Below are 63,802 nucleotides of genomic sequence, written 5' to 3' on the forward strand. Positions count from 1 at the left end.
AAGCAAATATCACACTGATACCAAAAGCAGACAGAGATACCACAAAGAAAGAGAATTACAGGCCGATATCCCTGATGAACACAGATGCAAAGATCCTCAACAAACTACTAGCAAATAGAATCCAACTACTCATCAAAAAGATCATACACCATGACCAAGTAGGATTCATCCCAGGGATGCAAGGATGGTTTAACATTCGAAAATCAATCAATATAATCCATCATATCAACAAAAGAAAAGATAAAAAGCATATGATTATATCAGTAGATGCAGAGAAAGCATTTGACAAGATCCAGCACCCCTTTATGATGAAAACCCTAGCCAAAATGGGTATAGAGGGGACCTTCCTCAACATAATTAAAGCCATCTACCACAAGCCTACAGCAAGCATCATCCTCAATGGGGAAAAACTGAGAGCCTTCCCTCTAAGATCAGGGACGAGACAGGGATGCCCACTCTCTCCACTTCTGTTCAATATAGTACTGGAAGTACTTGCAATAGCGATTGGGCAAGAAAAAAATATTAAGGGCATTCAGGTAGGAAAGGAAGAAATCAAGCTCTCACTATTCGCAGATGATATGATACTCTACTTAGAGAACCCAATAACTTCCACCAAAAAACTCCTAGAAACAATAGACTCGTATAGTAAAGTTGCAGGTTATAAAATCAATACCCAAAAGTCCATGGCTTTCCTATACACAAACAGTGAGAGAGAAGAAAGCAACATGAAAAAAACAATCCCGTTCACAATTGTGCCCCAGAAAATCAAGTACCTACGAATCAGCTTAACTAAGGAAGTAAACGACCTGTACAAAGAAAACTACAAAACGCTACTTCAGGAAATAAAAGAGGACATGAGGAAATGGAAAGATATCCCCTGCTCATGGGTCGGGAGACTTAACATTGTCAAAATGGCAATACTACCGAAAGCATTGTATAAATTCAATGCAATCCCTATAAGGATACCCATGACATTCTTCAAAGAAATGGAGCAAACACTCCTGAAATTTATATGGAACAATAATCCCCCACGAATATCTAAAGCAATTCTTGGGAAAAAGAAAATGGGAGGAATCAACCTCCCGAACTTCAAACTGTACTACAAAGCAGTAATAATTAAAACAGCATTGTACTGGAACAAAGGCAGAACTGCAGACCAATGGAACAGGGTTGAATACACTGACATCTCCCCTCAATCATATGCTCATCTAATCTTTGATAAAGGTGCAAGTAATGTGAAGTGGAGTAAGGAAAGCCTCTTTAATAAATTATGTTTTCATCATTGGACGGCTACATGCAAAAAAATAGGCTCAGAACTCTGCCTAACACCATGTACGAATCAGCTTAACTAAGGAAGTAAACGACCTGTACAAAGAAAACTACAAAACGCTACTTCAGGAAATAAAAGAGGACATGAGGAAATGGAAAGATCAAAATGGATTAAAGACCTCAACATCAGACCAGAAACCATAAGGTACATTGAAGATAAAGTTGGCAAAACCCTCCATGACATTGAAGCTAATGGTATCTTCAAAGATGCCATGCCACTGGCTGAGCAAGTGAAAACAGAGATAGATAAATGGGACTATCTTAAACTAAGAAGCTTCTGCACCTCCAAAGAAACAGTGACCAAAATACAAAGACAGTCTACAGAATGGGAAAGGATATTCACCGAATACACATCTGACAAGGGGTTGATATCCAGGATATACAGAATACTGGTTAAACTCCACAAGAAGAAAACATCCAACCCCATCCAAAAATGGGGCAATGAAATGAACAGAAACTTTCTCAAAGAAGAAATCCGAATGGCAAAAAAGCACATGAGAAAATGCTCTACATCATTAATCATCAGAGAGATGCAGATCAAAACCACAATGAGATACCATCTCACACCTCAGAGACTGGCCCACATTCAAAAGAACAAAAGCAACCAATAATGGCGCGGATGTGGCGAGAAAGGGACACTCCTTCACTGTTGGTGGGAATGTCCACTGGTTCAGCCCTTCTGGACAACAGTATGGACGATTCTCAAAAAATTAGAAATTGAGCTCCCATTTGACCCAACAATACCACTCCTGGGAATATATCCCAGAGAGGCAAAAATGTATAGTCGAAGTGACATCTGCACTTGTTTGTTCATTGCAGCACTCTTTACAATAGCCAGAAACTGGAAGAAACCTGAATGCCCAAGAACAGATGACTGGTTAAAGAAACTTTGGTACATCTACACAATGGAGTACTATGTAGCTCTTAGAAAAGATGAAGTCATGAACTTTACATACAAGTGGTACAATATGGAAAGTATCATGCTAAGCGAAGTGAGTCAGAAAGAGAGGGATAGACATAGAAAGATTGCATTCATCTGGGGGATATAAAGTAACAAAGTATGAGATTAATATCCAAGAATAGCTGAGATCAGCACCAGGAGGATTACTCCATAACTTAGAGGCCAGCCGGGTATCCTAGAGGAAAGGGCAGTTCAGATAGAGAAGGGAGCACCAAATAAAGGATGTTTGGAGGATCCTCCCAGGAGGGGAGATGCATGTGGAAAGTAGACTATGGACTGAACATGTTTGCCACTCAATGCCTCTTTTGCAGACCACAACACCCAAACGGAGAGAGAGAACACAGGGGATTGCCCTGCGAAAGAGGCAGGGGGGGATGGGGGGATGGGGGTGGGAGGGATATTATCCATGGTGGTGAAAAACGGGCACTGGTGGAGGGATGGGTATCTGATCATTGTATAATTGAAACCCAAGCACAAAAAAAATTGTAAATCTACAACTTTAAAAATAAATAAATAAATAAATAAAAATGTAAAAAAAAAATGAGTGCTAAGAGAGAATTAACACAAAATGATGCATGTGCTTCATTTCTAATTTATACTTAATGTGAAAATTTAAGAGACAAAGGATTTCATTATGAAATTAATTTTCTTCAGCCACTTAACTCAAATATTTGTTTACAATAAGAAATATTTATTGAACGTGAATTATTTCACAGGTGCTGTCCTATAGAGATTGATATATTACTCATTTTCTGCTTGTCAATCCTTCAAACTAGTAAGTATAATCCACATTTTAAAAATTGACTGATCAGAGCCGGTTTTCAACCCCTGATCTGCGTGGGACGGGCACAGAGGCCCAGCTCTGGGCAACAAAGCTGAACGGCTCCAATTCCAACAGGTACAGCCCGCCCCCAAGGGCCTGGGTCCCTTTCTGGGCACGCGCAGCTAGAAACAGCCCCTAGACAGCCGGGTTTCAACCCCTGATCTGCGTGGGATGGGCACAGAGGCCCAGCTCTGGGCAACAAAGCTGAACGGCTCCAATTCCAAACAGGAGACCTTCCCAACTCCTCGCCCAGTGCCAGGGACTGTTTCCGGAGCCGCGGCCGCATTAGCGGCCGCGAAATATTTTCCCAATACATATGCCATAGGAACCATAAGCTACCTTCTTAGATGGAAACTTCTCTATTTTAGCTCAGCCACTAGAAACACAGTACCCAATAACTCATAAGCCTATCTTAACTCACACTGCATATCAAGCAGAATAGTAACAGTGAACGTGAAGGACTAAACCACACCTCTCACAATGGTAAAGCAATGCAAAAGCCCACCAAACTTTCATATTGAAGAGTCGAGCCCAGATGACACCAACAGTACTGTAGTGTTAGACAACCTCTCTGACAAGGAATTCAGGAGGGAGCTACTTAGGATGCTTAGGGAATTAAAAGAAACAATGGAAAACAATGCCAATAGAAGACAAGAGTATCTAAAGGCAGAAATGAGGAAAATGCAATCAGAAATGTCAGACCTGAAAAATCTCGTAGGCGAATTGAAAAGCTCAGTAGAAGGCCTCAGCAGCAGAGTAAGAGCGGCTGAGAACAGAATCAGTGAGCTCAAAGATGAAGTTCAGAGACTATCCAGAAAAGAGCAGAAAATGGAAAAGAGACTCACAATTCGCGAACAGATGGCAAGAGAAGATCGGGATGAAGCCAAGAGGGGTAACATAAGAATTATTGGAGTCCCAGAGGGACAGTAAGAAAACCTCGATGAAGAAGAAACTGTCAAAGAAATCATTGCTACAACATTTCCAGAGCTGAAGAAAACTTGTGACCACATTCAGGAGGCCCGAAGGGTACCAGCTAGAAGAAATCCGAATAAAAATGCCCCAAGACACATTCTGATCAAAATGACCAAAACCTTAGACAGAGACAAAATTCTGAAAGCAGCAAGATCGAAGAAAGAAATCTCTTACAAAGGAGCATCCTTAAAATTCACAGCTGATTTTTCTGATGAAACCCTCATGGCCCGAAAACAGTGGTGGGACATAGTAAAAAAACTCAATGAAATAAATGTCTCCCCAAAAATACTTTTCCCAGCAAGACTCTCATTCATAATAGAAGGAACAACACACAGTTTCACAGACAAACAACAGCTCAGGAACTTCATAGACTCAAAACCATGGTTACAAGAACAACTAAATGGGCTACTTTAAGGCAAGAAAGGCCCCTCAAAAACAACAATTTTTAACAGAACAATGGGACAAAAATCCCATAACAATAATCTCTCTCAATGTCAATGGGCTAAACGCACCAATTAAAAGACATAGAGTGGCAGGATGGATTAGAAAATTGAACCCAACATTCTGCTGCCTGCAAGAAACGCATCTCAATAGTCAAAGCAAACACAGACTCAGAGTCAAAGGATGGAAAACAATCCTACAGGCAAACAGCTCCCATAAACAAGCTGGGGTAGCCATCCTTATATCAGACCACATCGATTTCAGAGTGAGGAAGGTCATAAGAGACAGTGAAGGCCATTTCTTATTGATCAGAGGATCTGTACAACAGGAAGAACTTACAATAATAAATGTATATGCACCTAATGAGAGACCAGCAAAATACTTAAAACAACTACTCATAGATTTGGAAAAAGACATCAATAGCAACACAATACTAGTGGGAGACTTCAACACGGCTTTGTCACCTCTTGATAGATCAACCAGACTCAAGCTTAGCAAGGACATACTTCATTTGAGGGAAACAATGGAAGAAAGGGACTTTGTAGATATATACAGGACACTTCATCCACGAAAAGCTGAATACACAATCTTCTCAAGCGTACATGGAACATTCTCCAAGATAGACCACATGCTGAGCCACAAAACATGCCTCCATAAAATTAAGAAGGTAGAGATTGTATCAACAATCTTCTCAGACCATAATGCGCTGAAATTAGAAGTAAATCACACACAAAAACAGAAAACTAAATCAAACACCTGGAAATTAAACAGCGCACTATTGAACAACGAGTGGATTAGACAGGAAATCAAAGAGGAAATCAAAAGATTCCTAGAAACGAATGAAAATGAGAACACGAGTTACCAAAACTTATGGGACACAGCAAAGGCTGTGTTAAGAGGAAAGTTTATAGCTCTACAAGCATTCCTCAGGAAGGAGGAGCGAGCACACATAAGTAACCTAACCTCACAGCTTAAGAGCTTGGAGAAGGACCAAAAAAAGGAGCACAACCCGAACAGGAGAAAGGAAATAATAAAACTCAGAGCAGAGATTAACGAGATGGAAACCCAAAAAACAATCCGAAAGATCAATGAAACCAAAAGCTGGTTCTTCGAGAAAATTAACAAGATCGATAAGCCTCTAGCAAAACTCACAAAGAAAGGGAGAGAGAAAACCCTAATAAACCGAATCAGAAATGAAAAGGGGGTCATTACGACAGAAACCACAGAAATTCAGAGGATCCTCAGGGAGTACTTTGAGAAGCTTTATGCCACGGAACATCAAAACCTCGAGGAAATGGATAAATTCCTAGACTCCTACAGACTCCCAAGGCTGAATCGAGAAGTCCTGGAATACCTGAACAGACCTATCACCATCAAGGAAATCGAACTGGTAATAAAAAGTCTCCCCAAGAACAAAAGTCCTGGCCCGGATGGATTCACTAGTGAATTCTTCCAAATCTTTAAAGAGGACTTACTCCCAATGCTCTTTAAGCTTTTCCACGAAATTGAAATATCAAAAACACTTCCGAACAGTTTCTACGAAGCAAATATCACACTGATACCAAAAGCAGACAGAGATACCACAAAGAAAGAGAATTACAGGCCAATATCCCTGATGAACACAGATGCAAAGATCCTCAACAAACTACTAGCAAATAGAATCCAACTACTCATCAAAAAGATCATATACCATGACCAAGTAGGATACATCCCAGGGATGCAAGGATGGTTTAACATTCGGAAATCAATCAACATAATCCACCATATCAACAAAAGAAAAGATAAAAAGCATATGATCATATCAATAGATGCAGAGAAAGCATTTGATAAGATCCAGCACCCCTTTATGATGAAAACCCTAGCCAAAATGGGTATAGAGGGGACCTTCCTCAACATAATTAAAGCCATCTACCACAAGCCTACAGCAAGCATCATCCTCAATGGGGAAAAACTGAGAGCCTTCCCTCTAAGATCAGGGATGAGACAGGGATGCCCACTCTCTCCACTTCTGTTCAATATAGTACTGGAAGTACTTGCAATAGTGATTAGGCAAGAAAAAGATATTAAGGGCATTCAGGTAGGAAAGGAAGAAATCAAGCTCTCACTATTCGCAGATGATATGATACTCTACTTAGAGAACCCAATAACTTCCACCAAAAAACTCCTAGAAACAATAGACTCGTATAGTAAAGTTGCAGGTTATAAAATCAATACCCAAAAGTCCATGGCTTTCCTATACGCAAACAGTGAGAGAGAAGAAAGCAACATGAAAAAAACAATCCCGTTCACAATTGTGCCCCAGAAAATCAAGTACCTACGAATCAGCTTAACTAAGGAAGTAAACGACCTGTACAAAGAAAACTACAAAACGCTACTTCAGGAAATAAAAGAGGACATGAGGAAATGGAAAGATATCCCCTGCTCATGGGTCGGGAGACTTAACATTGTCAAAATGGCAATACTACTGAAAGCATTGTATAAATTCAATGCAATCCCTATAAGGATACCCATGACATTCTTCAAAGAAATGGAGCAAACACTCTTGAAATTTATATGGAACAATAAGCCCCCACGAATAGCTAAAGCAATTCTTGGGAAAAAGAAAATGGGAGGAATCAACCTCCCGAACTTCAAACTGTACTACAAAGCAGTAATAATTAAAACAGCATGGTACTGGAACAAAGGCAGAACTGCAGACCAATGGAACAGGGTTGAATACACTGACATCTCTCCTCAATCATATGCTCATCTAATCTTTGATAAAGGTGCAAGTAATGTGAAGTGGAGTAAGGAAAGCCTCTTTAATAAATTGTGTTGGCATCACTGGACGGCTACATGCAAAAAAATAGGCTCAGAACTCTGCCTAACACCATGTACAAAAGTAAGATCAAAATGGATTAAAGACCTCAACGTCAGACCAGAAACCATAAGGTACATTGAAGATAAAGTTGGCAAAACCCTCCATGACATTGAAGCTAATGGTATCTTCAAAGATGCCATGCCACTGGCTGAGCAAGTGAAAACAGAGATAGATAAATGGGACTATCTTAAACTAAGAAGCTTCTGCACCTCCAAAGAAACAGTGACCAAAATACAAAGACAGTCTACAGAATGGGAAAGGATATTCACCGAATACACATCTGACAAGGGGTTGATATCCAGGATATACAGAATACTGGTTAAACTCCACAAGAAGAAAACATCCAACCCCATCCAAAAATGGGGCAATGAAATGAACAGAAACTTTCTCAAAGAAGAAATCCTAATGGCAAAAAAGCACATGAGAAAATGCTCTACATCATTAATCATCAGGGAGATGCAGATCAAAACCACAATGAGATACCATCTTACACCTCAGAGACTGGCCCACATTCAAAAGAACAAAAGCAACCGATGCTGGCATGGATGTGGCGAGAAAGGGACACTCCTTCACTGTTGGTGGGAATATCCACTGGTTCAGCCCTTCTGGAAAACAGTATGGACGATTCTCAAAACATTAGAAATTGAGCTTCTATTTGACCCAGCAATACCACTCCTGGGAATATATCCCAGAGAGGCAAAAATGTATAGTCGAAGTGACATCTGCACTTGTTTGTTCATTGCAGCACTCTTTACAATAGCCAGAAACTGGAAGAAACCTGAATGCCCAAGAACAGATGACTGGTTAAAGAAACTTTGGTACATCTAGACAATGGAGTACTATGTAGCTCTTAGAAAAGATGAAGTCATGAAATTTACATACAAGTGGTACAATATGGAAAGTATCATGCTAAGCGAAATGAGTCAGAAAGAGAGGGATAGACATAGAAAGATTGCATTCATCTGGGGGATATAAAGTAACAAAATATGAGATTAATACCCAAGAATAGCTGAGATCAGCACCAGGAGGATTACTCCATAACTTAGAGGCCAGCCAGGTATCCTAGAGGAAAGGGCAGTTCAGATAGAGAAGGGAGCACCAAATAAAGTATGTTTGGAGGATCCTCCCAGGAGGGGAGATGCATGTCGAAAGTAGACTATGGACTGAACATGTTTGCCACTCAATGCCTCTTTTGCAGACCACAACATCCAAAAAGAGAGAGAGAACACAGGGGAGTTCCCTGCCACAGAGACAGGGGGGTTGGGGGGATGGGGGTGGGAGGGATATTATCCATGGTGGTGGAAAATGGGCACTGGTGGAGGGATGGGTATCTGATCATTGTATAATTGAAACCAAAGCACAAAAAATTGTAAATCTACAACTTTAAAAAAATAAAATAAAATAAAGGGGAAAAAATTGGCTGATCAAAAGGCTTATGTGATTACTTTAAGTGTGATCTAGTTAAATGATAAGCCTATGGTTCTATTAAATTCAGAAGGCTCTAATACAACATCCATCATTTTAAGTGCTATATTATAAAGTGTGAAACATTTATAAATGTTTCAGGTAAAACAGGGTGGTGTTTTGCCTGATAACTCTGAGTTGAGATTCACAACTATCCCCCACCGCCTGTTCTTGCAGAAGCATTTGTGGGCAATCCATATTTCACCCCCACCTACAAGTATGCTCATCTATCTGTCTCATATCAGAGACTCGTAATCAAATCTCTAAAGATAGCAATAGGCCAAAAATCTCTTTGATACCTTGTCCTGGCTGAGACTTCTGGGTTCATTTTAAAGGGGGATGAATTAAGTTTCCACCCCCAAAATCCCAACACTGCACTCATGTCCCAACATCTTTCCACCATAAGCCAGATGGACTGCCTGATTAAATATTCTGAATTTTTCTGGAGTGCACAGCCAAATTAATGCCTGTGCTATTTCTTCAAACTCTACAATTCCAGATTCCCAGCAGGAGCACCTCTGAGTGGTTGGGAATTTAGATGCAAATAATCCTGTTAAATAATTTTAGATATCCCTGGTACCATAGAATGTCACTCTATGCTCTAGAGGACAGTCTGGACCCCAGTAGAGTAAAACTGATAGAAAATGTCAGGAGAAGACAAGTAATATACATTATTTTAAAAAAGCAGAGATTATCTCAGTAAAATAGACCTTTATAGATTTTAATCAAAAGTCATAACATGAATTTGTATAAAGGCAAAGTAAAAATATATGAGCCAGGTTATGCAAAGTTTTAATTTAATAATCAAGTGAAAATTTAAGGACATAAAAACAGGAAAGCCGTGCAGGCCTATAAGTATGTCTAATTTCAGATTAACACTTCTTCTGAGTTTTGTTACTGGATTCATTCATTATTCCCTCCCACACTTTGTGAAGGTCTGGGAGTAGAGACTTAAAAGTAGAAAGGGCTAGAGTGCCAATACAGAGGGTAGGACTTTGCCTTGTACCCCAAAGACTCCGGTTGGATCCTCAGCATCCCATATAGTCACCCAAGCACTTCCAGGATTAATTCCTGAGTGCAGAGAGAGGAGCACCACCGGGTCTGACCAAAAAAGAAAAAAAATTGTAGACCATGTTACTTCCCCTGTTAAAACTCTTGATACTTATTTTAGTGTGCTGAAGATTTTGGATTTGAGACCATATATAGCTGTACTCAGGAGGTTTTCCTAAACTCAGCACTCAGGAAATACTTCTCACAGAGCTCAGGGACAATGTGTGGGTGTGAGTATAAAATATGGATTCAATTGCAAGGAAGAAAACTGTCCTTCCTGCTGTACTATCTCTAGCTTCAGTCTGTTCACATTTTAGAAAGTCAAAATGATACTTCATACTAAAAAAAACCTCATGTTCTTTTTTCATTACTATTTCTGCTTTATGGTATGTACATGCTATACATCCCAAATCATACATATTCTAGTACATTGATATTTGTGCCCTAATCAATGCAAAGATTGTGACAAATAAAAAAACTATTTAAAAGTCAGGTGAAATAAAAGATTAGAAAGTACAGATCTTTTTACATTTCTCTAGAGAAATACTATGTGCTACAAGTTTTTCAAAAAAAATTTCTATCAAAAACTTTTAGAAAGCTAACCTCAATGTCCTGGTGCTTAAATTAGCTACATTATTTGAGATGAGATGTTACAAAGAAGATATTGAAATTTATGTTCATTCTAGAAATAGTTTACATATATCAAACCAGCAGAATCTTCATTGTATAATTGCTCTCCATGAACATTTGAAATCTTGTATATTTCAATCAGATTTCTTTGCAGGAGATAGGATAAAGAAAATTTTGAAACAGAAAAGACTCCGTAGTTTTCTAAATTCAAAAAATTCCTCTTTAGAAAAGTTGAACAAAGTTGAAAAGTTGCAAATCCATAAACCGGTTTAGCTTCAATCACAAAGGGTTTATATTTTTAACACATATGGCAAATATTGATGACTTACTTCAGTTATTTTTTTAATGGCTAGATTTAAATATGGATGCAATACATCTATATCTTTTCAGTAAGAATTCTGAGGTGATATTCAAGACAGTGAAACATTTTCCCAAACTCGTATAATTTATGTTGTTTATTGCATCCCCTTCATTCAAATTGTACAGCTACATAATATTACATCAAGAGAATTTGAAGTTTTTACAAGAAATTTTATTTTTCTGTGCATCATGTTTATTTTTTATCAGAAAGAGCCATAAATCTTTTCAACAATTTGGTCATGGCTTTCTTCACCTCCCTATTCCTGAAAGTATAAATTAAGGGATTTAGGAGAGGAGTTAACATGGTGTAGAATATTTCCACCATTTTATCAAAGTAGAAAGAAGATGGAGGCCGTGCATACTCAAATATACATGGGACAAACAACATAACCACAACAGCAATGTGAGATCCACAGGTGGAGAGGGCTTTCCTCTGTCCTTCAGTACTGTGACTTCTCAGAGAAAACAAGATGACCCCATAAGACACAAGCAACATGGAAAATATTAGGATGCAGATGAATCCGCTGTTGGCCACCACCAAAATGCCAAAGACATAAGTATCAGTGCAGGCAAGTTTTAGTAATGGGATCAAGTCACACAAGAAATGATCAATGATGTTAGGGCCACAGAAAGGCAGCTGGGAGGTAAAGGCAATTTGGATAATGGAATGAAGAAATCCCCCACTCCAGGCTACTCCAATCAAAATGCTGCAGAGCCTTGAGGTCATGATGGAAGAATAGTGTAAAGGCTTACAGATGGCCACATACCTGTCATAGGCCATGGCTGTGAGAATGATAATCTCTGCCCCACCAAAGAAGTGTTCCGCAAAGAGCTGCATCATACAGCCTGCAAAGGTGATGGTTTTCTTTTCATAGAGAAGGTCAACAATCATTTTGGGGGCAATGGCAGAGGAGAGGCCCACATCCAGGAAGGATAGAAAAGCCAGGAAGAAGTACATTGGGGAGCCCAGGAGTGTTGGACTGCTCAGGATGGTCACCACAATAGGTTACCAGTGACGGTTGCAATGTAGACTACCAGAAATATAAAAAATATTATTTTCTGAATGTCTGGATTTTGTGAGAGTCCCAGGAGGACAAATTCAGTTACAAAACTTTGGTTTTTCATGAATTCCAACGAGTGGCTCTAAGCTACCAGAGCAGCAATATAGTATCTGCAAAGCAATAAAATGCACAAATCAGAACTTTTCAATAACACTCACACCAACAAAAAATTTCATTTTTAGGATTAATTATCATCAATTCTCTACATTATGAGATGCAATTAGAAATTTGTAAAATGGGGTAGTGGGGGAGAGCTGGTCAAATGTCTGGAGAACATGCTAGTAAATTGTATCAGAAATTGCATCATAATCTTATTTGAAAATGTTGAGAAGTAGTTTTTTGTCAATAGTCAATTCTAATTATTTGGAAGAAAATTTCTTGAATGCTTTTCAAAGACTGATCCTATTAATATTTAGATTCATGAGTCTTTGATACACAATTGTTTTTTTATTTCCTTCTCTACTACATTTTTATTTTCATATAAGCATAAAACATATTCACATCTTGATTTTGTAACTTGATGCTTTATTTCATCAATTGTTTAACTTCTAGTTTTTTGATGACCTTTTTAGTTCTTGATGTAAAATATCACATCATGTGTGAACAGTAATCATTTGAAGTATTTAGCATTTTGAATTCCTTTTCATTCTTTTCCTTGTTTCCTTGTTGTGGCTAAGCATCAAAAAAATCTTAGGTAGTAGTGGTGAAAGTGCACATATTACAGAAAAGGCTTTAAGTTGTCCCTTTGAAATATAATGTTCCTCTGGAAATGTTGAATATGGTCTTCAAGATATTGAGTTAGATTTATTCAACTTGCATGTTATTGATGGTTTTAATATATGAATTTTATCCTCTTAACTTTCTCCTTATGGTTTGAGGAGGATGGGATGGTGTAGGGTTATTGACACTTTGGTGGCAGAGTGGTTGAAGTAGCATTATCAGAAGAAAACGGTAATATAGACACAGTTGTAACCCATATTACCTCAATTAGCTATTTTTAAAAATATATCCAGAATTCACATATGATTTTTCAGTTTTTAGGAAAAATTATTTATTAGTTATGATAAGCGTTGTATTCGAGTAGGAAAAGAACCATTCTTTTGACATCTGTTATAAGCACTATAACTTGTCTTCAAATAAAATGGAGAAAAATGCATCCAGGCTCAAGGTATTTTAAAAGTCATAATTATCTCACTAATTTTTTGAAAGATAAATTATCTAGACCTCCTAAGATTAAGTATTTGTTTTTAAAAGAGCAAAACACCTATGAAAAATGCCAACTTTTATTAATACACATTTACTACAACAAATATACATGTGTTGATCTTTACTAATTACTTAAAATTAAGTACATAATAAACTAAAAATTTTTACTATTGTTTTTTGCCATTAAGAACTATTATTCTAGCAGTATCATAGATAAATAGCCTCTGTTATATCCTATTATCCTCTCTTGAACAGATAGAACAGCTGCAGGGCGTTTGCCTTGCAAGCAACCAGCGGCCAAGCCAGGTTCAACTCCTCTGCCCCTCTAAAGAACCGAAAGAATCTAGTCTTCAGGGCAATGCCTGGCAAGCTACCCATGTGGTAATCGATACGCCAAACACGGTAACAATAAATCTCACAATGGAGGCATTTCTGGGCCCGCTCGTGCAAATCAATGAACAATGTGAGGATAGTGATACAGTGCTACAGTGAATAGAGGAAACTTATTTTTGTAAAAGAAAAAACATTGGGTCCAGAGAGAGTACAGAAGGTAGGACTCTTGCCTTGCACTGCACTAACCTGCGCCTGTCTGGTGCTACATATACTCCTGGAGCACTTTCAGGCATGGTGACTCAGTACAGAACCAGGTGTAAGCCCTGAGCACCATCAATAGTAATCCCAAAACCAAAAATCAAATTTTAGTTAAAAATAAAATAAAAGATAAGAGCTGTTCAACCTTACCTAGCACAATCTCCAAAGATACATCTATTTCAAATTTTTAGAATATCTTGTGAAATATATTTTCATAGATAGCTTATGAGTGAGACTTCTTGTTACTGTGTTTGGCATATTGAATTCAGTAAGAGCATTAAGAGCATTTCTTCAATATGATATCCCTCCGCCCCCCCCCCACTGTGACTCCAAACTGTGAGCCATTGTTCAAGTTCATAGACACATTAAACCCATCCAAATTCAATAAGAGCATTGTGATATTTCACAAAGCCAATCAACAGGCATCCTGTGTTAGCTGGTGAAAAATTATAGATGGTTTTGGAACTAACTGTGCAGGCACTTTTTAGGAATTCTGCCTACCTGAGAAACATAATGGATGTGACTATAGAATTTTAATGCAAAAAAAAATCAATGATCAATATTCTTTAATTTTGCTATTTTATTGGTGCCCGGAGAACTCTACAGATCTTTGTTTTTTGTTTGGGGGATGATTTTCCTCACCTGGTGTTGAATTCTAGTACAGGAATAGAGATACTATTTGAAAACATAAGGGTCTGTGAATAGAACTGGATAGTTTATTAAAAATAAAAGAAAATTATTCTCTCTAAATTTGACAAAAGATTTGATAAAATTAGAAGAAATTCATCAGCAATTAACAAGGATTCTCATGTACTGGTGATTAATCTCTAGTAAGAAGATATTTAAAATTTTTATGCTGCCGAAGAATAACATATTCTTAAATACAACTATTAATGCATCATTGATATTTCTCATCTAAAAGGTCAAGAGAAGGAGATCAGATGGAACTGTAATCTTCTATTTTTGTTTTTGTTTATTTTGCTTTTATTTTGTGGCTACATTGGTGGTACTTAGGAGTTTTTCCTAATTCTTTGCTCAGAGATCATTCCTGGCATGGCTCAGGGAATCCCAAAGTCAGGATCGCAAAGTGCAAAGAAAACACCCTACCTGCTGTCATTAGATAGCAGTAGTCTCACTCAGCCCTTATCAGGTTTTCTATCCAGAAAAATTAGTTCACGTGCTTGGAACTAACATTCTAACATAATATACAGTTTTATAATGGATGGTTTAATAATTGTAAACTTTATAAAAAATGTTACATCTTATGTCTAAGGGTTCTATCCTCAAAATTCTGGTTGATATAAATTTAGCCCTACATACTCCTCTAGGAAGAAACATATTCCAATCCTGATTGACTGTCACTGTCACTGTCCTCCCGTTGTTCATCGATTTGCTCGAGCAGGCCCAGTAACTACTCCATTGTGACAATTGTTACTGTGTTTGGCATATTGAATACATCACGGGTAGCTTGCCAGGCTTTGCCCTGCGGACTAGATACTCTTGGTAGCTTGCCGGGTTCTCTGAGAGGGGCGGTGGAATCAAACTCCAGTCGGCCTTGTTGGACGCTTGCAAGGCCAACGCCTTACCTTCTCTGCTATTGCTCCAGCCCCCAATTCTGACTGCTATAGAAAATTCTACTAATTTCATTCTTAGTTCAACTCCTGAAAGCACTGTGTGTGCCTCAGTGCTCCTCTGGCCATTATCTGTAGACTCAGGAATCTCTTGGGCCTCTGACCTCATAATTGACCTCCATGTTATCCCCACAGCCAAGAACTTCTTTCTGATTATTTTAGCAACAAAAAACTTTTCTAATAACATAATGGCTCTTAAAGCAATACAAATTTCAGTTTTCACCTTTAAGTGGGTGCAATTTTCAAAATTATATGAAAATCTGTAGCAGATTTACTTTTAAATAATTAGTATGGGATGGAGCAGAGTGACACCTCAACAGACTGCAGTCCATGCAGTAGGGTTGGGTTTGAGCACCACCTGGCCTCCAGCATTAGGAGTGATTCTTGAGTAAAGAAACTGAAAAGCTCCTGAACAATACCAGATTTGACACAAAAAGAAACCAAAAAAAGTTTGTTCTTTCAAAAATTTTTCTTTTCTTTTTGGGTCACACACGGTGAGGGGGTACTCCTGGTTTTGCACTCGGGAATTACTCCTGGCAGTGCTCAGGGACCCATATGGGATGCTGGCAATCGAACCTGACTCGGATGCATGCAAGGCAAATGCCCTACCCACAGTGCTATTGCTACAGCCCCATTTTTTAAAAATTTTATATAATTCTGTTTTGAGTATTTTTACCTGCCACCATATTTCTAAGTAATTCTGCATCAGTCATTCAAAAAGAATAGAATAAAACTCATTATTTTCTTCCCTGTCAAATGTGCCTTAAACGCTTTGTAAATATGATCCAATAGCATTGTTTAGCGTAATAATAAAAGGTATATTTTTATTTTTGTCTATCTGCTTAAACACTTTACTTTTCATGATAATTTGGGAATTATAGTCTATTTTCAGATCTTTTTCTCTACTCAAAGTAGAGTTGTGTTGCTTTATCTGAATATTTAGAATTTTGGTGGACTAAAATTGATGTAACTTTTAAATTGTCCTCTAATTTCTGATATTTTAATAAATGCATTTTAACGTTATGATTTCATGCTGATTGACTTCATTTAAAGAGTGAGACAAAACTATTGCAACTAACACAAAAGCATCTCAGACTTCTTCCATTGAAATATATCTGATCCATTGCAGATAAAAACATGAATTTTTTATGTGATTCTAGTCAATTCGAGCATCAAAAATCATACTTATAGTTTTCAGTACTATATCACAATTTTTAATCAGTCCTGAAATCACTAAATACAAATTATACATGTTACCCTATGTCAGAAATATCAAATATCAAATCTGCAATATCGATAACAATTATAAAATATACTGGAGTTTTTCGTTTTTAATGAAGGACTCTTTTCTAACATAAACCACTTTTTCAAGTCAACTAGCCTTTTCGTGAAATACTCAATGGTATGTTTTATAGCAATGGTCTACGAATGTAAAAATATTTGATTCTCAGTGCACTAAATTAGTAGTCTCTAGATAGCCCCTCCTATCACAAACACCTAAGTGAAAACAGTCTTTGTATACCGGATAAATGAAAGCTATAGGAAGAATAAATGAAGTGCTGATTGAGAGCTGAAACAAAATAAGGCATGCTTCTATTCTAACAACAGTGACTCCAACCATACTCTCCAAATATTTGTTTACTTAAACCACATATTAATGACTGTTTATAATATCACAAATGCTTATATTTTGAAATAGACACGTTATTTCATTTGTGTTTTCAAAGCCTCAGACTTGTAACTATAATATAAATTTTTTTAAATATAATCTAGAGTCAGAAAAGTTTATGACTAGTTCTCATGCACACAATTAAACGATAAGCCTGTGATTCTAGTCAATTTAGAAGCATAACAAAGAATACTGATAGTTTTAATTGCTATATCACAGTTTTTAATCCTTCCTGAAATCACAAAAATGTAAATTATACGTCTCACCCTGTGTCATTCTCTGGAAAGTTCTGGTTATGATAAACTCCTACTCTCTATGGATAAATACCCATCCAGAGGCTGATCAACAAGTAAAGGTTGTTCCAAGGTCCTAGTGCTACTTCTATGGGGAAGATTAAGAGCATCTCTGGCTGATAGAGCAGAGAATGTCTTCCATAGCTTGTGCAGTACTGCTCTCAACTTAACTTGGGATGGGTGAGAATAAAGAAACACAAATTGCCTTCTGGATTTCCAAATGTAATTTGAAGAGGTTTATCAGGGAAATTATGAATCTATAGTATTCTCTCTCATTCCCCGTGGGAATGTGTACATTTCCAAACAATAAGGTTTTCAGTGCTTATTACCTTACTCAACATTAATGTACCTCACTAATTAGAATTTTTACTTTTCATTCTGTACACCTTTCTTTAAGTTGTTCCTAGATTTCTCTTTGAAAGTGTTTTCATTCGAATCAGAATAAAATATTTGATATTTATGGGTGAAATGTATTGCAGAATAAGATTCAAATTTCTAATAGATAATAAAAGTTTTAATATCTTGACTCTGACTCTCACAATTTTTTAGCTCTGGAAGAATTTACTGCAGAACTATATGTCTGGTGTTATTTTTATGTTTATCAAAAATTAATGATAAATAACAGGATAAATTTATGAAAAATTTATAATGTGTATAAAGTTTTCCATGGAGTATTTCATTTAATTTTGAAAACAGTGTTATTTTTATATTTATCATTAATAACACTAAGAACTATAGAAGCTATTCAGCTAGGAAATAAGAAAGAATTTAAACTCAGAGCATCTACAGTCTAAAGTTTCATCTTCTTAGTTTGCTTAAATCTTAGATTTCTATTGGTAGGAGATGACCTTAATGTCAAGCACCCAAGTCCTTCTTATGGCTAGACTTGAGACCCCTCAAAAATTTTTATTAGTTAACTAAACCATAGTGTAGCTGTTCTGAGCAACATGAAAGTTAAAATCAGAGCATAAATGTACTCTTTCTGTCATTATATAATATATTCTCTCTAAATAAAGAGTATCAGTGAGAAAAAAAATTATTTTATGAAATTTGTTTGAGATAAGCAGAAATTGACTAACAGTTCCTATTATCTATAAACAATGTGCTCAAATATGAAACACTCTTCTGATAAGAGAAAGCATGATTGTCAGAAAATTATGATATTTTTACTGATCATTAAATATTTCTCTGTCCTAGAACTGTGACTGATTCCTAATAAAAAATAGTTTTCTTGATATACTTTTATATTTCTAATTGCATATCTCCCTTTTCTAAGTTGGAATGGATTAATTTCTCATTGGCTCTATTTCTTCATATACCTGTAATCATTTTAATGACATGTTATTCAGTATCATATATTATTATTCAGTATGGTATTTTATAACTCAGAAATTACTGATCAAATAATTATTGCCAGTATATTTGAATTAATAACTATATGGAATGATAGAAGGAAATTAATTTATACATGTGTGTGTGTGTGCATGTGTGTATGCCACATTTCGTGGTGATCAGGGATGATTCCGTGTTCGGGCTTGGGGATCACATGTGCTGGTAAGGATTAAATGAGGTTGGCAGCATGCAAGGCAACTATTTACGCATAGTGGTATCTCTCCAATCTAGTTACAAAGAATTTTTCATCACAGTAAAACATCAATTTTAGGTCTAGAAGTTAAAAATTTCTAGCTAATGAATAGATTGACCATGAAGATTCAAAATGCCAAGGAAATAGCGTTATAGTCTATTCATATTCCAGAGGTCTTCATCACTCACAACATAACTCATTGGTTTGCCTAAATACTTGAACTTTAATCTTTTTTTTAAAATGGGATTAAAAGAAATTTGTATTTCTACCTCCTTTGATTAATGCTTTATTTTCTGTTTTTCTGCAAATTGAGTTCTTTTTAGGGAAGATGAACAAGTAACATAAAAAACAGAGAGTTCCTGCAATTGAATAAATTTTATCAACTTGAGACACAAATGTACAGTTATTTGTGACATCATATGCATTTAAGACATTAAATTCAATTTTATGACTGTTAAAGTCACTTTTCAACCTTTGTCTCTTTCCATGTAGTATTTGATTGGACTTTATATAAAAATATTTAGTCCTACTTCTGTAGTCTGTAATTTGTAAGCATCACTTGAGTCACAGTGTACTTACTTTAGTATCCTTTACACATCCTCTGATGTCCAAAAGTCTAGAGTGGAGAGAGATTTTTTTAGATGTCTGGACTGGTTAAGGAAAGCTTTATAAAAAATAAGTGCTAACAGAGCATTATCACACAATGATGCATGTGCTTCATTTCTAATTCATATATAATGTGAAAATTAAAGAGACAAAGGATTTCATTATGAAATTAATTTTCTTTAGCCACTTCCGCCAAATATTTGTGTTCAATAATAAATATATGGGCTGGAGCGATAGCACAGCAGGTGGGGTGTTTGCCTCGCACACAGCCAACATGGCCGACCCGAGTTCAATTCTTCCACCCCTCTTCGAGAGCCAGGCAAGTTACCGAGAGTATCTCACCCGCAGGGCAAAGCCTAGCATGGTCCCCGTGATGTATTCAATATGCAAAACACAGTAACAACCAAGTCTCACAATGGAGATGTTACTGGGCCCACTCGAGAAAATCACTGAACAACGGGAGGACAGTGACAGTGACAGTGAACAAATATATATTGTGTGTGAATTATTTCACAGATGCTGTCTAATAGAGATTGATATCTTACTCATATTCTGCTTGGAAATCCTTCAAACTACTAAATATAACCTAAATTTTAAAAATTGACTCTAATTCAAGTCTTATGTGATTAGTTGAAGTGTGATCTAGTTAAATGTTAAGCCTATGATTCTATTAAATTCAGAAGGCACTAATGTAGCATCCATCATTTTACGTGCTATATTATAAAGTGGGAATGTTTTCTAAATGTTTCAGTTAAAGCAGGGTTTTTTTCCCCTGAAAACTCTGAGGTTTATTGGAATTGAGATTCGCAACCACCCCCCACTTCCGGTTCTTGAGGAAGCATTTGCGGCCACATCCATATTTCACCCCTACCTACAAGTAAGCTCATCTACCTGTCTCGTTTCAGAGACTCATAATCAAATCTCTAAAGAGACCAATAGGCCAAAATCTCTTTGGTACTTTGTCCTGGCTGAGTATCCGGGTTCATTTTAAAGGGAGATGAACTAAGTTTCCTCCCCCAAAATCCCAGCACTGCACTCATATCCCAACATCTTGCCACCATGAGCCAGATGGACTGCCTGATTAACTATTCTGGATTTTTCTAGAGCTAATTAATAGCTGTGCTATTTCTTCAAGGTCTACCATTCTAGGATCCCAGTAGGAGCAGCTCTGATTGGTTGGGAACTTAGATGCCAAAAAATCTTGTTAAATAATTTCAGATATCCCTGGTATCATAGAATGTCACTCTATGCTCTAGATGACAGTTGGACCCCAGTAGAGTAAAACTGATTAAAAATGTCAGGAGAAGAGGAGTTTTATACATTATTTTAGAAAAAGCAAAGGTTGCCTCAATAAAATAGACCTTTATAGATTTTAAATGAATAAAGAAGTCATAATGTGAATTTGTATAGAGGTGGTGTAAAACGATGTGAGGCAGATTATGCAATGTTTTAAGTTAATAATAAAGTAAAAATTTATGGACATAAAAACAGGAAAGCAGTGCTGATTATAAGCATGTCTCATTTCAGATGAACACCTCTTCAAGTTTTGTTGCTGGATTTATCCATTATTCCCAACAGACATTGTGAAAGATAGGGAGTAGGGACTTAAAAGTAGAGGACTAAAGTGCTAGTACAGTGGGTAGGACGTTGCCTTGTATTCCAAAGACCGGGATTGGCTCCTCGACATCCCATATGGTCCCCTAAGAACTTCCAGGATTAATTCCACAGTGCACAGCCAGGAGCAACCCCAGGTCGACCAAAAAAAAAAAAAAGTATACAGCTTGATATTTCCCCTATTAAAACTCTCAATACTTATTTTAGTTTAATGAAGATTTTGGATTTGGGACCATACATAGCTTGCTCAGGAGGTTTTTCTGAACTCAGCACTCAGAAATTACTTCTCATAGAGCTCAGGGACCATGTGTGAGTGTGAGTATAAAATCTGAATTCAATTGCATGGAAGACAACTGGTCTTCCTGCTGTACTCTCTATCCTGCTTCAGTTGGTGACATTTTAGAAAGTCAAAATGGTATCTTATACAAAAAAATACCTCATGTTCTTTTTCCATTGCCTTTTCTGCTTTATGGTATGTACATGCTATACATCCCAAAATGTATGTGTGTGTGTGTGTGTATACATATATGTATATATATATATATATTACATTGATATTTGTGTCCAAATCAAAGCAAAGATTGTGAAAAAAAATGTTAAAGTCTGGTGAAACAACGGATTAGAAAGTACAGTTCTTTTTACATTTTTCTAGTAAAATACTATGTAGTACAAGTTTTTCAAAAAAAGGCTTCTATCAAAATTTTTTAGAAAGCTAACCTCAATGTTCTGGTACCTAAATTAGCTACATTATTTGAGATGAGATGTTACAAAGAAGAAATTGAACTTTATGTTGATTCTAGAAAAGGTTTACAAATATCAAACCAGCAAGTCTTTATTGTATAAATGCACTCCATGAACATTTAAAATCTTGTATAGTTCACAGCGGTAGGGCATTTGCCTTGCACGCAGCCAGCCGGGCTGGGCCAGATTCGAATCCTTCGCCCCTCTTGCAGAGCCTGGCAAGCTACCGAGAGTATTTAATATGCCAAACACAGTAACAAAAACAATGGAGACCTTACTGGACCTGCTAGAACAAATTGATGAACAATGGAAGGACAGTGACAGTGACTGTGATAGTTCAATCAGATTTCTTAGGATAGGATAAAGAACATTTTGGAACTGAAAAAACTCTTTGGTTTCTAAATCCAAAAAATTCCTCTTTAGAAAAATTGAGCAAACTTCGTTCCTAATCCATAAACCTACTTAGCTTCAATCACAAAGGGTTTATATTTATAACAAAGATGGCAAATATTGATGACTTATTTCAGTTAATTTTTTACAATGGCTAGATTTAAATATGGACACAAATAATCTATAAATTTTAAATAAGAATTCTGAGATGATATTCAACATAGTGAAACATTTTCCCAAAATCTTATAATTTATGTTGTTTATTGTCTCACCTTCCTTCAAATTGTAAGGCTACGTAATATTACATGAAAATAATTTGAAGTTTTTACAAGAAATTGTATTTTCTGTGAATAATGATTTATTTTTTATCAGACACAACTATTAATCTTTTCCACAATTTTGTCATGGCATTCCTTACCTCCTTATTCCTGAAAGTATAAATTAATGGATTGAGCAGAGGAGTAAGCATGCTGTAGAATATCTCCACCATTTTGTCAAAGTAGAAAGCAGTTGGAGGCCTTGCGTACTCAAATATACATGGGACAAACAACATAACCACAACAGCAATGTGAGAGCCACAGGTGGAGAAGGCTTTCTTTTGTCCTTCGGTACTGTGACTTCTCAGAGAAAACAAGATGACCCCATAAGACACAAGCAACATGCAAAAGATTAGAATGCAGATTAATCCACTGTTGGTCACCACTAAAATGCCAAAAACGTAAGTATCAGTGCAAGCAAGTTTTAATAATGGGTACAAGTCACACAAGAAATGATCCATGATGTTAGGGCCACAGAAAGGCAGCTGGGAAGTAAAGGCAATTTGGATGATGGAATGAAGAAGTCCCCCAGTCCAGGCTACTCCAATCAAAATGCTGCATAGCCTGGAGGTCATGATGGAAGAATAGTGTAAAGGCTTACAGATGGCCACATACCTGTCATAGGCCATGGCTGTGAGGACGATCATCTCTGCCCCACCTAAGAAGTGTTCCGAAAAGAGCTGTGTCATACAGCCTGCAAAGGAGATGGTTTTCTTTTCATAGAGAATGTCAACAAGCATTTTTGGGATAATGACAGAGGAGAGGCACACGTCCAGGAAGGATAGAAAAGCCAGGAAGAAGTACATTGGGGAGCCCAGGAGCACTGGACTTTTCAGGATGGCCACCACAATCAGCAGGTTCCCACTAACCGTTGCAATGTAGACAAACAGAAATATAACAAATATTATTTTCTGAACATCTGGATTCTGTGAGAGTCCCAGGAGGACAAATTCAGTTACAAAACTTTGGTTTTTCATGTATTCCAAGGAGAAGCTCTAAGGTACCAAAGCAGTAATATAGTATCTGCAAAAGAATAAAATGCACACATCAGAACTTTTCATAACACGTATACCAACAAAATATTTCAGTTTTCGATAAATTATCATTAATTATCTACATTATTTGATGCAACATTAGAAATTTGAAAAATGGGGTTGCGGGGTAGAGCTGATAAATATCTGGAGAACATGCTAGTACATTGTATCAGAAATTGCATCATAATCTTATTTGAAAATGTTGAGAAGTAATTTTTTGCCAGTAGTCTATTCTAATTATTTCAAATTAAACATCTTGAATGAATTGCAAAGAGCAATCCTATTAACTTCTATTTTCATGAATCTTTGATACATAATTGCTCTTTTTTATTTCCTTCTCTACTACATTTTTATTTTCATATAAGCATACAACATATTCACATATTAATTTTGTAGCCTGAAACTTTATTTTATCAACTGATTTACTTCTAACTTTTTGATGACTGCTGTAGTTCTTGATGTAAAATATCGTATCATTTGTGAATAGTTATAATTTGAAGTATTAACATTTTGATTTCCTTTTCGTTTATTTCCTCTCCTTCTTGTGGCTAAGAATCAAAAAATCTTAGGTGGTAGTGGTGAAAAGTGCACATATTACAGAAAAGGCTTTAAGTTTTCCCTTTGAACTATAATGTTCCTGTGGAATTGTTGAATATGGTCTTTAAGTTATTGAGTTAGATTTCTTCAACTTGCATATTGTTGAGGGTTTTAAGATATGATTTTTTTCCTCTCAACTTTCTCGTTAAGGGTGTAAGTAGGATGGGACAGTGGAGGGTTATTGACACTTTGGTGGCAGAGTGGTTGACGTAGCATTATCAGAAGAAAACAATAATATAGACAGTATTATAATCCATATTACCTCAATAAATTATTTTTAAAATATATCCAGATTCACATATGGTTTTTCAGTTTTTAGGAAAATTATTTATTAGTTGTGTTAAGCATCATATTTGAGTAGGAAAGGAACCATACTTTTGAAATTTCTGATATGCAGTGTAACTTGTCTACAAATAAAATGAAGAAAAATGCATCCAGATTCAAGGTATTTTAAAAGTCATAGTTATCTCACTAATTTTTTGAAAGATAAATTATCTAGACATCCTAAAATTAAGTATTTATTTTTAAAGAGCAAAACACCTATGAAAAATGCCAACTTTTATTAATATACATTTACTACAACAAATATACATGTGTTGATCTTTACTAATTATTTAAAATTAAGTACATAATTAATTAAAAAATTTCTACCATTACGATGCAAATTTCAAATTACATTTTGTCATTAAGATCTATTATTCTAGCAGTATGATTCTATAAACACCCTCTGTTATATCCTATTATCGTCTCTTGGAGCGACAGCTCAGCAGCAGGGCGTTTTCCTTGCAAGCAGATGGCCGGCTGAGCCAGGTTCAATTCCTCTGTCCCTCTCGAAAGCCTGGTAAACTACCGAGAGCATCTAGTCTGCATGGCAAAGCCTGGCAAGCTACCCTTGAGGTACTCGATATGCCAAACACAGTAACAATAAATCTCACGATGGAGACGTTACTTGGTCAGCTCCAGCAAATCAACGAACAACGTGAGGACAATTATATAGTGCAACAGTGAATAGAGGAAACTTATTTTTGTAAAAGAAAACACATTGGGTCCAGAGAGATAGTGCAGAAGGTAGGACTCTTGCCTTGTACTGGATTAAGCTGCGTCTGTCTGGTGCTACATATAATCCTGGAGCACTTTCAGGTATGGTCACTCTGTACAGAACCAGGTGTAAGCCCTGAGCACCATCAAGTGTAATCCCAAAACAAAAAATCAAATTTTAATTAAAAATAAAATAAAAGATAAGAGATTTTCACCCTTACCTAGCACAAGCTCCAGAGAAACATCTATTTCAAATTTTTTGAATATCTTGTGAAATATATTTACATAGATAGCTTATGAGTACATATCACAGAATTATTGTGAGGATGATTCCCATTCATTATCCGTAATTAGAATATACAAAATGTTACCTACAGTAAAATGCCCTTAACCAGGAGAGTTTGCCATCCACTCCAAATTACAAACCTGAGAAAACTTTCCTTTTGGTTATCCAGAAAATTATTAAACACTTATTTTTCTAGACTGAAACAGCATCAAAGAATGGTTATGTTAATAGACACGGTAATAGATTTTGTTAGTATTGTTTGATTTGTTTGTTTGATTTTTGCTTTTTGGGTCAAACCCAGCGATGCTCAGTGGTTATTCCTGACTCTGCATTCAGGAAGTACTCCTGGCAGTTATTGGTTGACCATTTGGGATGTTGAAAATGGAACCCAGGTCAGATACGTGCAAGACAAATGCCCTACCCGCTGTGGTATCACTCCATCCCTGATTTTATGTTTATGTGTATATTAGTATACAGATCTTTTATATAATATATAAGTAAGGATATGTTTATATGCTCACCACTATACCACCAACGCGCTGGGAATGGGCTGGAGTGATAGCACAGCGGGTAGGGCGTTCGCCTTACACGCGGCCAATATGGCCGACCCGAGTTCAATTCCTCCGCCCCTCTCGGAGAGCCCGGCAAGCTACTGAGAGTATTCAATATGCCAGACACAGTAACAACAAAGACTCCAATGGAGATGTTACTGGGCCCGCTCGAGCAAATCGACGATCAACGGGAGGGCCTTTACCTTTACCTTACCTATGTTTATATAACAATTAAAATTTCATAGTTTCATGAATATCAAGTATATCTGTGAAGTTAAGCAATTTTAATAAAGTTCTGAACTGCTTTTGGTTTAACTGTGAACATCAGACTCAGATACACCTATCTTAAAAATTAGTATCCTCTATCCATTTTTATTATTTTATGGAGCAAATGACTTAAACTTTCAGAGATACATATTCTACTTATGTAAACGGTATAGGAAGAACGACTTTTGTAAAAATTCTTATGAGAAAAAATAAGAAAATACATGGTAAAACAAATGTATTTCCTCGGGACACCGAAAAAATAGTAATGAATTTATGAAACTTATGTTTCATCATAACAACAGCTTTTAAGTACATTTTTCTAATCATTTATTTTTGAAAAAATATAATATTTTGGATATAGGCAGATACAGCACAAAAAACCATGAATGTCTTAATAATGTCTAGATAAATTGTTAGCAACCCTGAATCACCTGGATGAGAAGGTGACACTCAATTTTTGTTTCAGGAGAAGGTATCATTTATCTTTCCTTTAGTTTCATAAAAATGATCATAGGGAGCAAGCTCAGGAGTGAATTTTAACTTTAGGAGTGACCAAGTCTCCTATGTCAAGTCATTAGTTAAAGTAACTGACAAACTCTCCACTTCCAAATCTAGAATTTGCTGGCACGTATTTTATTTTAAAATTTGAACATCCACAGCTTAAAACCAAAGATCCCTCACACAAAGGTTCTTTATCATAGGGTTTATGATTTTAAGTTCATTGTAATTTATAGGGAACAGGTAAAATATAAAAAATGAAGGCGATTCAATGCAGTATTGTATTCCATATGATTTAGAAAGCCAACACTGGACATTCATCCAAAAAAGATACGGAAACACTGCTTTAAAAGAGTATTAGTACTTCGTGGGCCTTGTCAGGAATCTTCACAGTAGCCATCATGGGAATCAAGCCAAAATAGAAATAAGAGGACTGCATAAACATTTGTGACAAAAATATTCTAAAGTAGTCCAGTACTACATTTTTTAAAAAGATGAAATTATGCTTTGGGGTAAAATGGATGGATATGGAGATGATTATACTAAGTGAATGAAGTAAGGAAGGATGAGACAATTTCAGATTGCTTCACTCATATGTGAAATGTGAATTGCTAACACAAACTCTGACAAGACACTTATCTTTTAGACTCAGTGAAAACTACTGTTACTAAAGGGAAAGGGAAGGGGTGGAAAAAGGAGCAGAGGAGTCTTTGGGGGGTTGGACTGCAAGTAAAATATGAGATATGATAAAGGTGAACATTACATACATAGTTGCATGATACTGAAACCCTAAACATGAAAAGCCAAAGAAAAATTAGTAGATAAATTAAAATTAAGTAGGAAGGAACTTGACCCTAATTCAGCTTGTTGCCTTTGAGGTAATTTACCCCCAAAAAGCCAATCCTATTGGTATTTTCACATCCATCTAGCAGAGTCTTGGTAGAGAAGGAGAGGAGCAAACACACAAAGAAACAATTGGACACAAGGACTAGTCAAGTGTTAGGGTCTCCTGGGCAGCCATGAATGAGCTCACTGGCTCATTTATTCAAAACAATCTCCCTCCTCCCCACTTTGACTCCCAACTGTGAGCCATTGTTCAAGTTCATAGACACAGTAAGCCCATTCAAATTCAATAAGAGCACTAAAACCAGAGGCTGTGATATTTCATATAGCCTATCAGCAGTCATCCTGTGTTAGCTGCTGAAAAATTATAGGTGATATTGGAACTAATTGTGCAGGCACTTTTTAGGAATGCTGCCTACCTGAGAAACATAATGGATGTGACTGTAGAATTTTCATGCAAATAAAAATCAATGATCAATACTGTTTAATTTTGCTATTTTATTGGTGCCCAGGGAACTCTCCAGATCTTTGTTTTTTTGTTTGGGGGATGATTTTCTTCACCTGGTGTTGAATTCTAGTACAGGAACAGAGATACTATTTGAAAAGATAAGGGGCTGTGAATAGAACTGGATAGTTCATTGAGAATAAAAGGAAATTATTCTCTCATAGTTTGACAAAAAAATTGATAATGTTAGAAGAAATTCATCAGAAATTAACATGGATTCTCATATACTTGTGATTAATCTCTAGTAAGAAGATACTTAAAATTTGAACGCTCCTGAAGAATAACATATTCTTAAATTTTTAATGCATCATTCATGTTTCTCATCTACTCATCTAAAAGCTCCAGAGAATGAAATCAGATGGAACTTTAATCTTCTATTTTTGTTTTTGTTTGTTACGCTTTTATTTTGGGACTACACTTGGTGATACTTAGGACTTTTTTCCTAGTTCTATGCTCATAAATCATTCCTGGCATGGCTATGGGGATCCCAAACCCAGGATTGCAAATTGCAAAGAAAACACCCTATCTGCTACCACTAGAGAGCAGTACTACCACTTAGCCCTTGTCAGGTTTTCTATCCAGAATAATTAGTTTACATGCTTGAAACTAACATTCTAATAAACAATAAAATTTTATAATGAGTGGTGTAATTATTGGATACTTTATAAAAAGTGTTGCATCTTATGTCTAAGGATTCTTTCCTCAAAATTCTGGTTGATATCAATTTAGCCCTACATACTCCTCTAGGAAGAAATTTATTCCGATCCTGATTCACTGTCACTGTCACTGTCCTCCCATTGTTCATCGATTTGCTCCACCGGGACCAGTAACTACTCCATTGTGACAATTGTTACTGTGTTTGGCATATTGAATACTTCACGGATAGCTTGCCAGGCTTTGTCCTGCGGGCTAGATACTCTTGGTAGCTTATCGGGTTCTATGAGGGGGCGGAGGAATTGAACTAGGGTCTGACTTGTTGGTTGTGTGCAAGGCCAATGCCTTATCTGCTGTGCTGTCGCTCCATCCCCCAATGCTGATTGCTATAGAAAATTCAACAGACTTTCATTCCTAGTTAAACTTCTGAAAGCACTGTGTGTGCCTCAGTGCTCCTCTGGCCATTATCTGTAGACTCACGAATCTCTTGGGGCTCTAACCTTCTAATTGACCTCCAAGGTATCCCCATAGCCAATAAATTCTTTCTGATTATTTTGGCAACAAAATACTTTTCTAATAACATAATGGCTCTTAACACAATACAAATTTCAGTTTTCACATTTAAGTTGGTGCAATTTACAAAATTATATGAAAATCTGTAGCAGATTAACTTTTAAATAATTAGTACAGGATTGAGAAGAGTGATGTCTCAACAGACTGCACTGCATGCAGGAGAGATGACATTGAGGCACAACCTGGCCCTCAGCATTAGGAGTGATTCCTGAATAGAGAAACTGAAAAGCTCCAGAACAATACCAGGTGTGACCCCCTTCCCCCCCAAAAAAAAACAATAAAAAGTTTGCCTTTCAAATTTTTTTCTCCTTTTTGGGTCACATATGCCGATGGGGTACTCCTGGTTTTGCACTCAGGAATCACTCCTGGCAGTGCTCAGGTACCCATATGGGATGCAGGCAATCGAACCCTGATCAGTTCCATACAAGGCAAATGCCCTACTTGCTGTGCTATGACTCCAGCCCCTGTTTTTTAAAATTTTATATAATTCTATTTTGAGTTATTTTACCTGCCAACATATTTCTAAATTATGATGCATCAGTCATTGAAAAAGAATAGAATAAAACTCATTATTTTCTTCCCTGTCAAATATGCCTTAAACCCATTGTAAATATTATCCTATACCATTCTTTAGCATAGTAATAAAAGGTGTATTTTACTTTTTGTCTATCTGCTTAAACACTTTGCTTTTCATGATAATCTGGAGATTATAGTCTCTTTTCAGATCTTTTTCTCTACTCAAAGTAGAGTTGTGTTGGTTTTTCTGAATATTTAGAATTTTGGTGGACTAATATTTATGTAAATTTTAAATTGTCCTCTATTTGCTGATATATTAATAAATGCATTTTTAACTATATGATTTCATGCTGATTGAGTTCATTTAAAGAGTGAGACAAAACTATTGCAACTAACACAAAACCATCTAAGACTTCCTCCATTGAAATATATCTGATCCATTTTAGATAGAAATATCAAATTTTTATGTGATTCTAGTCAGTTCGAGCATCAAAAATCATACTTATAGTTTTCAGTACTATATCACAATTTTTAATCCTTCCTGAAATCACAAAATACAGATTATACATCTTAACCTATGTCAGAAATATCAAATATTAAATTTTCTATATCAATAACAATTATAAAATTTGGTGGAATTTTTTCTTTTTTAATGAAGGACTCTGTTTCTTAACATACATTACTTTTTCAAGTCAACTAGACTTTTCGTGAAATACAAATGGTATGGTATGTTTTATATCAATGGTCTACGAATGTAAAAATATTTGATTCTCAATGCACTAAATTAGTAGTCTTTAAAAAGCCCCTCATATCACAAACCCCTGAGTGAAAACAACCTTTGTGATACCTGATAAATGAAAGCTATAGAAAGAATAAATGAAGTGCTGATGGAGAGCTAAGAAAAAGTAAGACATGCTTCTATTCTAACAATAGTGACTCCAAACACACTCCCCAAATATTTGTTTGCTTAAACTGCATATTAATGACTCCTAATAATATCGCAAATGCTTATCTTTTGAAATAGATATGTTATTTCATTTGTGTTTTCAAAGCCTCAGACTTGTAACTATAATATAAATTTTTGAAATATAATCTAGAGTCAGAAAAGTCTATGACTAGTTCTCATGCACACAATTAAACGATAGCCCAGGGATTCTATTCAATTCAGAAGCATGACAAACAATATTGATAGTTTTAATTGCTATATCACAGTTTTTAATCCTTTCTGAAATCACAAAAATGTAAATTATACATCTCACCCTATGTTAATCTCTGGAAACATCTGGTGATGACAAAATCCTGCTCTCTATGGATGAATACCCATCCAGAAGCTGATCAACAAGTAAAAGTTGTTCCAAGTTCCTAGTGCTACTTCTATGGGGAAGATTAAGAGCATCTCTGGCTGATAGAATAGAGAGTGTTTTCCATAGCTTGTGCAACACTGCTCTCAACATGATTTGGGACGATTGGGAATAAAGAAACACAAATTACCTTCTGCATTTCCAAATGTAATTTAAAGAGGTTTACCAGGGAAATTATGAACCTATAGTATTCTCTCTTATTCCCCTTGGGAATGTGTACATTTCAAAACAATAAGGTTTTCAGTGCTTGGTGACTTACTCAACTTTAATGTACCTCACTAGTTAGAATTTTTATTTTTCATTTTTTACACCTTTCTTTAAGTTGTTCCTAGATTTCTCTTTGAAAGTGTTTTCAATAGAATCAGAAGAAAATATTTGATATTTATGGGTGAAATGTATTACAGAATAAGATTCAAATTTCTAATGGATAATAAAAATTATAATATCTTGACTGACTCTCACAATTTTTTAGCTCTGCAAGAATTTACTGCAGAACTATATGTCTGGTGTTATTTTTAAGTTTATCAAAAATTAATGATAAATAACAGTATAAATTTATTAAGAATTTATAATGTGTATGAAGTTTTCCATGGAGTATTTCATTTAATTTTAAAAACAGTATTATTTTTATAGTACCCATTTATCATTAATAACTTTAAGAACTATAAAAGCTATTCAGCTAGGAAATAAGAAAGTTAGAATTTAAACTCAGAGCATCTAGAGTCTAACGTTTCATCTTCTTAGTTTGCTTAAATCTTAGATTTCTATTGGTAGGAACTGACCTGAATGTCAAGCACCCAAGTCCTTCTTATGGCTAAACTTGAGACCCCTCAAAAATTTTTATTAGTTAACTAAACCATGGTATAATTGTTCTGAGCAACATGAAAATTATAAATCAGAGCATAAATATACTCTTTCTGTCATTATATAATATATTCCTCTCTAAAAAAGGAGTATCAGTGAGAAAAAAATTATTTTATGAAATTTGTTTGAGATAAGCAGAAATTGACTAACAGTTCCTATCATCTATAAACAGGTGCTCAAATATGAAACACTCTTCTTATAAAAGAAAGCATGATTGTCAGAAAATTATGATATTTTTACTGATCACTAAATATTTCTTTGTCCTACAACTGTGACTGATGCCTAATAAAAAATAGTTTTCTTGATATACTTTTATACTTATTTTATAATTCAGAAATTACTGCTCAAATAATTATTGCCAGTAGATTTGAATTAATAACTATATAGAATGATAGAAGGAAATTCATATGTATATATATGTGTGCGTGTGTGTTTGTGTGTGTGTATGCCACATTTAGTGGTGTTCAGGGATGATTTCGAGTTGGGGATCAGGGGTCACATGTGGTGGTGGTAAGGATTAAACACAGGTTGGCAGCATGCAAGGCAACTACTTACCCATAGTGTTATCTCCCACAGTCCAGTTACAAAGAATTTTGCATGACAATAAACATCAATTTGGGGTCTAGAAGCAAAAAAGTTTCTAGCTAATGAATAGATTGACCATGAAGATTCAAAATGCCAATGAAATAGTGTAATAGTCTATTCATATTCCAGAGGTCTTCCTTACTCACAACATAACTCATTAGTTTACCTAAATACTTCAACTTTAATCTTTTGTTTTAATGGGATTAAAAGAAATTTGTATTTCGACCTCCTTTGATTAATACATTGCTTTATTTTCTGTTTTTCTGCAAATTGAGTTCTTTTTAGGGAAGATGAACAAGTAACATAAAAAACAGAGAGTTCCTGCAATTGAATAAATTTTATCAACTTGAGACACAAACGTACAGTTATTTGTGACATCATATGCATTTAAGACATTAAATTCAATTTTGTAATTGAAAAACTGTTAAAGTCACTTTTCATCCTTTCTCCCTTTCCATGTGCTATTTGATAGGACTTTATATAAAAATATTAAGTCCTACTTCTGTAGTCTATAAATTGTAAACATCACTTGAGTCACAATGTTCTTACTTTAGTACCCTTTACACATCCTCTGATGTTTAAAAGACTAGAGTGGAAAGAGATTTTTTTTTAGATCCGAATCAGTTAAGGAAATCTTTATAAAAAATGAGTGCTAAGAGAGAATTAACACAAAATGATGCATGTGCTTCATTTCTAAATCATATGTAATGTGAAAATTAAAAGAGACAAAGGATTTCATTATGAAATTAACTTTCTTCAACCACTTCCACTAAATATTTGTTTCCAATAACAAATATTTATTGTGTGTGAATTATTTCACAGATGCTGTCCAATAGAGATTGACATCTTCCTCATATTCTGCTTGGAAATCCTTCAAACTACTGAATATAACCTAAATTTTAAAGATTGACACTGATCCAAAGGCTTATGTCATTCGTTGAAGTGTGGTCTTGTTAAATGATAAGCCTAAGTTTCTACTAAATTCAGAAGGCACTAATGCAACATCCATCATTTTACGTGCACTCAGGAATTACTTCTCATAGAGCTCAGGAACCATGTGTAGAGATGAGTATAAAATCTGGATTCAATTGCAAGGAAGACAAGTGCTCTTCATGATGTACTCTCTCTCCTGCTTCAGTTGTTGACATTTTAGAAAGTCAAAATGATATCTTATACTACATGTATAAGATTAAAAATAATTTAATTTAAAAATTAAAAACAATTTAATGTTTACAATTAAAAAGAACAACTTCATGTTCTTTTTCCATTGCCTTTTCCAAAGCCTTTTCTGCTTTATGTTATGTACATGCTATACATCCCTAAATGTATATATATATGTATATATAGTACATTGATATATGTGCACAAATTAAAGCAAAGATTGTGAAAAAAATGTTAAAGTCTGGTGAAACAATGGATTAGAAAGTACAGTTCTTTTTACATTTTTCTAGAGAAATACTATGTAGTACAAGTTTTTCAAAAAAAGGGTTCTATCAAAAACTTTTAGAAAGCTGACCTCAATGTCCTGGTGCCTAAATTAGCTACATTATTTGAGATGAGATGTTACAAAGAAGAAATTGAACTTTATGTTGATTCTAGAAAAGGTTTACAAATATCAAACCATCAAATCATTTATGTACATATTCACTCCATGAACATTTAAAATCTTTTCAGTTCACAGCGGTAGGGCATTTGCCTTGAGTGAAGCCAGCCCAGCGGAGCCTGGTTCGATTCCTTCGCCCCTCTTGGAGACCCTAGCAAGCTACCGAGAGTATTCAATATGCCAAACACAGTAACAAAAAGTCTCACAATGGACACTTTACTGGGCCCACTCTAGCAAATCTATGAACAATGGGAGGATAGTGACAGTGACAGAGATACTTCAATCAGATTTCTTAGGATAGGATAAAGAACATTTTGGAACAGAAAAAAACTCCTTAGATTTCTAAATGCAAAAAATTCCTCTTTGAAAAAATTGAGCAAACTTCGTTCCTAATTCATAAACCTACTTAGTTTCAATCACAAAGAGTTTATATTTCTAAAACAGATGGCAAATATTGATGACTTCTTTCAGTTAATTTTTTATAATGGCTAGATTTAAATATGGACACAAATAATCTATAACTTTTAAGTAAGACATTTATGACATCTCATTCCTACTTTGACAAACTGGCAGGCTACCGAATGTAGCCTGCCTACACGTCAGAGTCTGGCAAACACCCCGTGGCGTACCCAATATGCCAAATACCAGTAACATTGATGGGTCTCATTCTCCTAAAGAACCTTGAATATAAACTCAGGGCTAGGATGAAGGAGACGTTACTGGGGCCTACTCGAGGCAATCGACAAATAACAGGATGATTTGTGATTGTGATTGTGATTTAAGTAAGAATTCTGAGGTGATATTCAAGATAGTGAAACATTTTCCCAAACTCTTACACTTTTTGTGGTTTATTGCCTCATCTTCATTCAAATTGTAAGACTATGTAATATTACATGAAAATGATTTGAAGTTTTTCAAGAAATTGTATTTATTTTTTATCAGACATAGCTATTAATATTTTCCACAATTTGGACATGGCATTCCTAACCTCCTTATTCCTGAAAGTATAAATTAAGGGATTGAGCATAGGAGTAAGCATGCAGTAGAATATCTCCACCATTTTATCAAAGTAGAAAGCAGTTGGAGGCCTTGCGTACTCAAATATACATGGGACAAACAACATAACCACAACAGCAATGTGAGATCCACAGGTGGAGAGGGCTTTCTTCTGTCCCTCAGTGCTGTGACTTCTCAGAGAAAACAAGATGACCCCATAAGACACAAGCAACATGCAAAAGATTAGGATGCAGATTAATCCGCTGTTGGCCACCACCAAAAGGCCAAAGACATAAGTTTCAGTGCAGGCAAGTTTTATCAGTGGGATCAAGTCACACAAGAAATGATCAATGATGTTAGGGCCACAGAAAGGTAGCTGGGAAGTAAAGGCAATTTGGATAATGGAATGAAGAAGTCCCCCAGTCCAGGCTACTCCAATCAAAATGCTGCAGAGTCTTGAGGTCATGATGGAAGAATAGTGTAAAGGCTTGCAGATGGCCACATACCGGTCATAGGCCATGGCTGTGAGGACAATCATCTCTGCCCCACCAAAGAAGTGTTCTGCAAAAAGCTGTGTCATACAGCCTGCAAAGGAGATGGTTTTCTTTTCATAGAAAATGTCAACAATCATTTTTGGGGTAACAACGGAGGAGAGGCACACATCCAGGAAGGATAGAAAAGCCAGGAAGAAGTACATTGGGGACCCCAGGAGCGCTGGACTTTTCAGGATGGCCACAACAATCATCAGATTCCCACTAACCGTTGCAATGTAGACAAACAGAAATATAACAAATATTATTTTCTGAATGTCTGGATTCTGTGAGAGTCCCAGGAGGACAAATTCAGTTACAAAACTTTGGTTTTTCATGAATTCCAAAGAGAAGTTCTATGGTACCAAAGCAGTAATATAGTATCTGCAAAGGAATAAAATGCATACATCAGAACTTTTTATAACATGTATATCAACAAAAAATCTCAGTTTTAGGATAAATTATCATCAATTCTCTACATTATTTGATGCTACATTAATAATTTGTGAAATGGGGTTGTGCGGGAGAGCTGGTCAAATGTCTGGACAACATGCTAGTAAATTGTATCAGAAATTGCATCATAATATTATTTGAAAATGTTGAGAAGTAATTTTTTGCCAATTGTAAATTCTAATTATTTGGAAGTAATTTCTTGAATGAATTGCAAAGAGCGATCCTACTAATTTTTAGTTTCATGAGATTTTGATACATAATTACTCATCTTTATTTCCTTCTCTACTACATTTTTAAATTCATATGAGCATACAACATATTCACATATTGATTTTGTAGCCTGACACTTTATTTTATCAACTATTTTACTTCTAACTTTTTGATGACTGTTCTAGTTTTTGATGTAAATATCACATCATGTGTGAATAGTAACAATTTGAAGTATTTAGCATTTTGATTTCCTTTTTGTTCCTTTCCTTGCCTTCCTGTTGTAAAAAGAATCAAAAAATCTTAGGTAGTAGTGGTGAAAAGTGCACATATTACAGAAAAAGATTTTAATTTTCTCTTTGAAGTATAATGTTCCTGTGGAATTGTTGAATATGGTCTTTAAAGTATTGAGTTAGATTTCTTCAACTTGCATATTGTTGAGGGTTTTAGGATATGATTTTTTTCCTCTCAACTTTCTCGTTAAGGGTGTAAGGAGGATTGGATGGTGGACAGTTATAGACACTTTGGTGGCAGAGTTGTTGAACTAGCATTATCAGAAGAAAACAATAATATAGACACCATTGCAACCCATATTACCTCAATAAGTTATTTTTAAAATATATCCAGATTCAGATATGATTTTTCAGTTTTTAAGAAAATTATTTATTAGATGTGTTAAGCATTGTTTTAGAGTAGGAAAAGAACTATTCTTTTGATATCTGTGATAAGCAGTATAACTACTCTACAAATAAAATGAAGAAAAATGCATCCAGATTCAAGGTATTTTAAATGTCATAGTTATCTCACTAATTTTTTGAAAGATAAATTATCTAAAGTTCTTAAAATAAATTACTTGTTTTTCAAAGTGCAAAACGCCTATGAAAAATGCCAACTTTCATTAATATACATTTACTACAACTAATATACATGTGTTGATCTTTACTAATTATTTAAAATTAAATGCATAATTAATTAGAAATTTCTACCATTACGATGCAAATTTCACATTCAATTTTGTCATTAAGATCTATTATTCTAGCAGTATGGTCTTTAAACAACCTCTGTTATATCCTATTATCCTCTCTTGGAGCGAGAGCACAGCAGCAGGGTGTTTTCCTTGCAAGCAGATGACCGGCTGAGCCAGGTTGAATTCCTCTGCCACTCTTGAAAGCTTGGTAAACTACCGTGAGCATCTAGTCTACACGGCAAATCCTGGCAAGGTACCCTTGAGGTATTTGATATGCCAAACACAGTAAGAAGAAATCTCATGATAGAGGTGTTACTGAGTCCAAAGAATAGATCAATGAACAATGTGAGGACATTGCTACAGTGCAACAGTGAATAGAGGAAACTTATTTTTGTAAAAGAAAAAACACTGGGTCCAGAGAGATAGTGCAGAAGGTAGGACTCTTACCTTTCACTGGACTAAGCTGTGTCTGTCTGGTGCTACATATAATCCTGGAGCACTTTCAGGTATGGTCACTCTGTACAGAACCAGGTGTAAACTCTGAGCACCATCAAGTGTAATCCCAAAACAAAAAATCAAATTTTAATTAAAAATAAAATAAAAGATAAGAGCTGTTCACCCTTACCTAGCACAATCTAAAGAGATACATCTATTTCAAATTTTTAGAATATCTTGAGAAATATATTTTATAGATAGCTAATGAGTGCATATCACAGAATTATTGTGAGAATAATTCCCATTCATTATCCATAATTAGAATATACAAAATGTTACCTACAGTAAAATGCCCTTAACCGGGAGAATTTACCATCCACTCCAAATTACAAACCTGAGAAAACTTTCCTCTTAGTTATCCAGAAAATTACTAAACACTTTATTTTAAATAGACTAAAACAGCATCAAAGAATGATTCTGTTAATAGACACGGTAATAGATTTTATGTTAGTTTTTTTTTGTTTTTTTTGTTTGTTTGTTTTTTGTTTTTTGTTTTTTTTTTTTTTTTGCTTTTTAAGTCACAGCCAGCGATGCTCAGGGGTTACTCCTTACTCTGCATTCAGGAATTACTCCTGGCAGGTCTTGGGTGACCATATGGGATGTTGGAAATGGAAGCCGGGTCAGACACTTGCAGGGCAAATGCCCTACTCTATCCCTCCAGCCCTGATTTTATGTTTATATGTATATTAGTATACAGATCTTCTGTATAGGATGCAAGTAAGGATATGCTTATCATAACAAACTTTTATAGTGTCATGAATATCAAGTACAGTTGTCAAATAAAGCAATGTTAATAAAGCTCTTAGCTGCTTTTGGCTTAACTGTGAACATCAGTCTCTAATACACCTATCTTAAAAATTAGTATCCTCTGTGCATTTCTATTATTTTATGGGGCAAATGACTTAAAGTTTCAGAGATACATATTCTACTTATGTAACCAGTTTAATAAGAACAACTTTTATAAAAATTCTTATGAGAAAAAATGAGAAAATACATGGTAAAACAAATGTATTTCCTAGGGACACAGAGAAAATAGAAATGAATTTATGAAACTTATGAATCATTTATTTATGAAAAATATAATATTTTGGATATAGGCAGATACAGCATGTAATAACCATGAATGACTTAATAATGTCCAGATAAATTGTTAGTAACCCTGAATCACCTGGATGAGAAGGTGACACTCAATTTTTTTTTCAGGAGAAGGTATCATTTATCTTTCCATCAGCTTCATTAAAACGATCATAGGGAGCAAGATCAGGAGTGAATTTTAATTTTAGGAATGACCAAGACTTTTATGTCAATCCAATAATTGAAATAACTGACAAACTCTCCACTTCCAAATCTAGAATTTACTGGCAGATATTTTATATTAAAATTTAAACATCCACAACTTAAAACCAAAAATCCCTCTACTTTCATGAAAACATAGACAGCATCAAGTACTGGATACTAACACAAAGGTTCTTTATCATAGGGTTTAGGATTTTAAGTTCATTGTAAGTTATAGGGAACAGGTAAAATATAATAAAGTAAGGCGATTCAATGCATAAATTTATTCCATATGATTTAGAATGCCAACAATGGACATTCATCAAAAAGGATATGCAAACACTACTTCAAAAGAGTATTTGTACTGCCTGTGCCTTGTCAGGAATCTTCACAGTAGCCATCATGGTAATCAATCCAAAATAAAAATAACGGAGGTCTGCATAAATATTTGTAATAGAAATATTCAAAATTAGCCCAGTACTATATTTTTTTAAAAGATGAAATTACACTTTGGGGTAAAATGGATGGATCTTGAGGTGATTATGCTAAGTGAATGAAGTAAAGAAGGATGAAACAATTTCAGATAGCTTCGCTCAAATGTGAAATGTGAATTGCTAAAACAAAATCTGACATAGCACGTATCTTTTAGACTCAGTGAAAACTATGGTTACTAAAGGGAAAGGGGAGGAGTGGAAAAAAGAGCAGAGGAGTCTTTGAGGGGTTGGAATGCAAGTAAAATATGAGATATGATAAACATTACATAAGTAGTAGTATGATACTGAAACACTTAATATAAGAAGGCAAAGAAAAATTAATAGATAAATTAAAATTAAGTAGGAAGGAACTTGACCCAAATTCAGCTTGTTAACTTTGTGGCAATTTACCCCAAAAAAGCCAATCCTATTGGCATTTTCACATCCATCTAGCAGAGTCTTGGTAGAGAAGGAGAGGAACAAACACACAAAGAAACAATTGCACACAAGGACTAGTCAAGGGTTAGGGTCTCCTGAGCAACCATGAGTGAGCTCACTGGCTCATTTCTTCAATACAATCTCCCATCGCCCCCCACTGTGACTCCTAACTGTGCCGTTGTTCAAGTTCATAGACACATTAAGCCCATCCAAATTCAATAAGAGCACTAAAAGCAGAGGCTGTGATATTTCATATAGCCAATCAGCAGGCATCCTGTTTTAGCTGGTGAAAAATTATACATGGTTTTGGAACTAATTGTGCAGGCACTTTTTAGGAATGCTGCCTACCTGAGAAACATAATGCATGTGACTATAGAATTTTAATGCAATAAAAATCAATGATCAATATTTTTTAATTTTGGTGCCCAGGTAACTCACCAGATCTTTGTTTGTGTGTGTGTGTGTGTTTTTGGTCAGGGTATGTTTTTCCTCACCAGGTGTTGAATTCTAGTACAGGAATAGAGATACTATTTGAAAAGATAAGGGTCTGTGTATAGAACTAGTTAGTTTACTGAGAATAAAAGGAAATTATTCTCTCATAGTTTGACCAAAATTTTTGATAATATTAGAAAAATTTATCAGAAATTAACATGGATTCTCATATACTTGTGATTAATCTATAGTAAGAAGATACTTAAAATTTGAATACAGTCAAAGAATAACATATTCTACACTTGTGGTACTTAGGACTTTTTCCTAGTTCCTTCCTCAGAAATCATTCCTGGCATGGCTATGGGGATCACAAACCCAGGATTAAAAAGTGCAAAGAAAACACCCTACCTGCTACCATTAGAGAGCAGTACTATCACTCAGCCCTTGTCAGGTTTTCTATCCAGAATAATTAGTGTCCATGCTTTGAACTAACATTCTAACAAACTATACAATTTTATAATGAATTGTGTAGTTATTGCATACTTTACACAAAGTGTTACAACTTATGTCTAAGGGTTCTATAGTCAAAATTCTGGTTGATATCAATTTAGCCCTACAAGTCTCATGATGGAGACATTACTGGGCCTGCTCGAGTAATTCGATGAACAACGGGAGGAGAGGACAGTGAAAGTGACAGCGACAGTGACTACTCTAGGAAGAAATTTATTCTGATCCTACTTCCTCTCCTGCCGTTGTTCATAGATTTGCTCAAGTGTGCCCAGTAACTTTTTCATTGTGACTATTGTTACTGTGTTTGGGATATCGAATACATCACGAGTAGCTTGCCAGTCTTTGCCATGAGGGCTAGATACTCTTGGTAGCTTTCCAGGTTCTACCAGAGGAGCGGAGGAATTTAACTCATATTGGCATTGTTGGTTGTGTGCAAGGCCAATGCCTTATCCTCTGTGCTTTTGCTCCAGCCCCCAATCCTGATTGCTATAGAAAATTCTACAGACTTTCTTTCCTAGTTCAACTCCTGAAAGCACTGTATAATTGACCTCCATGGTATCCCCACAGCCAAGAAGTTCTTTCTCATTATTTTGGCAACAAAACACTTTTCTAATAATGTAATGACTCTTAAAGCAATACAAGTTTCACTTTTCACCTTTAAGTGGGTGCTATTTACAAAATTATATGAAAATCTGTAGCAGATTAAGTTTTAAATAATTGGTACGGGATGGAGAAGAGTGATATCTCAACAGACTGCAGTGCATGCAGGAGGTATGGGTTCTAGGCACCACCTGGCCCCTAGCATTAGGAGTGATTCCTGAGTAGAGAAACTGAAATGCTCCTGAACAATACCAGGTGTGACCCACCCCACCACAAAAAAAGTTTGTTCTTTCAAATTTTTTCTCTTTTTGTGTCACACATGTCAAGGTGGTACTCCTGGTTTTGAACTAAGGAATCACTCCTGGCAGTGCTCAGGGACCCATATGGGATGCTGGCAATCGAACCCAGGTTGGCTGCATGCAAGGCAAATACCCTAACCGCTGGGCAATCGCTCCAGCACCTGTTTTTTTAAAATTTTATACAATTCTATTTTGAGTAATTTTACCTGCCTAGACTTTTCATGAAATACAAATGGTATGATATGTTTTATAGAAATGGTCTACGAATGTAAAAATATTCCGTAGTCTTAGGTAGTCCCTCATATCTCAAACACCAAAGTGAAAATAGCCTTTGTATACCTGATAAATGAAAGCTATAGGAAGAATAAATGAAGTGCTGATGGAGAGCTAAAAGAAAATAAGGCATGTTTCAATTCTAACAAAGTGACTCCAAACACACTTCCCAAATATTTGTTTTCTTAAACCACATATTAAAATGGCTGTTTATAATATCAAAAATGCTATTCTATTGACATGGACACGTTATCTCATTTGTGTTTTCAAAGCTTCAGACTTGTAACTATATTATAATTTTTTAAATATAATCTAGAGTTCGAAAGGTTTATGACTAATTCTCATGCAGATAACTAAATGATAGGCCTTTGACTCTAGTCAATTCAGAAGCATGACAAACAATACTGATCGTTTTAAGTGCTATATCACAATTTTTCATCCTTCCTGAAACCACAAAAATGTAAATTATACTTCTCACCCTGTGTCAATCTCTGGAATGTTCTGGTGATGACAAAATCCTGCTTTCTATGAATGAATATCCATCCAGAGGCTGATCAACAAGTGAAGGCTGTTCCAAGGTCTTAGTGCTACTTCTATGGGGAAGATTAAGGGCATCTCTGGCTGATAGAGTAGACAGTGTTTTCCATAACTTGTGCAGCACTGCTCTCAACATGATTTGGGATGGGTGGGAATAAAAATCCCAATTACTTCCTTTATTTCTGAATGTAATTTAAAGAGGTTGAACAGGGAAATTATGAAAGTACAGAATTCTCTCTCATTCCTCTGGGAATGTGTATATTTCCAAACAATAAAGTTTTAATTGCTTGGTACCTTAATCAACTTTAATGTACCTTACTAAATAGAATTGGTATTTTTCATCTTTAAACTTTGTTTTAGTTGCTCCTAGATTTTTCTTTGAAAGTGCTTGCATTTCCATCAGAAGAAACCATTGGTTATTTATGGATAAAATATATTATTTGCAGAATAAACCTGAAATTTCTAATAGCTAATAAAACTTTTAATATATTGGCTCTGAATCTCACAATTTTTTAGCTTTAGAAGAATTTTCTGGGGAACTATATGGTGTTATTTTTATGTTTATCAACAATTAACAATAAATAATAAGATAAATTTATTAAGAATTTATAAAGTAACAGTTCTTTAGAGCACCCAGTCCGTCTGGATGTAAATTTGAAATCAGACTTTATTTTAACCCACTCTGTCTACTAGTGGATTAAGCTCTTGATCTTGTTTTGCAGAAAAAAAAAAAGAATTTATAAAGTGTCTGGAGTTTTCCATGGAGTATTTCATTTAATTTTAAAGCAAGTATTATTTTATAGTACCCATTTATCATTAATAACACTAAGAATTATAGAAGCTATTCAGCTAGGAAATAGGAAAGTTAGAATTTAAACTCAGAGCATCTATGTTTTAAAGTTTCATCTTCTTAGTTTGCTTAAATCTTAGTTTTCTATTGGTAGGAACTGACCTTGATGTCAAGCACCCAAGTGCTTCTTTTTGAATAAACTTGAGATCCCTCAAAAATTTCTATTAGTTAACTAAACCATACTGTAACTGTTGGTGAGCAACATGAAAATTATGAATCAGAACATAAATACAATCTTTCTGTCATTGAATAATATATTTCTCTCTAAATAAAGAGTATCAGTGAGAAAAAATTATTTTATGAAATTTGTTTGAGATCGTCAATTTGCTCGAGTGGGCCCAGTAACGTCTCCATTGGAGACTTTGTTGTTACTGTGTTTGGCATAATGAATACTCTCGGTAGCTTGCCGGGCTCTCTGAGAGGGGCGGAGGAATCGAACTCGGGTCGGCCATGTTGGCCGCTTGTAAGGTGAACGCCCTATGGCTGTGCTATCGCTCCAGCCCTTTACCTTTGTTCGAGATAAGCAGAAATTGACTAACAGTTCCTATTATCTATAAACAAGTGCTCAAATATGAAACACTTTTCTTATAAGAGAAAGCATGATTTTCAGAAAGTCATGATATTTTTACTGGTCATTAAATATTTCTCTGTACTAGAACTGTGACTGATGCCTAATAAAAACTGTTTTTTGATATACTTTTATATTTCTAATTGCATATCTACCTTTTCAATGTTGACATAAATTAATTTCTCATTGGCTCTATTTCTTCATATTCTTACAATCATTTTAATGACATAAAAATATTCAGTATGGAATTTCATAACTCAGAAATTACTGATCATATAATTATTGCAAGTAGATTTGATTTAATAACTATATTGAGTGATTTAAGAAAATTCATATATATATGTGTGTGTATGAGTATATTTGCCACATTTAGTTGTGTTCAGGTATGATTCCGTCTTGGGGCTAAAGATTACCATGTGGTGGTAAGGATTAAATACCAATTCGCAGCATACTCGGCAACTACTTCCCCATAGTGCTATATCTCCAGTCCAGTTACAAAGGAATTTGCATGACAGCAAAACATCAATTTTGGGCTAGAAGTTAAGAATTCGTAGCAAATGAATAGATTGACCATGAAGATTCAAAATGCCAATGAAATAGTGTTTTAGTCTATTCATATTCCAGAGGTCTTCGTTACTCACAAAATAGTTCATTGGTTTACCTAAATACTTCAACTTTAATCTTTTATTTTAATGGGATTAAAAGAAATTTGTTTTTCAACCTACTTTGATTAACGCTTTATTCTCTGTTTTTCTGCAAATTGAGTTCCTTTTAGGGGAGATGAACAAGTAACAAAAAAATAGAGTTCCTCCAATTGAATAAATTTTATCAACTTGAGATACAAATGTAAAGCTATTTGTGATATCATATGCATTTAAGACATTAAATTCAATTTTGTAATTGAAAAAATGTTACAAGCCACTTTTCACCCTTTGTCTCTTTCCATGTGGTATTTGATAGGACTTTATATAAAAATATTAAGTCCTACTTCTGTAGACTGTAAATTGTAAGCATCACTTGAGTCACAGTGTTCTTACTTTAGTATCCTTTACACATCCTCTGATATCTAAAAGACTAGAGTGGAAAGAGATGTTTTTAGATGTCCAGACCAGTTAAGGAGAGCATTATAAAAAATGAGTGCTAACAGAGAATTAACACAAAATGATGCATGTTCTTCATTTCTAATTTATATTTAATGAGAAAATTAAAGAGACAAAGGATTTCATTATGAAATTAATTTTCTTCAGCCACTTCACCCAAATATCTGTTTCAATAACAAACATTTATTGAGTGTGAATTATTTCACAGATTCTGTCCTATAAAGATTTATATCTTACTCATATTCTGCTTGCAAATCCTTCAAACTATTAAATTAATCCAAATTTTAAAAATTGACTCTGATCCAAAGACTTATGTGATTAGTTGAAGTATGATCTAGTTAAATGATAAGCCTATGGTTCTATTAAACTCAGAAGGCTCTAATACAACATCCATCATTTTAAGTGCTAATTATAAAGTGAGAATGTTTTCTAAATGTTTCAGGTAAAGCAGGGGTTTTGTTTTGACTGAAAACTCTGAGTCTTATTGGAATTAAGATTCACAACCACCCACCCAAACTCCTGTTCTCGTGGAAGCATTTGTGGCCACATCCATATTTCACCTCCACCGCCAAGTAAGCTCATCTACCTGTCTCTTTTCAGAGGCTTATAATCAAATCTCTAAAAAAAGCATTCAGTCAAAATCTCTTTTATACCTTGTCCTGGATGAGACTTCAGGTTCATTTTCAAGAGGGATGAATCAAGCTTCCACCCCCAAAATTCCAGCACTGCACTCATATCCCAACATCTTGCCACCGTGAGCCAGACGGACTGCCTGATTAACTATTCTGGGTTTTTTTCTGGAGTTCACAGTCAAAATAATGGCTGTGCTATTTCTTCAAATTCTACAATTCTAGCATCCCAGTAGGAGCACCTCTGATTGGTTGGGACTTAGATGCCAAATAATCTTGTTAAATAATTTTAGATATTCCTGGTACCATATAATGTCACTCTATAATGTGCTCTAGATGACAGTCTGGACCCCAGTAGAGTAAAACTGATACAAAATGTCTGGAGAAGAGGAGTAATATACATTATTTTAGAAAAAGCAAAGGTTAAATCTATAAAATAGAAACTTATAGATTTTAAATCAAGAACTCATAACACAAATTTGTATAGAGGTGATGTAAAACCATATGAAATAGATTATGCAATGGTTTAATTTAATAATCAATTGGAAATTTAGGGACATAAAAACAGGAAAGCAGTGATGACTATAAACATGTCTCATTTCAGATAAACACCACTTCAGACTTTTGTTGCTGGTTTCATTCATCATTCCCTCACAGACTTTGTGAAGGTTTGGGGATAGGAACTTAAAAGGAGAAAGGGCTAGAGTGCTAGTACAGTGAGTATGACTTTGTCTTGTACCCCAAAGACCCAGGTTGGATCCTCAGCATCCCTTATAGTCCCTCAAGCACTTCCAGGATTAATTCCAGAGTGTAGAGACAGGAGGACCACCAGGTCTGACCAAAAAAGAAAAATATTATAGGGCATATTATTTCCCCTATTAAAACTCTTGATACTTATTTTAGTTTGCTGAGGTTTTTGGATTTGGGATCATATATAGGTGTACTCAGGAGGTTTTCCTAAACTCAGCACTCAGGAATTACTTCTCATAGAGCTCAGCGAGCATGTGTAGGTGTGAGTATAAAATCTGGATTCAATTGCATGGAAGACAAGTGTTCTTCATGCTACTCTCTCTTCTCCTTCAGTTGTTGACATTTTAGAAAGTCAAGATGATATCTTATACTAAAACAACCTCATGTTCTTTTTCCATTGTCTTTTCTGATTTATGGTATGTACATGCTATATATTCCAAATCGTATATATACAAGTACATTGATATTTGTGCCCAAATCAATAAAAAATTGAGGCAAATTTTTTTTGTAAATACAATACCCTTTATTGTAATGAGTTCAGAGAACTTTGGTTCTATCAATTCTATGACCAGGGATATACTCGCTGACTTAGTTGAGACCACAGGAAAGACGGCAAGAAATAAAAAAGTGGCACCTAAAAATTCAAGAACAAATAAGCAACATTTGCAAAAAAAATAATAATCTAAGCATGTTCTCAAATCATACATGTGTATCTACAAAATATAAAATGAATCAAAGGCCTAAATGTTAAATTATAATTCACATAATTTCTAGACAAGTTTCTATTGTTTCATATAGTTTCTACTGTTATAACCTATAGATGCACAAAAACATCTAAAAACTTAAAAGCATAAATCATTAAAGAAAAAGTAGTGATTTTTAACATTATGAATTTATCACATATCTTGTCCTAAGAGAAAGTGCTGTGGATAAAACACTAGACGAAGACCCAGATTCAATTCCCTACATGGCAGATGGTTTCTTTTTTTAAAAATTTATTTATATTTTATTAATGAAACACCATGAGGTACAGTTGTAGACTTACAAGTTGCTGAGCTTGGGTTTCAGTAATACAATGATCTAGTACGCATCCCAGCACCAGTGCCTATTCTCCACCCCCACCAATACCAGTATCCCTCCCACGCCTCCCATTCCCCATCCCACCCTGCCTCTGTGGCAGGGCACTCCCTTTTGTTCTATCTCTCCTTTTGGGTGCTGTGGTCTGAAGAAGAGACATTGGATGGCAATCATGTTCTGTCTATAGACTACTTTCAGCATGCATCTCCCATCCTGGGCAGATCTTCCCAGCACCCTTTATTTGGTGCTCCCTTTTCTATCTGAGCTGCCTTTGTCCCTACAGTGTGCGGCTGACTTCTAAGCCATGGAGAGAACAACCTTGTATTTATCATAACTGCTCTTGGGTGTTAGTCTCTTATTTTGTTACTTTATATTATCCAGATGAATGCAATCTTTCTTTGTCCCTCTCTTTCTGACTTATTTCGCTTAGCATGATATTTTCCATTTAGTACCACTTGTATATAAATTTCCATGAAAAGGGGATGTTTTTCCATTTCCTCACGTCCTCTTTTATTTCCAGAAAGAGCATTTTGTAGTTTTCTTTGTACAGGTCCTTTACTTCCATAGTTAAGCTAATTCCTAGGTAGTTGATTTTCTGGCATACAACTGTGAACAGGATTGTTTTCTTCATGTCATTTTCTTCTCTCTCACTATTTGCGTATAGGAAAGCCATGGACTTTTGGGTATTGATTTTATAGCCTGCAACTTTACTATACAAGTCTATCATTTCTAGGAGTTCCTTGGTAGAGGTTTTAGGTTTCTCTAAGTATAGTATCATATCATCTGCGAATAGTGAGAGCTTGATTTCTTCCTTTCCTATTTGGATGCCCTTAATCTCTTTTTCTTGCCTAATAACTATTGCTTATATTTCCAATACTATGTTGAACAGTAGTGGAGACAATGGGCATCCTTGTCTCATCCCTGATCTTAGGGGAAAGGCTCTCAGATATTTCCCATTGAAGATGATGCTTGCTGTAGGTTTATGGTAGATGGCTTTAACTACACTGAGGAAAGTCCCCTCTATCCCCATTTTGGCGAGGGTTTTCATCATAATCAGGTGCTGGATCTTGTCAAATGCTTTCTCTGCATCTATTGATATGATCATATGATTTTTATCTTCTCTTTTGTTGATATGATGGATTATGTTGATTGTTTTCCGAATGTTAAACCATCCTTGCATCCCCGGGATTAATCCCACTTGGTCATGGTGTATGATCTTTTTGATGAGTTGTTGAATTCTGTTTGCTAGTATTTTGTTCGGAATCTTCGCATCTGTGTTCATCAGGGATATCGGCCTGTAGTTTTATTTTTTTTGTGGTGTCTTTGTTTCCTTTTTGTATTAGAGGGATATGGGCTTCATAAAACTGTTTGGGAGAGTTTCTGTTTTTTTTCAATTTCCTGTAAAAGCTTGACAAGGACTGGCAGTAGGTCCACTTTAAATGTTTCGAAAAATTCGCTAGTGAATCCATCTGGATCTGGGCTTTTGTTTTTGGGAAGACTTTTGATTACAGTTTCAATTTCCTTGATGTTACTAGGTCTATTCAGGTATTCTATATCTTCTTGTGTCAGCTTTGGGAGATTATAGGAATCTAGGAATTTATCCATTTCTTCTAGGTTCTCTTGTTTCGTGGCATACAGACTTTCAAAGTAGTCTCTGATGGTCTTTTGGATTTCTTTGGTTTCTTTTGCCATATCCCCCTTCTCATTTCTGATTCGGTTTATTAGGGTTCTCTTTCTCTGTTTCTTTGTGAGTGTTGCTAGTGGTTTATCTATCTTGTTTATTTTCTCAAAGAACCAGCTCTTGGTTTCATTGCTCTTTCAGATTGTTTCTTTGGTTTCCATGTCATTGATTTCTGCTCTAAGTTTTATGATCTCTTTCCTGCTACCCAATTTGGGCTCCTTCTGTTGATCATTTTCTAAGAAAGATCTTGAGCTGTGAAGTCAAGTTGCTTATGTGCATCCTTTCTTCCGTCCTGAGATATGCTTGCAGGGCTATAAATTTTCCCCCTAATACAGCTTTAGCTGCATCGCATAAATTCTGGTAGCTTGTGTCTTCATTCTCATTTGTTTCCAGGTACCTTTTGATTTCTTCCTTGATTTCCTTCCTGAACCATTCGTTGCTCAGCAGTGAGTTGTTTATTTTCCAGATGTTTGATTTGGTTCTCTGTGTCTGTGTGTGATTCACTTCTATCCTCAGTGCATCGTGGTCTGAAAAGATTGTTGATACTATTTCTATCTACCTTATTCTACTAAGGTATGTTTTGTGGCCTAGCACATGGTCTATTTTGGAAAATGTTCCATGTGCACTGGAGAAGAATGTGTATTCTTTCTTTTTGGGGTGTAAAGTCCTGTATAGGTCTATAAGTTCTTTCTCTCCTATTTCTTCATTCAAAGCCAATGTTTCCTTGCTGAGCTTTGTTCTTGTTGATCTATCCAGAGATGATAAGGTGATGGTGAAGTGTCCAACTATTGTGTTGCTAGCAATGTCCTCCTTAAAATCTGCTAGCAGTTGTTTTAAGTATCTAGCTGTTTCTTCACTAGGTGCGTATACATTTAAGAGTGTGATCTCTTCCTGTTGTACGTTTCCCTTCATGAAGAGAAAATGACCTTCGCTGTCCCTTCTAATGTTTTTCAGCCTGAAATTAATGTTGTCGGATACTAGTATGGCCACCCCAGATTTTTTGAAGGAGCTGTTTGCTTGCAGGATTGTTTTCCATCATTTAACTTTGAGTCTGTGTTTGCTCTGATTGTTCAGATGAGTTTCTTGTAGACAGCAGAATGTTGGTTTCAGTTTCTGGATCATGTCTCTCGGTAGGTGCATTTAGACCATTGACATTAAGGGAGATTATTGTTATGGGGTTTTGTGCCATCTTTCTGTAGGAGTTGGTTGTGTTTATATGTGTTTTCCTTCCTATCTTACAGGAGCTCCTTTAGTCTTTCTTTTAGATTTGGTTTTGCTTCTATGAAGTTCCTGAGCTGTTGTTTATCTACAGAGTGGTATATTGTACTGTTGAATTTGAGTGAGAGTTTAGCTGAATAGAGTATTCTTGGTGAGGCGTTCATTTCATTGAGTTTTTTCACTACATCCCACCATTATCTTCGGTTTTGGAGGGTTTCCTCTTATAGGTCTGCTGTGAATCTAAGGGGTGCTCCTTTGTATGTAATTTCCTTCTTTGACCTTGCTGCTTGTAATATTGTGTCTCTGTCCAGAGCATCCATCATTCTGACTATGATATGTCTTGGGGTGTTTTTTCTGGGGTCTCTTTTAGCTGGTACCCTTCTGGCTCCTTGGATATGGATGTCTGCCTTCCTTAACTCTGGGAACTTTTCAACAATGATTTCTTTGACTGTAGCTTTTTCATTGGGGTTGTCTCCCTGTCCTTCTGGTACTCCAATGATTCCAATGTTGTTCCTCTTAGCGTCATCCTCTAGGACTCTGATTCTCAAAAAATATGTTTTCTGTGCATAATGATTTATTTTTTATCAGAAATATGTATTAATCTTTTCCACAATTTTGTCATGGCACTCCTGACCTCCTTATACCAGAAAGTATAAATTAAGGAATTAAGCAGAGGAGTTAGCATGGTGTAGAATATCCCCACCATTTTATCAAAGTAGAAAGCAGATGGAGGCCTTGCATACTCAAATATACATGGGACAAACAACATAACCACAACAGCAATGTGAAATCCACAGGTGGAGAGGGCTTTCCTCTCTCCTTCAGTACTTGACTTCTCAGAGAAAACAAGATGATCCCATAAGACACAAGCAATATGGAAAAGATTAGGATGCAGATGAATCCGCTGTTGGCCACCACCAAAAGCCCAAAGACATAAGTATCAGTGCAGGCGAGTTTTAGCAATGGGATCAAGTCACACAAGAAATTATCAATGATGTTATGGCCACAGAAATGTAGCTGGAAAATAAAGGCAATTTTGATGATGGAATGAAGAAGTCCCCCAGTCCAGGCTACTCCAATCAAAATGATGCAGAGCCTTGAGGTCGTGATGGAAGAATAGTGTAAAGGCTTACAGATGGCCACATACCTGTCATAGCCATGGCTTTGAGGACGATCATCTCTGCCCCAGCAAAGAAGTGTTCCGCAAAGAGCTATGTCATACAGCCTACAAAGAAGATGGTTTTCTTTTGATAGAGAATGGCAACAATCATTTTGGGGGTAACAACTGAGGAGAGGGACACAGCCAGGAAGCATAGAAAAGCCAGGAGGAAGTAAATTGGGGAGCCCAGGAGCGCTGGACTTCTCAGGATGGCCACCACAATCAGCAGGTTCCCACTAACCGTTGCAATGCAGACAACCAGAAATATAACATATATTATTTTCTGAATGTCTGGATTCTGTGAGAGTCCCAGGAGGACAAATTCCATTACCAAACTTCGGTTTTTCATGAATTCCAAGGAGAAGCTCTAAGCTACCAGAGCAGCAATATAGTATCTGCAAAAGAATAAAATGCATACATCAGAACTTTTGAATAACACTTTTTGAATAACAAAAAATTTATTTTTAGGTTAAATTATCATCAATTATCTACAATATGAGATGCAATTAGAAGTTTGTAAAATGTGGTTGCAGGGGAGAACTGGTCAAATGTCTGGAGAACATGCTAGTAAATTGTATTAGAAATTGCATCATAATCTTATTTGAAAATGTTGAGAAGTAATTTTTTGCCAATATGTATTTGTAATTATTTCGAATTAAATTACTTCAATGAATTGCAAGGAGCGATCCTATTAATTTTTAGTTTCATGAGTCTTTGATACATATTTGCTCTTTTTATTTCCTTCTCTATGACATTTTTCAGCATATTTCTATATTGATTTTTTAGCCTGACACTTTATTTTATCAATTGTTTTACTTCTAGTTTTTTGATGATCGTTTTAGTTCTTGTTGTAAAATATCACATCATTTGTGAGTACTAATAATTTTAAGTATTTAGCATTTTGAATTCCTTTTCCTTCTTTTCCTTGCCTCCTTGTTGTGGCTAAGAATCAAAAAAAATCTTAGTAGTGGTGAAAGCGCACATATTACAGAAAAGGCTTTAAGTTTTCCCTTTGAAGTATAATGTTCCTGTAAAATTGTTGACTATGGTCTTCAAGTTATTGAGTTAGAGTTCTTCAACTTGCATATTGTTGAGGGTTTTAATATATGAATTTTATCCTCTCAACTTTGTCCTTAAGGGTGTGAGAAGGATAGGACGGTAGAGGGTTATTGACACTTTGGTGGCAGAGTGATTGAAGTAGCATTATCAGAAGTATCCAATAATGTAGACACTATTGTAACCCATATTACCTCAATAAGTTATTTTTAAAAATATATCTAGAATTCACATCTGATTTTAATTTTTAGGGTCAAATTATTTGTTAGTTGCGTTAAGCATTGTATTATAGTAGGAAAGGAACCATTCTTTTGACCTCTGTGAGAAAGAGTATAACTTGTCTACAAATAAAATGGAGAAATATGCATCCAGTTTCAAGGTATTTTAAAATTCATAGTTATCTCACTAATTTTTTGAAAGATAAATTACTAAAGCTCCTAAGAAAAAGTACTTTTTTTAGAAGAGCACAACACCTATGAAAAATGTCAACGTTTACTTATATACATGTACTACAACAAATATACATGTGTTGTTCTTTACTAATTATTTAAAACTAAGTACATAAATAATTAAAAATTTCTACCATTACGATGCAAATTTCAAATTCAATTTTGCCATTAAGAGCTGTTATTCTAGCAGTATCGTCTATTAACAGCCTTATTATACCCTATTATACACTCTTGGAGTTATAGCACAACAGCAGGGCGTTTGCCTTGCAAGCAGCTGGCCGGCCAATCCAGGTTCAATTCCTCCACCCCTCTCAGAGACCATGGTAAGCTTCCGAGATTATCTCGCCCAAAGAGCAAAGCCTGGCAAGCTACCCGTTAGGTATTTGATATGCCAAAACACAGTAACAACAAATCTCACGATGGAGAAGTTACTGGGCCCCCTCTAGCAAATCAATGAACAATGGTGGACAGTGCTACAGTGCAACAGTGCATAAAGGAAACTTATTTTAGTAAAAGAAAAAACATTGGGTCCAGAGAGATAGTGCGGAAGGTAGGACTCTTGCCTTGCACTGGACTAACCTGCATCTGTCTGGTGCTACATATAATCCTGGAGCACTTTCAGGTATGGTCGCTCTGTACAAAACCAGGTGTAAGACCTGAGCACCGTCAAGTGTAATCCCAAAACCAAAAATCAAATTTTAATTGAAAATAAAATAAAAGATAAGAGCTGTTCACCCTTACCTAGCACAATCTCCAGAGATATGTCTATTTCAAATTTTTAGAATATCTTGTGAAATGTATTTTCATAGATAGCTTATGAGTGCATATCACAGAATTATTGAGAATAATTCCCATCCATTATCCATAATTAGAATATACAAAATGTTACCTACAGTAAAACACCCTTAACCACTAGAGTTTTCCATCCACTCCAACTTACAAACCTGAGAAAATTTTCCCTTTGGTTATCCAGAAAATTACTAAACCACTTTATATTTTATAGACTGACACAGCTTCAATGATGATCGTGTAAGTATGCACCGAAATAGATTTTATGTTGGTGTTTTTATGTTTGTTTGTTTGTTTGTTTTTTGCTTTTTGAGTCACAGCCAGCGATGCTCAGGTGTTAGTCCTGACTCTGCACTCAGGAAGTACTCCTGGCGGTTCTTGGTTGACTGTATGGAATGCTGGAAATGGAACCCTGTTCAGATACATGCAAGACAAATGCCCTACCCGCTGTGCTATGACTCCAGCCCTGACTATATGTTCATATGTATATTAGTATACAGATCATCTATATAATATATAAGTAAGGATATGCTTATTATAACAATTAAAATTTCATAGTCTCATGAATATCAAGTACAGTTGTGAAATAAGCAATGTTAATAAAGCTATTAACTACTTTTGATTTAACTGAGAACATCAGACACAAATACACCTATGTTAAAAATTAGTATCCTCTGGATTTCTATTATTTCATGAAGCAAATGACTTAAAGTTCCAGAGCTACATATTCTACTTATGTAAATGGTTTAGTAAGAACAACTTTTGTAAAAATTCTTATGAGAAAAAATGAGAAAATACATGGTAAAACAAACGTATTTCCAAAAGAGATAGTGTCAATAAGTCCCAAAGCTAGGGAAACAAAGAAAATCAAAATTAATTTATGAAACCTATGTTTCATCATGACAACAGCTTTTATGTACATTTTCTAATCATTTATTTATAAAAAACAAACAATATTTTGGATATAGGCAGATACAGCACGTAAAAACCATGAATGTCTTAATAATTTCCAGATAAATTGTTAGTAACCCTGAATCACCTGGAAGAGAAGGTGTCACTAATATTTTTTTCAGGAGAAGGTATCATTCATCTTTCCATCAGCTTCACTGAAAACGATCATAGGGAGAAAACTCAGGAGTGAATTTTAATTTTGGGAGTGACCAAGCCACCTATGTAAATCCAATAGTTGAAATAACTCACAAACTCTCCACTTCCAAATCTAAAATTTGCTAGCAGATATATTATTTTAAAATTTAAACATCCACAACTTAAAACCAAAAATCCCTCTACTTTCATGAAAACATAGCATAAAGTACTGGATATTAACATAAAGGTTCTTTATCATAGGGTTTATGATTTTAATTTCTTTGTAAATTATAGGGAATAGGAAAAAATAAAAAAGTAAGGCGAATCAATACATTATTTTATTCCATATGATTCAAAATGCCACCCTGTATATTCATCCAAAATAGATATATAAACACTACTTCAAAAGAATATTTGTACTGCCTGTGCCTCGTCCGGAATCTTCACAGTAGCCTTCATGGGAATCAATCCAAAATAAAAATAACGGAGAACTGCATGTATATTTGTGATAGAAATATTCAAATGTAGCCTAATCACAATCACAAATCATCCTGTTAATCGTCGATTGCCTCGAGCAGGCCCCAGTAACGTCTCCTTCATCCTAGCCCTGAGATTATATTCAAGGCTCTTTAGGAGAATGAGACCCATCATTGTTACTGGTATTTGGCATACTGGGTACGCCACGGGGAGTTTGCCAGACTCTGCCGTGTGGGCAGGCTACGTTCGGTAGCCTGCCAGTTTGTCCAAAGTAGGAATGAGATAATAAGATGTCATAATAGGATGTCGCGCGGCCGCGATGGGATTACACGGCGCCAGGGGGCCAGTTGGTGGGTGTGACCCCCACCTAGTGGAATTTGGAGAATCTGGGTGGAGGATGCTCAGCCCAAATCCGAGTAGGCTTGGAGATCTCGGCCCCAGAAACCGCGTGACTTTGTCCCTCTGCCAGTACCTTCATGTGTGCGGAGAGTGGTCTCAGCATGGTGGTGGCTGGTCCTGGAGGTCTTTGGCTGCCAGAGCCCTGGTCGGGGCGGGGAGGAAAGCTCAACCCGTTCCCCTCCAAGGGGTCCCGGAGAGCTAGGACAGTCAGGTGCGGGGGCAGGAGACTACATTTTTTAAAAAGATGAAATTATGCTCTGGGGTAAAATGGATGGATCTGGATATGATTATGCTAAGTGAATTAAGTAAGGAAGTATGAGACAATTATCAGATAGCTTCACTCATATGTGAAATGTGACTTGCTAAAACAAAATCTGACTTAGCCCTTTTCTTTTTGATTCAGTGAAAACTATGGTTGCTAAAGGGAAAGGGTAGGGGTAGAAAAAAGAGCAGAGGAGTCTTTGGGGGGTTGAAATGCAATAAAATGTGAGATATGCTAAAGGTGAACATTACATACATAGTTCTATGATACTGAAACCCTCAACATAAGAAGCCAAAGAAAAATTATTAAATAAATTAAAATTAAGTAGGAAGGAACTTGACCCAAATTCAGCTTCTTGACTTTGTGGCAATTTACCCCAATATAGCCAATCCTATTGGCATTTTCACATCCATCTAGCAGTCTTGGTAGAGAAGGACAGGAACAAACACACAAAGAAACAATTGCACACAAGGACTAGTCAAGGTTAGGGTTTCCTGGGCAGCCATGAGTGAGCTCACTGGCTCATTTCTTCAATATAATCTCCCATCCCCCCACACTTTGACTCCCAACTGTGAGCCATTGTTCAAGTTCATAGACACATTAAGCCCATCCAAATTCAATAACAGTATTAAAAGCAGAGGCTGTGATATTTCACATAGCCAATCAGCAGGCATCCTGTGTTAGCTGGTGAAAAATTATAGATGGTTTTGGAACTAATTGTGCAGGCACTTTTTAGGAATGATGCCTGTCTGAGAAACATAATGGATGTGATTATAGAATTTTAATGCAATAAAAATCAATGATCAATATTGTTTAATTTTGCTATTTTTTTTCCTCCCCAGAGAACTCTCCAGATATTTGTTATTTTGTTCGGGGGATAATTTTCCTCACCTGGTGTTGAATTCTAGTACAGGAATAGGGATACTATTTGAAAAGGTAAGGGTCTGTGAATAGAACTGGATAGTTTATTGAGAATAAAAGGAAATTATTCTCTCATAGTTTGACAAAAAAAATTGATAAAATTAGAAGAAATTCACCAGAAATTAACATGGATTCTCATATACTGGTGTTTAACTCTAGTAAGAAGAAACTTAAAATTTGAATGCTGCCAAAGTATAACATAATCTTAAATACAATTTTTAATGCATCATTGATATTTCTCATATAAAAGCTCAAGAGAAGGATTTCAAATGGAACTGTAATCTTCTATTTTTTTGTTTGTTTTGCTTTTATTTTGGGGCTACACTTGGTGGTACTTAGGACTTTTTCCTAGTTCTATGCTCAGAAATCATTCCTGGCATGGCTATGGGGATCCCAAACCCAAGATTGCAAAGTGCAAAAAAACACCCTATGTGCTATCATTCGATAGCAGTACTCTCACTCATCCCTTGTCAGGATTTCTATCCAGAAAAATTAGTTTATATGCTTGAAATTAACATTCTAACATACTATACAATTTTATAATGGGTGATTTAATAATTGGATATTTTATACAAAGTGTTACATCTTATGTCTACGGGTTCTATCCTCAAAATTCTGGTTGATATCAATTTAGCCCTACATACTCTGTCACTGTCACTCTCACTGTCCTCCCGTTGTTCATCGATTTGCTCGAGCGGGCCCAGTAACGTCTCCATTGTGAGACTTTGTTGTTACTGTGTTTGGCATACCGAATACGTCATGGGTAGCTTGCCAGACTCTGCCTTGTGGGCGAGATACTCTCCGTAGCTTGCCGGGCTCTCCAAAAGGGGCGGAGGAATCGAACTCGGGTTGGCCATGTTAGCTGTGTGCAAGGCAAATGCCCTACCCGCTGTGCTATTGCTCCAGCCCCATACATACTCTACTAGGAAGAAACATATTCCAATCCTGAATCACTGTCACTGTCCCTGTCCTCCATTTGTTCATCGATTTTGCTCTAGCGGGCCCAATAACTTCTCCAGTGTGACAATTGTTACTGTGTTGGCATATAGAATAAGTCACGAGTAGATTGCCAGGCTTTGCCGTGTGGACTAGATATTCTCGGTAGCTTGCCGGGTTCACCGAGAGGGGCGGTGGAATCGAACTCCACTCGGCCTTGTTGGACACTTGCAAGGCCAATGCCTTACCTTCTGTGCTATCGCTCCAGTCCCCAATCCTGATTGCTATAGAAAATTCTACTAATTTCATTCCTAGTTCAACTCCTGAAAGCACTGTGTGTGCCTCAGTGCTACTCTGGCCATTATCTGTAGACTCAGGAATCTCTTGGGGCTACGACCTTATAATTAACCTCCATGGTATCCCCACAGCCAAGAAATTCTTTCTGTTTATTTTGGCAACAAAATACTTTTCTAATAACATTTTTCATTTTTTCATCATCCTGTTAATCGTCGATTGCCTCGAGCAGGCCCCAGTAACGTCTCTTTTATCCTGGCCCTGAGATTATATTCACAGCTCTTTAGGAGAATGAGACCCATCATTGTTACTGGTATTTGGCATATTTGGTACGCCACGGGGAGTTTGCCAGACTCTGCCGTGTGGGCAGGCTACATTCAATAGCCTGCAAGTTTGTCCAAAGTAGGAATGAGATAATAAGATGCATTTGCGGCCGCGCGGTTCCGGGATCTGGGGCAAAAGACTGCACTGTTCTAGTCCGGGATCTGGATTTTATAGTCTCTGAGTCTTGGCCGCTGATGGGATTACACGGCGCCAGGGGGCCAGGTGGTGGGTGTGACCCCCGCCTACTGGAATTTGGAGGATCTGGGTGGAAGATGCTTGACTCCAATTCGAGTAGGCTTGGAGGTCTCGGCCCCGGAACCCGCGTGGCTTTGTCCCTCTGCCAGTACCTTCATGTGTGCGGAGAGTGGTCTCAGCATGGTGGTGGCTGGTCCTGGAGGTCTTCGGCTGCCGGATCCCCGGTCGGGGCGGGGAGGAAAGCTCGACCCATTCCCCTCCAAGGGGTCCCGGCGAGGGACACCCAGGCCCGGGGGCAAAAGACAGCACTGTTTTCGTCCGGGATCTGGATTTTATGTCTCTTAAAACAATACAAATTTCATTTTTCACCTTTAAGAGTGTGCAATTTTCAAAGTTATATGAAAATTTGTAGCAGATTAACTTTTAAATAATTAGTATGGGATGGAGCAGAGTGACACCTAAACAGACTACAGTTGCATGCAATAGGGTAGGGTTTGAGGAACCACCTGACCCCCGGCATTAGGAGTGATTCCTGAGTAGAGAAACTGAAAAGCTCTTGAACAATACCAGATGTGACACAAAAAGAAACCACAAAACATTTTGTTCTTTCAAATTTTGTTTTTCCTTTTGGGGTCACACACGGCAAAGGGGTACTGCGGTTTTTCACTCAGGAATCACTCCTGGCAGTGCTCAGGGACCCATATGGGATGCTGGCAATCGAACCCGGGTCAGCCACATGCAAAGCAAACGCCACACCCGGGTCAGCCACATGCAAAGCAAAACGCCCCACCCGCTGTGCTATGGCTCCAGCCCGTTTTTTTAAAATTTTATATAATTCTATTTTGAGTAATTTCACCTGCCATTATATTTCTAAATTATGCTGCATCACTTAATCACTTAATCACTTAACTTCCCGTTAGTCGATTTGCTCGAGCGGGCGCCAGTAACATCTCCATTTGTCCCTGTCGCGTGCTAGTGTAGCCCAATGGCATCTCTTCGCTCCGGGAACATGGAGGGCCTCAAACCGATCGTTCATGACCTTGACAAAGAAGTCTGACCATCTGGTAGGTGGGCGGCCACGCGGTCTCTTGACATCCCGTGGAATCCAATCAGTAACAGCTCTAGTCCAACGGTCGTCTTTAAATCTCATTACGTGACCAGCCCATCTGATTTTCGACACCTTGGCAAATGAGACAGCGTCCCTGATCCTTGATCGTCGACGGATGTCAGAACTCCGGATTTGTTCTCTCATTTGAGTGAAACGTGATATTCCAAGCATAGCTCTTTCTATTCTTCTTTGGGAGACCTGAATGGCGTTCTCATCTTGTTTGCGTAGGGCCCAGGTCTCTGAGGCATATGTTAATGCAGGAAGAACAGTGGAATCAAAGAGATGTGCCCGGAGCCGGAGGTTCTTCGTCCTCTTAGCTATTTCTTCGACGTTCTTGAAGGCGTTCCAAGCCGCTCTCTTCCTCCTGCGCAGCTCGGTTGCCAGGTCATTTGTCATGTTGACCTCTCGACCTAGGTACACATAGCTGTTGCATTCGGAGATGGTCGTTCCATTGAGAGCGAATGGGGCGTCAGGAACAAGGCTGTTTCTCATAAACATTGTCTTCGTAAGATTCAGCTGTAGTCCTACCTTTCCACACTCACGGTCAAAGTCGGCCAGCATTTGTGCCGCTTGGCTGATGTTTGGTGTTATTAAAACAATGTCATCAGGAAAGCGGAGGTGGTGTAGTTGCCGACCATCTATCTTCACTCCCATTCCTTCCCATTCCAGTCGTCGCATGATACTCTCGAGGGTGGCACTGAAGAGTTTTGGTGAAATGGTATCACCCAGCCGCACCCCTCTCTTGACATCAACGATCACTTCTTTGTAGAATGGTGAGATCCTGGTAGTGAATCCGCAATACAGCTCACGGAGGATCCTGATGTATTGGGCTTGAATGCCCTGATTGGCTAGGGCTTCAATGACCGCTTCCGTCTCAACAGAATCAAAGGCCTTCTTTAAATCAATGAACGTTAAGCAGAGCGGCATCTTGAACTCCCGAGAAACCTCAATGAGTTTGGTTATCGTGTGGATATGGTCGATGGTGCTGAATCCTTTGCGGAACCCTGCTTGCTCACATGGTTGTCCTTCATCTAGTGTTCTGCCAATCCTATTCAGGATGACTCGAGTGAACAACTTGTAGATGACAGACAATAGGCAGATCGGGCGATAGTTGCCAATGTCATGGATGTCTCCCTTCTTGAACAGTAGTACGGTCCTGCTGGTTTTCCATTGAGATGGAACCTTGCATTCAGACAGGTAGCGAGTGAAGAGCCGAGCCAGTGTATTGATGAGTACTGACGGCAGGTTCTTCAGGTGTTCAGGTCTGACCTTGTCTGGGCCGGGTGCTGTTTGCTTCTTTACTGACGAAATGGCGTGTCGGATTTCGGAAGGGAGAACGTTGGGAACGACATACCCATCCTGTGGAATTTGGTATGTTGGCAAGTGGACATGGCTATCGAAGAGATTTGAGTAGAAGTTATGGATAATCTTCTCCATTGCCGTTCTGGAGGATGTGATGGATCCATCAGGACGTCGGAGGGCAGTCATCTTGGTCTTATAGTTGGCGAAGGACAGGCGGGTGTTACGAATACTTTTCCCGGCTTCTGCCACATCTACCAGTACTTCTGCTCTTCTCTGCTGCATCAGTCATTCAAAAAGAATAGAATAAAACTCATTAGTTTCTCCCCTGTCAAATGTGCCTTAAACCCATTGTAAATATGATCCAATAGCACTGTTTAGCATAATAATAAAAGTTGTATTTTTATTTTTGTCTATCTGCTTAAACACTTTACTTTTCATGATAATTTGGGAAGGAATGGGAGTGAAGATAGATGGTCGGCAATTACACCACCTCTGCTTTGCTGGTGACATTGTTTTAATAACACCAAACATCAGCCAAGCAGCACAAATGCTGGCCGACTTTGACCGTGAGTGTGGAAAGGTAGGACTACAGCTGAATCTTACGAAGACAATGTTTATGAGAAACAGCCTCATTCCTGATGCCCCATTTGCTCTCAACGGAACGACCATCTCTGAATGCAACAGCTATGTGTACCTAGGTCGAGAAGTCAACATGACAAATGACCTGGCAACCGAGCTGCGCAGGAGGAAGAGAGCGGCTTGGAACGCCTTCAAGAACGTCGAAGAAATAGCTAAGAGGACGAAGAACCTCCAGCTCCGGGCACATCTCTTTGATTCCACTGTTCTTCCTGCATTAACATATGCCTCAGAGACCTGGGCCCTATGCAAACAGGATGAGAACGCTATTCAGGTCTTCCAAAGAAGAATAGAAACAGCTATGCTTGGAATATCACGTTTCACTCAAATGAGAGAAAGAATCCGGAGTTCCGACATCCGTCGATGATCAAGAATCAGGGACGCTGTCTCATTTGCCAAGGTGTCGAAAATCAGATGGGCTGGTCACGTAATGAGATTTAAAGACGACCCATAGACTAGAGCTGTTACTGACTGGATTCCACGGAATGTCAAAAGACCTCATGGCCGCCCACCTACCAGATGGTCAGACTTCTTTGTGAAGATCATGAACGATCGGTTTGAAGATCTTCATGTTCCCAGAGCGAACAGATGCCATTGGGCTACACTAGCACAAGACAGGGACAAATGGAGACGTTACTGGTGCCCGCTCGAGCAAATCAACGACTAACAGGAAATTAAGTGATTAAGTGATTAAGTGAATCTCTTTTTAGGTCTTTTTCTCTACTCAAAGTAGAGTTGTGTTGGTTTATCTGAATATTTAGAATTTTGGTGTACTAATATTGATGTAAATTTTAAATTGTCCTCTAATTTCTGATATTTTAATAAACGCATTTTTAACGTTATTATCTCATGCTGATTGAGTTCATTTAAAGAGTGAGACAAAGCTATAGCAACTAACACAAAAGCATCTCAAACTTCCACTACTGAAATATATCTGATCCGTTGCAGATAGAAACATCAAATTTTTATGTGATTTTAATAAATTCGAGCATGAAAAGTCATACTTAGAGTTTTCAGTACTATATCACAAATTTTAATCCTTCCTGGAATCACAAAATACAGATTATACATCTTACCCAATGTCAGAAATATCAAATATCAAATTTTCAATATGATAACAATTATAAATTTTAGTGAAGTTTTTCTTTTTTAATGAAGGACTCTGTTTTGTAACATACATCAATTTTTCAAGTCAACTAGACTTTTTGTGAAATACAAATGGTATGGTATGTTTCATAGCAATGATCTACGAATGTAAAAATATTTGATTCTCAGTGCACTAAATTAGTAGTCTTTAGCTAGCCCTTCATATCTCAAACACCTGAGTGAATACAGCCTTTGTGATACCTGATAAATGAAAGAGGTTTACCAGGGAAATTAGGAACCTATAGTATTCTCTCTCATTCCCCTTGGGAGTGTGTACATTTCCAAACAATAATGTTTACAGTGCTTGGTGCCTTACTCAACTTTAATGTACCTCACTAATTAGAATTTTTATTTTTCATTCTTTACACCTTTCTTTACGTTGATCCTAGATTTCTCTTTGAAAGTGTTTTCAATCGAATCAGAAGAAAACACTTGATATTTATGGGTGAAATGTATTCCAGAATAAGCTTCAAATTTCTAATAGATAATAAAAGTTTTAATATCTTGATTCTGAATCTCACAATCTTTTAACTTTG

The 63,802-nt window shown here is 36.4% G+C and overlaps 2 protein-coding genes and 1 pseudogene across 2 annotated transcripts; all 3 read right to left on the reverse strand.

Moving 5' to 3' along the window:
* Nucleotides 1-11,083: 11,083 nt before the first annotated feature.
* LOC130044419 (olfactory receptor 4C15-like) lies at nucleotides 11,084-12,018 on the reverse strand (annotated as a pseudogene).
* A 10,617-nt stretch (nucleotides 12,019-22,635) lies between these two features.
* On the reverse strand, nucleotides 22,636-23,574 carry LOC130045185 (olfactory receptor 4C15-like). Its single transcript, XM_056137893.1, has one exon. The coding sequence runs from the start codon at nucleotides 23,569-23,571 to the stop codon at nucleotides 22,636-22,638; it is 936 nt and encodes a 311-aa protein (XP_055993868.1). The 5' UTR covers nucleotides 23,572-23,574.
* An 11,723-nt stretch (nucleotides 23,575-35,297) lies between these two features.
* LOC130044516 (olfactory receptor 4C15-like) lies at nucleotides 35,298-36,236 on the reverse strand. The gene has a single exon (XM_056137266.1). It carries the CDS (start codon nucleotides 36,231-36,233, stop codon nucleotides 35,298-35,300), a length of 936 nt encoding a protein of 311 aa, XP_055993241.1. The 5' UTR covers nucleotides 36,234-36,236.
* Nucleotides 36,237-63,802: the final 27,566 nt, after the last annotated feature.

Source organism: Sorex fumeus, unplaced genomic scaffold (genome assembly GCF_029834395.1).
Source record: "Sorex fumeus unplaced genomic scaffold, SorFum_2.1 ptg000007l, whole genome shotgun sequence".
Classification (NCBI taxonomy): domain Eukaryota; kingdom Metazoa; phylum Chordata; class Mammalia; order Eulipotyphla; family Soricidae; genus Sorex; species Sorex fumeus.

Coding starts and splice junctions, on each gene's coding strand:
- LOC130045185 (XM_056137893.1), bottom strand. CDS start 23,571: ATGAAAAACCAAAGTTTTGTAACTGAATTTGTCCTCCTGGGACTCTCA.
- LOC130044516 (XM_056137266.1), bottom strand. CDS start 36,233: ATGAAAAACCAAAGTTTTGTAACTGAATTTGTCCTCCTGGGACTCTCA.